At 46.8% G+C, this 72,089-nt stretch overlaps 1 protein-coding gene across 1 annotated transcript; it reads left to right on the top strand.

Moving 5' to 3' along the window:
- Nucleotides 1-35,945: 35,945 nt before the first annotated feature.
- TIPE3 (TNF alpha induced protein 8 like 3) lies at nt 35,946-70,255 on the top strand. The gene is made up of 2 exons (XM_045812161.2): nt 35,946-36,300; nt 68,752-70,255. The coding sequence occupies exons 1-2, from the start codon at nt 36,249-36,251 to the stop codon at nt 69,312-69,314; spliced, it is 615 nt and encodes a 204-aa protein (XP_045668117.2). The 5' UTR covers nt 35,946-36,248; the 3' UTR covers nt 69,315-70,255.
- The last annotated feature ends 1,834 nt before the right edge of the window (nt 70,256-72,089 follow it).

Here is a 72,089-nt window from a genome sequence, read left to right as displayed (position 1 = left end):
CAGCCCAATGACAGCAGCCGCTTCATTTCTGAGGCTGTTCACCGGAGGGGCGGCAGCAGCTACCTGGGCAGTGGTGCCTGGGCTTTGTACAGACAACTCAGAATCCAAAGGGACCAAGAGACCAACAGCTTAGGGGCATTATTGTCTTCTGAACTCTCTGAGCTGGGCCACTCATGCCCACCTTGTATGGGCTCCTGAAGGTGGCTGAAAGCAAGTCATATAAAACTGGCATCCTCTGATTGGAGGAGTCAGTAGGGCTGGTGTAGACTAGCTCCTAAACTGATAAGAGCTCTTCTCGGTCACCTGTCCAGCCTTGCCATGTGCTCATTTACTGGGGAAGATTGAACACTCTTTTACATTAGGGTAAACATGACTGATTGAACAGTCATCTACACCTCATTCATTCAACATACATCTATTAGGCTCCTACTACATGCCAGGTACTCTGCCAAACACTAGAGCTGCAAAAAAGAATCATACGAATTTATAACTAAGAGAATTAAGCTTTAAAGTGTTAGAGAAAGTCTTTTCAGAGGTATTCACCGGGACTATTCCAATGGATGAGTCTGAAGTCCAACATGTTTCTGAAACTGGAGCCTGGGCTTTGGCAATCCTGGAGGTTAGAGGGGGTCAGGTCTTATAGCTCCATAGTAAAAATCAAGAAGTGGCCTTTCCCCAACACTGCCCTTAGCACTAGGGCCCTTCCATCCTAAATTATAGGATGCAGACATTTCTGGAGATCCCTCAAAGCAGACATATGGATATGGGGCACATGCACTTAGCAACAATAGACCAAGCCACTATGACCCACAAACTCATGTGATTGGCATTATAACAGAGCCTCCTGGTGCCAGGGGCTGTGCTGAGGCCTGGTGAGGGCTCACATGTCATTCTCAGACAGCATTGTACTTGTATTTTCACAGATGGACAACATAAGCAGTGGGAGAATGCGGGAGGAGACTGGTGCTTGGAGCAATGGCTATGGGGACTGATGTGGGGAGAGGGTACGATGGAGTCCAGATGGCTGGGTAGGCAGCAAGGGACCTGAGCTGGGTCTACTGGGCCAGCCCGGGGCTTCCCTGCAGGTAGCTATGATGTCTGGTGCACTTCACCCAGCTGCCCCTCAGTAGCTTTCTACCCAAATCTCTGCATCCCAGCTCCTGGGGCACCTGTGGCTCTGCACTCAGAGATTGGGGCCTGCACAGACTACCATCAAGCTGACCTTCTTAGCTCTGGAGCCAGGCCACCCTCTGGGCCACAAAGCTGACCTGCAGCCTTGATGCCCAGATGAGGTGCCTGGCAGCCAGCTGAGAGCCAATCACATGGCACATGACAGAATCAAAGTAGAAGAGGTCGTTTGACCAATCCCCCATGGCTGGGTGAGAAGGCAAAGGCAGAGGTCTCCTGGCCCCCTTCACCCAGAATAAGTCCTTCCTCCACTCCTTCCTATCCTCTACCTGGCAGGTTCCCAAGGAGCTGTGAGAAATACATGCAGGGACACATACATGCAAAGGCAGAGGTCTCCTGGCCCCCTTCACCCAGAATAAGTCCTTCCTCCACTCCTTCCTATCCTCTACCTGGCAGGTTCCCAAGGAGCTGTGAGAAATACATGCAGGGACGCATACATGCAAACTTAAACAGGTAGGCCCACGCACATATACATGCACAGACACACGCAAATGCACACACCAAAAGCAGAGTTGAGCCCTGACCCCTGGCTGGCAGTTCTGCTTGCTGCACATGTGACAGTGCCCCCTTCCTGTTTGGCTTCCATGAGGCCCCAATGGAGAGCACATGACACTGGGGTCCAGGAAGGGACTACCTGCTGTAGGGTGGGGCAGAGGCTCCCCCAGAGGCCAGCAGCCAATCCTCACAGGCAGGAGGAAGTGACCAGCTCCTTCTCAGTGCTCTCTGGTCCCTGTGGAGTCCTCAACACTATACCCCACCCTGACAAGAGTGGCCTAAACCTGGCTTCTTGGTGCCAAACCCCACTCCCAGCATAGAGGGGGAATGACAACATTCTGAAACAGGGAAAAAAAAAATGGATGCCCTCCTCTATGAGAAGGAATCCTTTGGGACAGTCAAAGGGGAAGGAAATTAACAATTACTACATACTTGCCATGCATTTCAAATATGGTTTCACCAATGGTTTCCAGTTTCACAGAAAGGAAAACTGAGGCCTCAAATACTTATTATGCAACTTGTCCAAAGTCACAGCACTACTGAGGGGTGGGGCTGGAAATCAAACTCTTTAGTGGGCAGAACACAAAGGCATGGAGGCCAAGGTGATGAAAGAAAGAGTATGTGGAAAGGGCGGAGCTAGGTAGAAAAACAAAGCACTAGGCATTTAAGCTTTTCTTTTTTTAAAGCCTGAATTTCTAAAAGAAAGGAATGTACATATGGAATATGTGACATTTCTGGTAGGCTTTCAAAAAATAATCGATTGCTCCCCTCCCCCACAGTGAACCCATCCCCAGTCTAACTCTAAGTACTGGAGGCCGTGATGGAACTGGCGTGCAACCTTGGACAAGCCACTTAATCCTTTGGAAAGAGGCAGAGAGAGGAAACTGGAGCCTGCTGGCTTGAATGACGGATGCTGGGAATGTGAATGTGTGGATGCGGAAGGGCAGAGGGAAACAAGCGGAGGTCTGGAATGGGCGGTGAGGACCAATGGCCATGCCCATCTACCTGGGAGGCCTGGGATCAGGGGAGGGCACTCGTTATAATCTCCATGTCACTAAAACCTCATCTGGTCCCACCACTGACTCTGGCAGGGCCTGGGGCCTAGAAAGTATCCAGGGATGGGTTAAGAAAAGAGCAAAGGGGCGCCTGGGTGGCGCAGTCGTTAAGTGTCTGCCTTCGGCTCAGGGCGTGATCCTGGTTATGGGATCAAGCCCCACATCAGGCTCCTCCGCTATGAGCCTGCTTCTTCCTCTCCCACTCCCCCTGCTTATGTTCCCTCTCTCGCTGGCTGTCTCTATCTCTGTCAAATAAATAAATAAAATCTTTTTAAAAAAAAAAGAAAGAAAAGAAAAGAGCAAAAAAGAGATGGAATCTTGCTCAACTGGAGAAGGTAGAGTTCTAAGAGGTTCCTAAAAGGCACAGAGCATATGCTCAATATGTATTTATAGAATAGATTAGTACATCAGTATATCTAGTTTCTGACACAACTCTGCTTCTCCATGAATCTAAACAAATCAGTTTAGCCTCTCTGGGTCTCCACACTGAAGAGCGTGGACCAGACAACCTCTAGCTCAGGTGCTCTACAGCCCCGCGGCTGAGGGCCCCACTGGAGGGGGGCCCTCACTCATGAAGGAGAGTGGGGTTGACGCAACAGGCCATAGAGTCTGGACACCAGCCCAGGAGCTAGAAACCCCTCTCTGAAGGAACACAGGAGACAATGCAGAAAATTTATCTCATCTTTCTCATTTTCCCTCTCTTTCTCTCTCTCTCTCACACACATACATGCACCCCACTCCCTCTCATCTCCCAGATCACCCTTATCAGCCTGGCAAAGGTTTCAGCATGGCATGTCAGCTCAGGAAGACCTGATCCCAAGCCTCTGACAATGCCTCGAAGACTCCCATGTGTGTGGCCCTGTGTTACATTGAATATGAGATCCATTTCCCTGCTTTTCCTCCCACGTCCCATCTTTCATCCGTGCCCACTACTCGTAAAGCCTCCCACAGTGCCAGAGGGGCACGGGCACAGGCTCCAGCCTCAAACTCCCTCCCCGACACTTACAAGCTGGTTGACTTTGGGCAGCCATTTAACCATTCTGACTCAGTTCCTCATCTGTGAAATTAGGTAATAATGCCTACCCGTGGGCTTTTTGCAAAAATTAACTGAAAGAGTGAACATAAAAAGTCCTGCATGCTGTGATGGGGGTATTGCAATTAAGGAGGGAGATTGGGCTCAAGTCCCAAAACAGCAAGGACAAGTAAGGATTTACAGCCAATGAGCAGAGTGAGGAGTCAGTGGACGGAAAACTACTAAGAGGAGACATCACAGGGAGGAGATTCTTGCTAAACCAACTTAACAAGATTCTTCCTGAAGACAGGTCAGGGTGACCAGATACCAACGGTGTGGGGAATGAAGAATCTGATCATGTATCAAGGGTGATCACATATCACGGATGGGGGATTTCTTTAAACTGACTCATCAGGATTTAGGATTCTGAAACTGGGTTTGGCAAGAACAGACACAGAAACCCAAGGTCGAGGCCTAACCAAATAGAGGGCTCAGAGGACCCTGACCATAGTTTGGTCAATGAGAGAATTTTGGTCACTGGCCGTGATGGTCCAGCTACCCATTATCAAGGCACTGGGACTTAGTGTTCTGAATCTTCAAAATAATCCTGGAAGGCAGGGACCAAAATTATCAGTGCTGTTTCACTGATCAGGAGATGAAGGCACCAACAGGTTAAGCACCTTGCCCAAAGTCAGACTGCTAGTCAATGACACAACTGGGATTGGAACCCAAAATGTCTGGCTCCAAGCCCACAGCCAGCTGACACAGCTTCTCATCTCGTTCATTCTTTGATGGATTTCATGCTTAATTACTCCTTCCACCTCCAATTTGGGGCACAGAGACCCAAAGAGACAGGGCTCTCATACCATCCTGCTTTATGATGGACCTCCCTTCACATCCTTAATATGTACTTTGGGGCTTAGAAAGATAAGCCATTGTGATGATTGCTCCATAATGTGATTTGACCAACAAAAACATTGGTACACAAAAGAAGAAACCAGAGCAGATTTCTGCATTAGTTTCTATTTTTGTTGTGTTCTGCTTTTGTTTGATAATAAGGGGGAAGAGACTGAGCCTGAGCGCTCATCTGCAGCAAGAATTTTTTATTACCAGGGCCTGGAAAACAAAATGAGTTTTAATTTCTTCCAATTTTATTTCAACTTTGCCAGTGGACATCTGTGCTCGTGGGCTTGGAAGCCATAATACACAGCTAACACTTTCCAATAATTTTCTTTTGATAATCTCCTCTGACAGTGTTGGAAAAAAAAAAGGGCCCAACATGGATTAAATATCGCATGACAATACTTTCCCAATTCTATGTGGCAAACTGTTACTTTTCTTTTTCTACCAAGATAAGAGGGAGGAAAAAAATGATTTAAAGGAAAAGCAGCAGGCTAGGCATCAGGGAACTTGGGGTCTCAATCTGGCTACCTACTCTCTAGCTCTGTGACCTGGGGTGAGTGACTTCACCTCTCTGGGTGTCTGTTTCGAAATGGGAAAGGAGATGTTTAGACAACCTGACCCCAAACACTCTCCCAGCTCTGAAATTTCCTGATAAAAGATAGTGCCAAGAGACAATCACAGTGTCAGCAGCATTTTGGTTTGGGGCCTAGTCTGAGTTAACCTGGCTCCCTGGCTACCATAGAGGGGGAAATCCAGAACTGACTGTACACATTTATGAGCATAAAAAAAGGGATCCCATATGACAGACCACTTCAGCGAGGACATCCGGCTGAGCAAGGAGACAATAAGGAGTAGTAGGGACAGTGGTAAACAGTGTTTCTGAAGGTGGCAGCTGGGAAAACGCAGGCCCCGTGTGACCAGGGTTTGATATTTCAAGAGAAGAGGGAAGTCTAGATTTTTACAGATTTCCCAATTTTTAAAACAGTACTGGAACCCAGTTAGCAAATCCTAGGTCACATGTGCTAGATCTCCATGCCCTTCTTGGAACAGTGTGAGAGTCGTGGGTTCTACGTCAGTCTTGAGTAGCACATTGTCAATAATAAATGGCATAAAAGGATCTTATTATTTACAACTTTACAAAATGCCACAGACTGCATGGCTTAAACATTAGAATTTTCTTTTTCTCAATTCTGAAGGCTGGAAGGTCCAAGGTCAAGGTTCCAGGAGGGTTTCGTTTTGGGGGAGGCCTCTCTTCAGGACCTGCAGACAACCACCTGCTTGCTACATCCTCACATGGCCTTTCCTCGGTGCATAAGCTAAGAGAGAAAGCAAGCCATCTGGGGTCCCTTCTGAAATGGTCACTAATCCTACTGCATCAGGGCCCTACCCTTATGACCTCATTGAACCTTACTTCCTTAGAGGACCCATCTCCAAATATAACTACCCTGAGGGTTAGGGCTTCCACATGAATCTGGGAGAGGGGAAGGGAGGGCACAAACATTCGTCTGTAACATGCACCTAATTATAATCCACAAGAATTGACTGAAGGGCTAGGGGAGGGAAAGGACAAGAAGCTGAGTCCGGAGGGTGAGGGGGATGGGAGAGGCAGAGGCCCTCTGACAAGCTTGCCTCTGCCCTTGCCCTTTCCCGGTGGCTTGCACTTGTTTGAGCCAAGGCTGCTACAGAAGACAGTCCTCACTCCTCGCCTTGCTGACGTCCCCCGCTCCTCTGCTCTTCCATTACCCCCTGACCTGAGCTATGGGCTCTCCCAGGACCATGACCCTGAGCTTTCCTACAACCTAATACACATGCAAAACTGGCTGGGCCACTGCCAGCATCCATGTGCGTCGTCTCCATTCCTTACTATAAACCTGCCAGGGAGACAGCATTTTCTTCACATTTCTAATGAGAAAACTCAGATCCAGGCAGGTGGAGTAACAGGTCCAAGGTCTTGTGGCTTGTGAGTGGCAGGGCCCAGACCCAAACCCCAGTCTGCTTGGCAACAATGCCCTTGCTCCTCCCCTTGGGCATCGCTGCTTTCCTGCCGTCCACCTATCCACCAGGTGTCCTCTCTCCGACCTAGAACTTTCAGATGTTAAGAGCCCGCAACTGTAGCCCAAACTGACACCTACCAGGAGTCAATCCCCCACCTTCCCTAGACTCTGCCTTTTCTAAAGGAAGACACCTCATGCCCCAGCTGATCATCATTTCGCCCTCAGAGCCAGCCTTAGCATGCTACAGGTAGGAATAGTTTCTGAGGTCCCAGCAAGACCCCCTCCCACAGAAGTGGTTTCTTAACACCCTGCTTTCTGATGCTTGAAATTCCATTGACTTCCTCAGTCAATTCCTGATAATGAAGCTTGGCTAATTAGCAGAATCATTCAGGAAACGCTTTTTTTAATATGATGAAAGAGTTCATTGGTTTCCCTCCTGTTTATAAAAGTAAAAAATATTTTTTGTAAAATTTTGAACAATATATAAAGATATAAGGAAGAGAATAAAACTCACCTGAAATGCCACCCTGCAATAAGCATCACTAGATACATCTATGACCATAAATTCATGCATTTCTTTAGGAATACATATTATATACATACATACAACTTTTATGTGGTCTTCTCATCCACGCTGTTTTTTTTATTGCTACCTCTTTAAATGTAGTATTAGGGGGGTTACCTTTTGTTCTACCTCTGTCCCCCTTTTACCCAGTCCTTGGGCCAGGTCACCAATGTTAACAACCGTTCTCTATGTTCATCAGTCATATCTAGACACACAGATGATGACGATGATGACAATAATGAGAAGTTTAAAAGGGCGATATGGATTATCCTTTGATTTATTTATCCTTTAAGAAAAAGAATCATAGACATTTATCTGACTCTTGATTTTCTCATTTAATAATACCTCATAGGAAAACCTCTTCTTCATCTTTTCTAAAACTACAAAACATCCCATATTGTGGTTAATTACGATCCATTAAATTATTCCCCTATTGATGGGAACTTCATGTCCTATTCTTGTCACTATGAATAACATCACAGTAAACATCCTAGGACATATCAATCCATACACCCAGCTTTTATTCTATGATAGAGAGTCTCTGGAATGGAACCATTAGGTTGAAATAATGTGTTTTTATTTTCACTGTAAATTCCAAAATGTTGTAGCAATCTACATCTCTCCCAACAGTGTGGGACTATATCCTCTGCAGCTTCCCGCAGGTAGTGTTACCAGGCTTTAATGTCTCGTAATCCAATAGGTGGAAGCTGATCACCCCTTGTCACCTGTTTTTCCATTTTCCTCTCTACCAGAGAGCTTGAGCACCTTTATTGTTCATGAGTCATTTGGGTTTGCACTTCTAAGAATGGTCTGTCCTTCTAAGAACGGTCTGTCCTTATTCTCTGCCCATTTTTAAGTGGATTGTTTGCTTTTTTGTTATTAATTTATAAGATATTAATCCACTGGGATAGAGACAGGCTAACAGTGCACCTACCTTTCCTCATCCTCCTCAGAGCAGGCAGACGACATGTGCCAGCCTCCCTAGTGCTCAGACATAGCCACAGACTGGGTTCCAGCTGGTGCAGTGTAGGAAAAGCACTGTGCTCTACTTTCAGGCCCAGCCCACAAAACTGCCCCCTCGTGAGCCTCCCTAACCCCCTATCCCCAACAGCATTGGAAGTCACGTATTAAAGACAGAAGCTCACAGAACGGAGGGAGCCCGGGCTCCTGAATCTCTGCCCAGAAAAGAGCTGCTAGCCAAACAGGACCCCCTGTCTTGGACCACTTATGAGCGGGAAACTCATTTCTATTGCGTTAAGCCATAGAGAATGATGGGTTGATATGTACGGCGGTTAGTGGAGCCCTAACTAATTCACCCACCACCTGCCATGTGTAGTACAACTCTTTTCCCCAAATTATCATTTGTGTATCCACTTTGCTTGTAGTAAAATGTAAATTTCAAAACGCCTATATTTTCTTGTACTCCTGCGTTTTATAGCTTCTATATTTTCTGTCTAAAATGGTCTCTTGGAAGCTTTTCAGAGATACTAAGATCCATCCTAGAAAATTCCACTATAAGCAAACTGGAGTGGAGCCAGGAAATCTAGATATTTTTACAGCTCCCTGGAGGATTCTGCTATTTTCCCAGGATTGAGAGTGTTGCTTCGGCCATTGAGGCAGCAGCTCCTACCTACAGTGGAAGTAATTTGGGGGGGTCATGGCCAGCCTTATCACCTTTGATGCCTCTGAGAATCAGCTTACCTGTCTTCTAAAAGCAGATTCCTAGAAGCATCTGGAGAGAGCCTAACCTGAAGCTATGTGTTACCCATCATTCTAGGGAGGTCCTGAGTTCAAATCCTGACTCCATTGGCTGGTACATGTCGTTGGGCAAGAAACTTAACTTCACTGGGCCTCCTTTCTCCTTCTCTACAAAATGGGGGTGATTATAATTCCTACTTTGTGATAGGAATACTGACTTTAACTTTCAGGGTTAAGGTAAAGATAAAGATACATACAAAAATACTTAATCCTGGGGCACCTGGGTGGCTCAGTCGTTAAGCGTCTGCCTTTGGCTCAGGGCGTGATCCCGGCGTTCTGGGATCGAGCCCCACATCGGGCTTCTCCACTAGGAGCCTGCTTCTTCCTCTCCCACTCCCTCTGCTTGTGTTCCCTCTCTCGCTGGCTGTCTCTCTGTCAAATACATAAATAAAATCTTAAAAAGAAATACTTAATCCTAGACTTGGTACATAGGAGCAGTCCAAAAAATTGTTATTATTAACTCTAGGTTAGAGAGACAGTGAATACTTTACCTATATGCCTTACCTATATATATATATACATATTTTATATATAACATATTTTATTATATTTATATATACATACATATATATACACAATACACACACACAACTAAAGTACAGTTTAGCTCTACAAGCATAGAAATATTCCAGAAATTCTCTGAATCTCTCAAAGCTCGCTTAGTTCTATGTGCCTTGTGTTAGCATATTTATGCGTGTGTACAAGCTTGTGAGCTTGAGGTGTGGTGTGTTGGTGTATTTGTGGGTGTGTGTGTTTGTGTGTGTGCAAAAAATATTAGGCTAAGTATAAGGACTGCAGGCTCTTCAAAAAAAAATTTGGATGCTATGACAATGATTCATGAATAACTGTTCAGGGTGATTTCTGACTAACTTGACAGAAAAATAGCTGGTGACATTAAATTTAGAGAACTCAGATCTATTGGGGGCCAACACTGTGCCGGGCCATGTGCTAAGGGTGTTATTTGCTCCCTTGTTCACCCTTAAATAGGCCCATGAAATTGTGTGTTACTATTCCCACTTACCAGATGAGAAAACCGGGACTCAGAGAAGCTAAGTAAGTTGCCCATAGTCACACAGCTGTGAAAGGATGGAGTCAGGATGTGCTCCCAAATGCAAGGTTTCTTTAGGGGATGATGAAATTTTTCTGAAATTAGATCATAGTGAGGCTTGCACCACTCTCTGAATATATGAAAAACTGCTGTTACACACTTCAAGATAGTGAACTTAATGATATATAACTTGTATCTCAATAGAGCTGTTTTTAAAAAAGTGCATGGGTCTGCCTGACTCCAAAACCAGACTTATGTAAACTGTTTTCTGGCTTAAAAACCTGCCCTTCATGTGCATCGCTTTGGTGAGGTCCAAACTGCCCCCTTCTCCCAACACCATGAAGTAGCTGTTGAAACCCCGCAGGCCTACGGGAGGGGCAGAATGGATAAACAAAGCTAAAACTGTCGTGTTTTAGCTGGCCGCTCAGGCCAGATGGTCAGCAAAACCACAGGGAGGTCAGGGTGGGAGTCAAAGTGAAGAATCAGACTGGGGTGCGTGGGAGCGCAGGCGGCCAGGGCAGATGGTTCCCCACCCAGCACAACTGCAGCAAACCCTCCGCAGTCCATCTACACTTCGGGCTCGCTAGCCTCGGTTTACAACTCAAATCGGATCTTGCGGATCCCACCATAGCTCTCCTCTGCCTTCACAGTTAACGCACAAAGCCTTCGGGATGAAACCCAAATCCCTCAAGACCCAAGGCCACATGTTCTCCTGCACCCTAGCCACCCCAAGACTGCCACAGCCAGTCCCCCAACTGTAGTGGGCATTCAGGTCTGCACGCTTGCGCTCCCACACTGTCCCCTGTCTAACTAAAGGATCCTACCCAACACCGGATTCCATTTTAACGTTTTCTTTGTGGTCCTCCTCTGCCTTCTGTCTCCCAGGGCCCCCACCTCCTAGCTCTCCACTTACATTTCTTTCATAACCTTATTTTAGCACTTTTCACATGACACTGTCACCATTTGTTTCTTGACATCTTCCCTCCTCTCTGCAGCCTTACCACTACAGATCCACACAGCCAAGTGCCCATTTAGCCACTCCACTTAGAAGGGGCACAGGCACTGTTTTGGGTTGAATTGTGTCCTCCAAAAAGACAATGTTGAAGTGCTAACCAACTGCAGGTCCCTGTGAGTATGATTTTACTTGGAATAGGACCTCCATAGATGGAATTAGTTAAGATGAGGTCATGCTGACTAGAGTGGGCCCCCCCCTCCAATTTGATGGATGCCCTTATAAAAAGAGAAGACACAGAGACACAGACACACAATGAGAACGGCGTGTGATGATGGAGGCAGAGATCGAAGTGACACAGCTACAAGCCAGGGAAGGCCAGAGATTACCAGCAACCACATGAAGCAGGAAGAGGTAAAGAAGGTATCCTTCCCTAGAGCCTTCACAGGAGCATGACCCTGCCAATATCTTGATTTCAAATTTCCAGCCTCCAGAACTGTGAAAGAATAAATTTCTGTTGCTTTAAGCCACCCAATTTGTGATACTTTGTCACAGCAGCTCTAGTAAGCTCATACAAACACGTTATATCTACATTAAGGTGAAGGGTAGCAAAATACGCCACCTCGAAATAATACCACTTTGACATAAGGATTACTTTGAGCTGAAAGCAATTGAGAAGAAGCAGATACAAGCTTTGCTCTATTTGTCTAAACACAGGACATAAAATTGTAAAGGTGTCCCCTCTCCCCTCTCTACCAGGATGGACAGAAGTTCATCACCAAAGACAACTCTAGACCATCACCCATTCAGAGACGGCAGCAAGGAACTTACATAACGAACTATTAACTGGCCCTTATCTTCTACTAGTTACCCCATATATTTGCCTTCCTACAACTTGTTGCCCTAGAAACTCAAAGTCCTTTCCTTTTGTCTTGTCACTTCTCTGCAAACTTTATTGGTTTTCTTTTTGTTTCTTTAGTTGTTTGATAAGATGGTATATAAGCTCAAGTTCTAGCCACTCCTTTGAGTTACTCACCTCTGGGTACTCCCATGTGAATGTATAATTTCTCATGTCAATAAACTTCTGTTTGTTTTTCTCTTGTTAATCTGTCTTTTGCCACTGTAATTCAAGGGCCCCAGCCAATGAACCTAAGATGCGTAGAGGGAAAAAGATTCTCTCCTCCTCTACAAGGGCCAAATCTGATTTCATGATCTTGTCTCCAAACTGGCCTCTTCCACCGCTTTTAGCACACCTAATCCTGTTACATTAGCCAGAAATTCACAGACAGGGTGGCCAACTTCCTCGCCTCTGTATCTCCATTTCCAATTCATCACTGAGTCTTGTTGATTTTATCTGCTAAATATCTCTGGAACCTTCTCCCTGCTGTCCAGCTCCACTGCACCAACCTCGGTTATCGTCTCTCACTGGACGACCAGCCTCCCCACACATGTTCTTGCCCCTCCAGTCTTTCCCCACACTGCAGCCACAAGGTTATTGAAAAAGAACTCTGTTAGTGGGTCTCCACGCCTGCTTAAAACACTTCCCAGCTTCCCATTGCTCCTTAGGAGAAAGACGAAACTTACTCCTCTAGCACAGTGGGTGTCACCTTCTGTCTCCCTCTGAGATCAGCTGCTTTTTGACCTTTTGGGGGGTTCTTCTAATACACCACACTCCCTTCCTCCGCCACAGACCTTTTACTTCCACCTCTCCAGTCCATAACTCCCAGCATCATTTCTTAAATCCCTTTTTTGTCCCCTCTTTTCCTCCAAACATACTTCAGAGCTTCTAATTTGCCATATGCCCATTTGCCCCCGCACGTGTATCTTTTCCTCCTCTCCCTGCACTTTACTAAACAAATCAGCTTCAGTTTTCCAGCTAAACTCTTCCGCTCCCCCTCCAGCCTCTTTGCTCCAATCTTTTTACAGCATGAAAGTCCTGGAACCCTTCCGACAAATGGAAACTTCCTAATCATGGGAGTGGGGAGAGAAAGGGCAAGAAGGGACACAGGGATCAAAAGTTAATGCATAAAGGCAGCATTATCCTAATAAGAGGAGACGAGGGAATATTCAAGTCTAAGTATCTTTTAAAATGTGGTGAAGAGGAAAACGCAGGAAATGCTTTTAGGAAATGCATTTAGGAAAATGTCTACAGTTTTGATCTGACCCTGAAATGCTGAATATTCCAAAAGGTCCTAACTCTTATGATCCACCTGGAAAGAATATGACATAGATACACACAAAACCATGGTGGGGTAGATAGGATACCCACAGTGTTTCGATGTTCAGGAGCCAGTGGCTGGATGAATTCAAAGAGAGGAGGGCAAGCATGGGGAAGAATGGTGAGCTGAGAGATTATGTGTCGACAGAGCCAGGCAGGAAAGATGGTGAGTGATAAGCAACACTGACAGAGCTAAATTTTTGTGATTTTTCTGATGGTTAATGAGCCATGAGTCAACCATTTCCAAGTAAACATTTCAAGCTGCATTTTTAGGTCTTTGGGCAGTAATAAAAATGAAGGAGTTATATTTGTATTTTCATTCAATTGTCCTTTATTTTAGACATAACTCCAGACTTGCAGAAAAGTTGCAAGAATAGCTAGTTATTTTGTACAATGTCCTCAAGTTGGGTTTGTCTGATGCTTTGTCATCATTAGACTCAGATTATGCCCTTTTGGTAGGAACGCCATATAAGTGGTGCTGAGCCCTTCTCATGTCCCCTATCAGGAGGCAGTATATTTTTATTTGAAAATAAAATATAACATAATATGGAGAGATTGTTCTATGAATGACTGTGCAGAGATTATGTTTACTATAAAAATGAGAACAAACAGCTCCTAGAGGAACCTACAAACAATTGTGAACAACGTAACTGTTTTCCAAGATGACACCAAAGCCTGAAGTTGTTTTCTTTCTGTCTACAGAAATTTTTCTGCGTGTCTAGTCCTGAGTCTATGTAAGCCCATTTGGCCTTCAAAACTTTAAAAGTCATGTAATTTAAAAAAACAAGTCTTTATGATACACCCATAAAATAGAATGCTATGAAGTCATTAAAATGGTGAGAAGATAGGAATCATATGAATAGACGAGAAAAGATGTCCAGAGTAGGTTTTTTTTTTTAGTAGGCTCTACACCTCACATGGGGCTCGAACTCACAACTCTGAGATCGAGAGTTGTTTGCTCCACCAACAGAGCCAGCCAAGCACCCCCAGAATAGGTTTATAAAAGAAGGGTACAAAGCAGCAGTGCAGGAAACCATCAACAAAACTAAAAGACAGCCTACTGAATGGGAGAAGATATTTGCAAATGACATTTCTGCTAACAGGTTTGTATTCAAAATATATAAAGAACTTATACAACTCAATACCCAAAACAAAAAATCCAATTAAAAAATGGTCAGAAGATATGAACAGACATTTTTCCAAAGAAGACGTGCAGATGGCCAACAGACACATGAAAAGATACTCAACGCCGTTCATCATCAGGGAAATACAAACCAAAACTACGAGATGTCACTTTACACCTGACAATGGCTAAAATCAACAATCCAAGAAACAGCAGGTGTTGGTGAGAACGTGGATAAAGGGGAACCCTCTTGCACTGTTGGTGGGAATGTGAACTAAAGCAGCCACTCAGGAAAACAGTATGGAGGTTCCTCGAAAAGTTAAAAATAGAACTACCCTATGATCCAGCAATTGCCGTACTGGGTATTTACCCAAAGAATACAAAATACTAACTCGAAGGGATACATACATTCTGATGTTTATAGCAGCATTATCTACAATAGCCAAAGTATGGAAACAGCCCAAGTGCCCACTGACTGAAGAATGAATAAAGAAGATGGTGTGTGTGTGTGTGTGTGTGTGTGTGTGTGTGTGTGTGTGATATACACACACATACACCCTCAATGGAATAACTCAGTCATAAAAAAGAATAAAATCTTGCCCTTTGCAACAACATAGATGGAGCTAGAGAGTGTAATGCTAAGTGAAATAAGCAGTCAAAGATAAATACCATATGATTTCACTCCTATGTGGAATTTAAGAAACAAACAAGCAAAGGTAGGGAGAGAGTAACACTGGGTTAAACAAAGTTCAACAGGTTTTTTTCACACAGAACTCATGGAAGTCCTTCATATTCAAATGGACCCTTTGAATCTCCAAGAAAGAAGTTGTAAGTACATTATTTTTCAAAATTATTTGACCCCAGAATTTTTTTTTTTAATTCATAGAAGATTCATGCTCAGGAAAGACCCTTGTGAAGGGGCCATAAGATGGAACATAGGTCCCTGAGTCACTGCTTGGGGCTGCCCAGAGAACCCACCCTACCACAAACACCAGTGATGGGCTATTGGGTGGGTGGGAAAAACACTTTTATTGAATCCAGCCACTTAACCTTCAGGACTGTTTGTAACAGCAGTGAGACTATGCTGCCTCATGCACCAAATGCATGTAGGTTTTTAAATTATCTGCCAAAGAAGAGATTACCTTTTTCAGTCTGGGAAGTTTTTATCACAAACAATAATAAGCCACAGGATTGCAGCCTTCTTAAGAGTGGGGCATTGTGATAAACACTTTGCAAACATCATCTCAGTTAATCCTCTTGACCACGCAGTAAGGTAAATACTATCGCTGCCTCATTCGCAGATGAAGAAACCAAAGCTCACCAAGGTCAGTAACTTGGAGACAGGAAATCCAGAAAACGAATTCAGGTCAGCTGGCTTCTGGATCCTTGCTCTTAATTGCATTGAGGTCCTGCCGCGTAAGCCCAGGTTACAAGGTCAGAAAACCTGGATTTCAGGCACCATGTGTTAATTACCTAGACCAACAGAACATACAAATGACTCACTGACTTCTAGCCTTTTTATTTAGGTGGGTGGTTCTCAACGACAGGTGATTTTCACTGTATCCGGAGAGGTACTACTGGAATAGTTGTCACAATTGGGGAGGTACTACTGGAATAGTACCTTTGTGGCCAAGAATGCTGCGAAAACATTGTACGGTGCAAAGGACAGTCTCCCCACCCCCAACAAAGAATTAGCTGATCCAAAATGTCATAGTGCCGAGATTGAGAACTTTGACCCAGACATCTTATATATTTTCCTGACAGAGCTCAAAATGTCCTACATTCTTTTTGGAATAAGAACCATGCTTGAAAAGTCTGCTTTCTGCCTCAATACCTAAAAAAGCAGGAAAAGCAGTAACCAACACGTGGCTTCTGGTGCTTAGAGATGTTGAGCCTTGGCTATCATGGGAGGGAGTCCAGCCCAAAGAAGACTGGCCATGGATAAAGAATGTGGTTTGGAAAAATCTCAGGAACAATATATGGTGGCAGAATAGAAATTCTCTTGAAAGAATGCCAAACCTTTCTGGTTTCCTAGTAACATAATTTTCCTGAGATTTCTCTTATATTTGAATTTGCAGCATCCCTACACCTATTTTAAATCAAGGCAACAAAAGAAATTAAAAAGAAAAAAAAAAAGACGACATAACAGAATCAGAACTTCCCAAAGAAGGAGGGAAAACTAAAAGACATCTGGTCCACCCCCGGCCCACCGCTCTGGTATATGGTGCTGCTCTTTCAATACCGTATGATTTCAGGGTGGGGTTGCCACCATCATCATGGAATAGATCCCATTCCGTTTCTGGAATATTCTGTAGAAGTTCTCCCCAAGGGCAGAAACTATCCTATCTGAACTCTGTTGGTTGCCCCTAATTCAATCCAATGTTGGAGGTTGCGGGGGGAAGGAAAATAGATACAAAGAAAATAACACGGGATAGAAATTACCCTTTAGTGAAAACTTACTGGCCCCAGGCAGTGTACCTGACACTTTATGCATATTATTTTTATTTCTCCAACGATCCTTCTAATCCTTCCAATTCTCTGTCCTCAGCAGTCTCAGGTTAATGATTATGCACAGTCTCCTGCCAATGCCTCTTGTCCCTTTCCTTGACGAAACATCACGAGATCTACTTTCACGTATAAACACCCCTTTGGCACGCTGTTCATTCATTCATTCACTCAGCACACATTTACTGAGCACCCTCGATGTGCCAGGCTTGTACCAGACATTGGGGATACTACTGTGGGCAGGCTGATCTCTTGGGGCAGCGGGACAGCCGCATACTGTTGGCAAGGAAAGCTCTCAGTTTGGGCAGTCATTATTGTTATCTGCGCCAAAGAACTCCCAGGCCAACACCCTACTGACTAGCCTACAATATCAGGGACTCATCTTGGAGAAAGTGATGTCTAACTGGAAAGTAAAGCTCAGACAGGGGGCTTCACCAAGTAATGGGGATGAAGAGTGTTCCAGGCAGAGTGAGTCCTGTGTGGATACCATGAGTGCACTCAGGGCACTGAAGACAAGTCCATGTGGATGGAATGAAAAGCAAGGATCTGGGAAAGGCAAGAGCGATGGGCATGGGCCCAGACTGTGGTGAGCTCTGCAGGTCCCATAAAGAACTGGGTCTATAGCGAAAGAACAGTGAGGAACACTGAAGCTGAGAACAACAGGATTGATTCAACTTTCAGAAAGCTAGTCTTGAAAGCTGTGTAGAGAATGGGTCAGAAGGAACACAGGGGTCAGGGAATCTGGGTGGGAAGTCCTGCAGTTGTCCTGTGTCCTGCATTTGTGTGTGTGGGGGGTTGGCAGTGGGGACTGAGAGATGTAACTATGGTGGTGGAGGGATTGGGGAACCCTAGCCATTGCCCATGATCTCCATCAGTTCACCTCCAAAGTCACCCTAAGTAAACAGATCCTCAATTTTAAAACAAGGTGTTGGCTATACACCTATAGCTAAGAAAAGGCCCCCCATTCTGCCCCTCTGCCACCAGAAGCCCCCCTATAGTGAACTGTATCCAGCCTGGAGAAATGGAATTATGTAGGGTAGATAGGACTTGGTATTTGGACATGGGACACAGAGAGGCAGAGGAAGTAAGGATGACCCCAATCCCTGGCTTAAGCAGCAAGAAGATGATGGAGTCTTTCAAGAGCCAGGAGAAAGGGCATGTTCAGTGGGGGAAGAGCCAGATAGAGCAGGGGGCACCTGTGGGTAGTCCAGGTGCAAGGAAACGGATTGGGAGCCCCAGGAGAATCGGGGTGTGAGAGAAGACAGGAAAAAGGGGTGAGGCTGACAGGACAGTGAAAGCTTTGACCTCCATGAAATCTTCAGGGATGTCTGTGAAACTCACAAAATGCTTGTCACAATGGCTATCCCATGGAAACAAGTGTGGCTGAGCTCTGCACCAGGGTGGATGTGAGAGAAAACAGGATGCAGGAGCCAGAAGCTGAGGGGACCCCATGACTATCATAGCCAGGGCTTCCTCAGGCTGTGGAAATGTGTAGGATAGCAAGGAGGAGGGGTGTCTAGGGAATTTTACCTAAAATGCAAGGGAAGGGAGATCCCTAACCCACATCTGAATTATGTTCATCTGGGCTTTTGGTACAAGAGTTCATTTGCAGAAGGAGCTCAATTGCATTACCATCATCCCCTCAAAAAGAAGTTTGAAAACAACAGCATCAAATGGGAATATTACTTAGCCATAAAAAGAATGAAATCTTGCCATTTGCAACAACATGGCAAAATAAGTCAGTCAGAGAAAGACAAATACCATATGATTTCACTCAAATGCGGAATTTAAGGAACAAAACAAATGAGCAAAGGGAAGGGGGGTGGGAAACCAAGAAACAGCCTCTTAACTCTAGAGAACAAACTGATGATTACCAGAAGGGAGGAGGGGAGGAGGATGGGTAAATAGGTGATGGGGATTAAGGAGTGCACTTGTCGTGATGAGCACAGAGTGTCACAGGAAAGTTTGGAATCACTATATTGTCACCTGAAACTAATACAACACTGTATGTTAACTAACTGCCCCCTGAAAGAATGATCTGAGGGGCCAACTTTCCCTATGAGTTTTCTGTCTGGGGGCTGAATGAAAATAGGCTTAAACAAGTGCACAGAAATTTCATAATCTCCTGGAAATCTCTTGGAAAGCTATGAGGAAGATGTGGAAATTTTTTAAAAAATTTGCTGAAAGAATAATATGCAGTTTGAATGTTATATGAAAACACTTTTTATATCATGTTCATTTTCATTTCAGGCTCATCTTGTTGAAATAGCATTGTCTTTGTTCAATTTTTGTTTTGTTTTGTTGTTCAGCACACGGCTAAGCCAGAAGAGGCCCATGTTCTGCCTGTCTTGCACACACCTGCTTCTCCAGCCCCCAATCAAGTTAATCGACTCTTTAAGACTAAAAGGGTCCCATTTCTCCCTGTCTACTCAGCAGGCCCAAGACCATACCTCACAGGTAACAGGTGCTCAAGAAGAACCCGAAAATCTGAAGGAAACTGGGGGGGAAGGCAGCAGCATGGCCTTTTCCTCAGGGAAAAAAAAGGGGTCATGGGGCAGCCGTCTCAAAGGGCACCCGGGCTTCTGTTCTGAGTGCTCCATGACAGTAGGGACCAGCCATAATTCGGTTTGTATCCCCAGCCCTTGATACCCAGGAAGTACTTAGCAAATGTTCGATGTAAGAGGCCAGGCATCAGGGCCAGGAAAAAGAACATTTATACATCGAGGGAAGTACTACAAATCCAGGCCTTTTTTCCCTTGCCATCAGGGAACTTCAGGCCAGAGGAGCAGCCTCGCTTTGGATGCGGGCATAAAGAGCTGTCACTGGTGAGGAATGGCAGAAGAATTTCCAGAATCTGCATTCCTGCTGGGTACACAGTGTGGGCAAGGGGCATGGATCAGCTCCTCAATGCCTGGAACTGCAGAGCATAGGGCCTCATAATCCTCAGTTCAGAACTTCTTTCTGAATACATTCAACTGTTACCACCTTTTCTAGGAGGAGCTCTGGGGAAAGACAGATTTGGGTTTCAGCCAAAACTTCATCAATTAGCAGCTCTGTGACCCTGGACTAAATGACTTAGCCTTTCAGAGTCTCCATTTTCCCCATCTATAAAATAGAGATAAAATTTAGTAATGCCCATCTCATCAGGAAATCTCAACAAGCGTAAAGCACAGTGCTTAGCACATACAAGTACACTGTGAATTTCCTCAAGAGCAGGAGAGACTTACCCAGGGTGGGACCCCGCCAAAACTGCGAAAGGGGACATGTGTGTCCAATAAGTCCTCTCATAGTTCCTTTCCCCACCAGTGACTGCGTGCAAACAGGCCAAAACCCATGAATGGGGTGGGAGGACTGGCTGGGAGCATAAGTGGTGGCATTGCAGCAGGACCAGGAAGGGCTGGCCTGCTCCCACCTTGGTGTCAGGGGTGGGGGATGGGGTGGCCAAGTAAAGACTGTTGGGGTCATCCCAGGGAGGCCCCTACAGAACCTTGCAGAGGGATGCAGTGGGGAGGGATGGGGTTTACAGCCCTGGGGGAATTGGCAGGCAGTTTCCAGGGCCTCATCCAGACAATCTAGGGCTTTGAATAGAGCTCCTGGACTCTCTGGAAGGGAGGCAATCATCCGCCATTGTTTACTCCAAGCCTCCCAGGCATTTGGACTAGCAATCGGGAGTAACAGCTCCTACCCACGCCCATCTCTGACTTCCTCATGGACCCCCTCCCCATGTCTCCCTTGAGCTCCCAGACCCCCTCGTTGGTCCTCCAGCACATCACTTATTCTCCTGCTCAGGCCTTTGCCCCATCTGCTCCTTCTGCCTGGGGTGCCTTCCCTATGTTGCTCACTGACCCCCTCACCGCATACGGCTTCTGCCTGGCTGTCACCTCATCCAAGAGAACTTCCCTGTCTGCCCAGATGAGTATCACACACACCTTCCCCCACTCCTATCACTCTCCAGCCCCCTTATTTTCTTCACAGCACTTATTATAACTGACCCATGATATATCCATTGGTGAATTTATTGTTGATCTCCTACATAACGTAGGCTGCATGAGGGCAGGACCCGTGTTTACGCCAGTATCCCCAGAGTCTAGCCAAACACCTGGCACCTGAGCATGTTGCTCAATAAATATTTGATGAATGAGTGATGAGGGAGTGCATGAGTGCCAAAACCCACCTGCCGGGAGCTGAAGGATACCAACATTCTGAATTGGCTCCAGGGCAGGCCAGGACTGAGCCAGGACCTCACGAAGCTCACGTGTACTAGTGGCCAGGGGTTGGGAATGGGGAGGAAGGGCTGAGTGTAAAGAAGGCAGCAGCTCATCTTAGGGCTCCCATACACCTACTCCAACTATCTATCCAAGGATATTGTTATCAGGGGACTCTTACACTCTGAAAACTTGCTTTTGATTCAGTGGCCTGAACCACTGATGGTGGAACCTCAGGCACTGGGGCCAGCAGGAGAGAGGTATTGAGCTGCTGGCCTCACCCAGATCACACCCCTTGAGTCACTTCAGGCCTATTTGTAAGGCTAACTCCAATAGCAACCAAAAGGCCATTCATGCAGACAAGTAATTGGAGAAAATTGAGAACTTAAAGCCTTAGTTTCAGTGGCATTACCCAGATGAATGACAGCTTGTGGCTAGAGCTTGGATGGCATTCTCACCCACAGGTCAGTGTTCCTTATGTCTGATGCTTCAAATCACTGTCTAGCAAAGGACGCAGCAAGCAGCGTATCACTACCCTGAACAATTCAGGACCCAAAGTGCAAGAATGTCCCCAAGCCCTGCTCAGAAGCCCATGGTCACGATGCTTGCCCACCCAGTCTGCTCATGGCTGAACCTATTGAGCGGAATTATTTCAGTACCAAGAACACATTTCTCTAGTTCCTGTCCATATGTGAGAAGAAATGGCAAACGCCTCTCTGTGACAGCACCCAGCAGACTCTCACACTGGCGAGTGACAGAAACCTCACGCACAGCCATGGCTGACATCTGAGAGGTTTTCCCAAGAGCCTTCCTGAAGAAGCAATGATATTTTCCAGAGAAGGGTGGGGCACAGTGGTGATAATATGGAAGTGGGAAAAGAAAACAAAACACCCCATTAGGAAGGTGATGGTTGTGTAAGAGGCTGTCCCTTGTAGGCGTGTCCCTGCTCCATCTCCTGCAGCTCGGCTTCCTTGCAGGCTGCACCCCAGGGCACTGAATCCCTCCTTAGCCAGGGCCAGTTACAACACCCCATTTCCAGAAAGAGATGTACCTGCCCAGAGTTCACTGGGATGGGGTCTGATCTCTGCCTGGGGAAGTATTCTAACTTACGTGGGCCTCAAAGTTGTCATCAGTATCCGCCATACTGCAAAGTGAATGGAGTTTGAATCTCAGGTCTCCCAGTTAGCTGAGTGACCCTGGACAAACTTACTAACCTCTCTGAGCCTTGGCTCCTTCATTTGCAAAATAAGACAACTTTATGCCCATGTGGTTGTTTTATCAGGATTAAATATGATTAAGTAAAATTGTGTACCTAAAGGATCTAGAAAATGCCTGGGAGTGTGCAATAGACATTATTTTCCCTGTCCAAGTCCCTCATTGTTTTGCTTACTAAACAATATTGTATTACTTTGCAGTGAATAATTACTCCTTTTAAATTCTGGTCTAGACTGTCCCTTTTAGTTTCTTGTATTTTATTTTAGAGAACATAGAATATGTTTGGTTTTTAGCTCTAATAAAGCTGTATGTCGGAACCAACTCAGTCCAATAACACTCTCGAATACTAGAGTTATCTGAGGGATATTAGTTTTCCCATGAATTTTCATTTATACCCCAACTTGCTCCAAAAGTATTTTGAGGAGGCTTACAAAAATAAATATAGTGGGACACAAAGAGATAAGAATAGTTGTTCTAAATTAGTCACAAAGTTAATCTGAGCTTCCTAGAAGCCAAAGCAAACAGGGAAAGTGGAGCAATGATAAGACTTACAGTGTTTGTTAGATATCAGTTGCTTCCGGAAAACACAATTATTCCTGCACTAAGCTCTAAGTGAGCTCTGTCCCATCTTCAACACCATCTCCACAGAGGAGCTGCCTCTAATCCTGCCCGTTGATATGCAGCAGGGCGCCATACCTGAGGGCTGCTCAGGAGAGATCTAAGCATGGTAGGTTTCTGCTGGTCTGGCTTGATCCAGGGGTAGGATTTGATTCAAGGAATCAATAAAATACATCTGTCCCAGTTACTATAGATGCATCACAAATTGCCCCCAAACTTAGAAGCTCACAGCTATCATTTGCTCTTGCTTAAAAACTCATGGTCCAGGAATTTGGACAGGGTACAACGGGGATAGTTTATTTCTGTTCCATGGTGGTGGGGGCTCACCTAGGGGCAACTCCAAAGCTGGAATATGGAGGCATCCTCACTTACACGTGGTTGATCTGGTGCTCACACATGGTCTTTCGATGTGGCCAGGGCTGTTTCCCTGCATAAAGCCCTCAGGGTAGTCAGAATTCTCATGTGGTAGCTCACGGCTCCAAAGGTTCTAGTTCCTGAGAACTAGACAGAAGATGTGTAGTCTTTCCCGGCCTACCTTCAGATGCTATGCAACATACCTTTCACTGCATTTGGCTGGTTCCAAGGAAGTCACAGCCCACCCTGATTATGGGAGAGGACATAGACCCCTATAGAAAGCCTATTAAGGTTACATTGGAGAAAAGCATGTGGATGGGAGATATTTGTTGCTGCCATTTTTGGAAAATACAATCGGCTCCATCATCACCCATAAACACTATATCCTGCAACCAAACTTTTGGTAGGATTAGAATAGATGTAAAGGGCTTAAAAGTAACTTTCTGGTGCCAAACACCACGTGAGGAGGTCTTGGCTTAGTCTGATGGATATATAGCAGGTTTGAGAGTCACAGTAACTATATGCTAAATGGATCAACACGTCTGGGTCCCCATGTGCATCATTCTACTCAGGCTACCATAACAAAGTACCAATGACCAGGTGCTTCTCATAGTTCGGAAGGCTGGAATTCTGAGATCAAGGTACCAGCACAGTCAGATTCTGGTGAAAGTTTTCCCCTTGGGTTGCAGATGGCTACCTTCTCACTATATGCTCACATGACCTTTTCTTTGTGTGAGCATGAATGGGGGGGGTTGGCGTGTGGGGAGGACTTCTCTTATCTTTCTTCTTCTAAGGGCACTAATCCTATCATAAGGGCCCCACCCTCATGACCTCATATAACCCTAATTACCTCCCAAAGGTTCCACCTCCAAATATGCTGGGGTTAGGATTTCAACATATAAATTGAACACATTCAGTCCATAACACCATGGTTATAGACATGCCGCCATTTGGTAGAAAATGACATCGATTTCTTAATATTTCCAAATATCTGGAGTCTTTTATCAAGTAGACAAATCACCCACACACACGAATTTTTCACTTTCTTTCCAACTTAGTCTTATAGCTAAAACTCAAGCCAGAGACTATGACATAGATATAAATAGACCCAGAGCATCATTATATATAATTTGGAAAGGATTTCACTGGTGTACATCTGTAAGCAGTTCAGGCACACTTTCAAGCTGTGTTTACATGATACCAAACATCTGGATGAAAACTGAAAAAAAAAATAATCAATTTGGATTGGAAACAAAACAGAAGTACAAATCTCAGTGCATGGGCCCTTGGAATACTGAATGCAGAACTGATCCCCATACCCCAAGAATGAGATAATGGTGCACAAGAAGAGCCACTGAAACGGCCAAGGGGCAAAAGGGGCTTCCATGAGAAGACAAACTTAAAAAAAAAAAAAAAAGAACTCCATTATGCAAACAGGGGATAGGAAGGGATGAAATCAAGGACTATGAAAAACATGGAGAATACAAATCTTAAAGAACCAAAGTGCTGGAACCAGGAGCTTTGAAGCTTGAAGGCAATGATTTTAATTTAACTGAAAACCCAATATATCTTGGCTATCAGGGAAAGTAGCATCCAAGAAACTCAAGCTTCTAGATAATCAAGGAATTATTCCCTTACACATCACAACCTATTTCCACTCTTTCAGGCAGAAACCTTTCTAAAACGTACTTCTTCCCCAGCTTCCTATAGAGAATACACTATCCCTAGATCACCACTAAAGCCCTCAGTGTGTACAGTAATTATGTCACATAACCTCAAGTACCAATGGTTTCTGCTAAATGACCCCCGAGCCCCAAAATAGTTTAGTTCTAGTCCCTGCTTTTTCAGAATTCTTTCACTTTCTCTTTCCATCATTTCTCAGCTTTTTGTTCTTGTGGCATGATTAAGACAGGTTCCCCTAGACACAGGCCCTGAGATAGGATTAGAGTGCAAGTATTTGTTTGGGAGGTGATCCCAGGAAGCACCAGCAGGGGGCTGGAAGTGAGACAGGAATGGGGAAGCAGGCCATACAGGTGCATTACTTAACAGGTGCAAGTTACTTACCTCTGGGAGCAGCGGGGGCTCAGGGAACTGAGACTTCCACAAGACTGTGCAGAGCTGTTCCACATGAGGGGCAGGGACCTAGATTTTATCCCCAAATCCTGTCTGTCCTTCTTTAAGGGCTGCTCCCCCTTAGCAACCTGGCACTTCCAGAAGCCTGCAGGTGTTTGCAGGAGGAAGCCAGCAGGATATGGGGGAAGGTGAGTGTGAGGGACAGAAGCTCTGCCACAGCTCTGCAGCTGCCACCCCTCCCTCTTATTCTCACACCAGAATCTCAGGGTAAAGAAGGAAGACTAGACTATGACTGAGAGCCTAAGGGACCCTCCTTTGGGTAAAATATATCTTCTATGATAGTCCAGGAAAGTCTAACTTCTTCCGGTTCTTGGTTATATTCTTAAAAGGTGCTGTACGACAACTGGCAGTTTTTTAAAAAAAATATTTTTTAGCCACTCAAAAATATCCAATCACACTAATTTCTGAAACAAAATAAGAGTCCACAAATTGCAGGCTGTATTAGGCAAACTCTCTAGAGATGAAAACTGCCTTGTTTGTATTACCTCAAATAATATGATATGGCCAGACCTCAGAAAGAGCCAGTGTCCAGGGTGGGGTTACAGTCTCAAGAAGGATGCATGAGTGCAAGTGGGGAAACTGAGGCAAAACCAAGCATACTGCTTCAAGCATACACCTTCTGTCGGGCAGAGCCAAAGGAGAAACTGTGGGTCAGTGGATATGCAGGGTTCAGGGTATGCTGGATGCCAGGTTACGAACAAGACTCATCCCCTCCCTCATCTTAGTGGGGGAGGGGACTTGGTCAGGACAGGCGCAGGCATTAGCAGGGAAGAGAGGAGCCTGTTCAAGACATGAGAGATGGCAAGCTGAAGGTCCTCAGAACTCGCATCTGAGAAGGGCCGCGACAAACATTCCTGACCTATTTAAAGTCACGTATCAAGTTCATGAACAGCTAGGGCAAAAACCCAGGTGTCTTCACTCCACCACGGCAGAAATTACCCAACAGCTAGTGGTCCCAAGGCAAAGCCAAGAAGAAGATGTGGGTTCCAAGAACACCAGGGCATGCTGGCCTAAAGTTCCTGCAAGGATAATTTCAGGGAGAAGGGCCCCAGGCCAGGCCAGAGAGTCAAACAAACTGAGGGTTTCAGAGGGGAGGGGGGTGGGGGATTGGGCTAGGCCAGTGATGGGTATTAAGGAGGGCACATATTACATGGAGCACTGGGTGTTATATGCAAACAATGAATCGTGGAACACTACATCAAAAACTAATGATGTACTGTATGGTGACTAACATAATAAAAAATTTAAAAAAGAAAAAAGAAGAACTCCAGCCACCAAAGTGAAGCACCCTGGCTGACAGGAAGGAGACAGGCTTCATGCTGGGGAGAGAAGGAGCAAGGAGCCTGCACACCAGGGAGGGGGCTGCAGCAAACAGAGCCAGAGAACTTAAGTGTGCACCAAGAAGGAAGCAGGGAGAGACTGAAATGGGGCAGACGTGGAACAGACCCATCACTGCTTAGACTCTGGCTAGTTCTCTGTTTTGATATGTATTCAGGGTTCTTCCGTGCATGGGGAGCAGTGTAGGATAGGAAAGACATAAGCTCTCAGATGAGAAAGACAGAACTTGAGCTCTGGCTTGGGTGTAGCAGGATTTGGGCAAGGCTGGACAAAGCGTTGCTGACACAGGTGAAGTGCAGAGAGGAGGGAGACTGCAGATTTGGAATGGAAAAGGTAAAATCAAGAGAACTGTAGAGAAATGGCATAAGAATTTGATAGGACTGGAGATGCCAAAGGGAAAGAAAAACAAAAGTCTGGGAACTAATCTGAAGACTATGAGCCTGGGGAAATGGGGGTTGTTGGCACCTTGGGTGCTGATGGAGACTCTGGAAAGATGTGATTATTTGGAATGGAGAGTCCACGTGGCGCTGACCCCAGCCTGCACTCTGTATCTGGGCGAGGAGAGTATGATGGGGCTGGGATCCAGTGTCCAGGGCTGACCTCTCTCCTCTGTGCCACTCCCCATTCTTGCTAACTCTTACAGCAATGTCACCGCACTAAGGAAGGAGACAGGTGTCCCCTACACTTGTTTTCTGGGACAGAAACCCAATACTGGATCCTTGGACTCATCAACTTCACCGAAAGAAATTTAAGTATGAGTTATAGGAATGTGAAGGGTGAACTGAGTTCCTGGATTCTTGACAATTATGTGACTTGACAAAATCCACATTGGAAAAAAGTAACACAGAGTTTGGAAGGATAGAGGAATTTAATTAAGCCAACTGGAAATATGGTGTTGATGTGTCTGTTCAGGGGGAGGATTAGTGCATCTGAACAAGGTCACTGTGACTCAAATATCGTGCTGTAATGATGTTATCCTGAAAGAGCGTCAATAAATCTAACCTCTTGTGAATGTCCAGATAACACAAATTTGGAAAGATCTAAAAACCAGCTAAAACTGATACTGACAGCCAAAGAAGAAAGTTGTTGAAATACTGAAAACTACCATGGGATGATATGTGTTAATAGTTTGAACTAAAATAAATTTCATATTTGGGGCTAGAGAGGATTTCCCATCTATGCCATACCGTCTGAGATGTTAACATGCTCACATCCACAGTCAAGAGGCCAGCGGAGTAATAGAGATAGGCCCAGCGGTCCTTCTAAGGGATGACATTAATTTATGCTTTCCTCAGAAAATGATCAAAGGTTTATGGCAACCAGGAATCAGATACAGTGTTTGAAAGATTTCTCCCTTAGAAGTGTTGATGGCTTCAACCAGGCAGATTGGCTTTGAACACAGAGGGAGGAATCAATTAAAGAACAATGCTAAGGGAAGACTTGGTGGGAAAGAAAATGTTGGCTAGTAAGGAAAGAGAAATGGAAATTTTGAAAATCCACTAGAGAAGGATAGGGAAGGGAAGAGAAAGGGGAAGGGAAGAAGGGGAGGGGAGGGGAAGAGTTGGGGAGGAAAGGGGAAGGAAGGGAAGAAGGAGGCGAGAGGGGAGAGGAAGAAGTAGGGGAGGGAAGGCGAGAGAAAGGGAGGGGGGAAGGAGAGGGGAGGGAATGGAAAGAGGGGAGGAGATGGGAGGGAAAGAAGGGAAGGGCAGAAGAAGAGAGGAAGGGGAGGGAAGGGGAAGGGAAGAAGGGGAGGGGACAGAAGGAAGTCTTTGATGAGATGAAGAAATTAAAGAGGGGTCAGTCAAGTCCTGCTTTTGATAATTCCATTCCAGGTGGAGATGGGCTACTACAACACTGGTATGCAGGAGGTGATAAAAGGGGGAAATATCAGTATTAAGGAGAGAGATTTGGAAGCAGAAGTCAGAAGCAGATTGAAAACCAGATGTAGTGAAGAGTAAACAGCACGTAAAGGAGCATGGTACTATGATGGTGTCTTGAACTAGGGTTGGAGACCTGGGTTCTAGTCTCACTTCTGCCTCCAACTTTGGGCAAGTCACTCCCTCTTCCTGGGCTTGCCTTTTTATATGTAAAGTGATGGGCTTAGACTAGGTGACCTTGAACACACCCTCCCTCTTCTACAGCCCATAAACTCAGTGAAATGAGAGACTTACATAAATGGAACCTTCCAGACTGGAACATGTATTTAGCTTCCCTAAGTAAAAAATTCTTTGAATGGAGGGAAAAAAAGGTTCCACTCAACACTTGGCGAGCAGTATTTGTTCTGTAAAATAATTAGCAAGTAAGCATTAGTGAACTGGTTGTCCCGTAATTACAAGAGGAAGGAAAAAAAGAATTTAGGAGACTCAATTTTCCCTCCCATAGATCAGAAGAGTGATTAACATAAACCTTGGGTGGATGGTTAATGAAGCTATAAACAGGAGGAGAAAGCTAAGATCAGATGAAAAGAGTGCTAGTCTAGGGGTCAGGAGCCTTGAGTTCCAGTCCTAACTCTGACTCTTCCAGGATCTGGACAGGTTCTTTCCCCTCTGTGCCCCAACTTCCAAAGAAACCTAAAGATCATGGACGGCAGCTTCCCATGACATGTTCATCTATCTGTACTCATTAAAATAGTCCTTCTGCTCTCTGTGCGTCTATACTAAGAAGGTGCAACGAGGAAGGCAGAAGCTAGTTTATGTATTTTCAGTAGCACAGGGACCTGGCCACAGAGGTGACTGAAGAGCTGAGAAGCCAGACAGAGGACAGCGAAGCAAGAGACATTAGCAACAGCAGGGAGTCACTGCCACCCTGGGCTGGAGGGACAGAAGGAAGGCGGTGTTATTGCTGGAGCCCAGAGGCTGTGGTCACCTGAAAGAGGCTCAAACCACAGCGGGTCCATCTAGTGGAAGCTGGAGGAGCCACGGAGGAGATGCGGCCACTGTCGTACGTGCCAAGATCAACTGCAGGGGTCAGCGTTTCTCCCACACAGAGCAGGGAAACAGCAAGGAACGGATCTGAGGACAAGCAGGCCAGGACTGGCACAAAATCCAAAGTCTACTTTCTTACAGTGTCCACCTATTGATCCTGCATCGGCCTAGAGTCTGGGTCTTCCACACATTTGAGGACAACATCCCTCCAGTCATCCCTTGTTTTTTTTCTTTCCTAGCATGATATTCAAACTTCCTCACACAGAATGGTTTCCAAACCTCTCTCATCATCCTGGTCCCCTTCCTCTGGGAGCAACCTGGTCCATCTCCCTAAAATGTGGCTCCAGATGTTCACAAGACCCCAGGTGTCCATAATACCAGCTCATACAGAGGACTATTCCAGCCCTTCTCACAGCAACACAGCTGTTATCCCACTGTTGACTCATGTTGAGTCTATGGACAATCAAGACCACACATCTCTTCCATGTGATTCCAAGTCTTCTCTGACTTGTCCTAGCAGGGTAATCTATATATTTGATAAACACAACTAAATTCACCCTTTAAATCACTGATTTAAAAAAAAAAAGTGGAATAGACCAAGGACAGAGCACTGTGTCACTCTACTTGAGACTTCTGTCCAAATTAACTCAGAACAATGAATCAAGGCTCACCAGGTAGGGTTGTTCAACCAGCTCCAGATCCACCCTAACAAGAAGAGAACTGGGCAAGACTTCATCAAAGTCTTTACTTAAATAACAACTTACAGTATCTGTGGCAATCAGTTCCCTTCACTTTGCACCTGAAACACAGAGGGTACTCAACTAATATTCACTACTTTGAAGGTGAATAAAGTTATCTTGATTTATACACCTAGACACCTACTGACCCTGTTTAAAGGAAGTTAGCATGGTCATTTTAATAAGACATGAGAATGTACCCATGTTGGCTGCTGGTGACCACCATTTTCTTCTTTAAGTTTGTTCCAGACTTTTGCTAGAGGGTACCAAAAATGTCACCAATCTGTTATTCCTGGCATTTATTCCTTTCTTCCTTTTGAAAACTGGGGCAATATTGCCCTACCCAGTCTTTGAGTACTCTCCTATCTTCCTGGAAACTCTAAGGACTCTGCTGCTGCTAATGTCTTATAGGTCTTAACTGTCTTCCCTTCAGTGGGAATAATTTTTGACCCTTTCCATACCACAGAGTTGCATAAGGGTCCAGGATGACGGGAAGGCACTGAGCACAGCCGAAATAGTCACGTAGGGTGCCCACATCGGAGCCCTGTGGATCCGTGTAAGAACAGCCCCAGTACGGCACAGTCACACCCCACAGCCCCCAGGGTGAATGCCAGAAGCAGAACTAGACACCATATGCGATCAGGAAGACTCCCAGCGAGGCGGAAGCCTATGATCCTGGTCCTGCTGTTTAAAATGCTCACAAATGAGACCAGAGGAAGCTGGGCCAGAGCACAACAGAGATCGGGCCCATAGAGCTTTCTTCTTTCTCCCTCTTCCTCTTCCCTCTTTCTCAATTTACTTCTCCCCCTGAATCAGTGCGTTTGTTCTTTCTTTCTTTCTCTTTCTTTCTCCCTTTCTCCCTTTCTTTCTTTCTTTCTTTCTTTCTTTCTCTTTCTTTCTTTCTTTCTTTCTTTCTTTCTTTCTTTCTTTCTTTCTTTCTTTCTTCTTTTCTTTCTTTCTAGTGGGAGGTGGAGGAGGGAGAGAGAGAGAATCCTAAGCAAGTTCCACACATAGAGCCCAGAGCCACATGTGGGGCTCGATCTCACAACCCTGAGATCATGGCTTGATCTGAAATCCAGACTCGGAGGCTTAACCAACTGAGCCACCCAGGCACCCATGAATCAGTACTTTAGAGTCACTATAACTGCATTAGCTGCTCCAGACGCTATCCTATAGCCAGCTCATGAGAGCAAAAGCTAAGAACATAGAACAGCTTGATGCCCAAATTGCCCAGTTGCCCACACCCTGCCTCCCACGAGGTGTCTGGACTTAGGGCTGTGCAAAGGACACACTGCCCACAAAGAAAATGTGAAAGGAAATTTTTCACTCATCTCCTCAACCTAGAGGAATCCCCTCTGGGCTCAATCAATGTTTAATAAACGCAAGAGCGAACACAAATAACTCACCCCCTGCTGAATGGGGATCATGCCCATGAAAATTCTTAATAATCTTAAAGTCTTGAGATATATACAGCAATTATTTTGTTAGCCACAATCTTCTGTCTCTCTCCCCGCCAAAAAACAAATGAAGCTGCTGAAGGTTCACAGACATTGATTAAAGATATATGCAAAGATTTAGACATGAAGATGTTTACTAATGCTGTCAGTTACATCAGAAAATTGCAAGCAACCTATATGCCCAATAATAGAGGATTGTTTAACTACATTATGGTACATCCATACGGCAGAACATTGCGCAGCTACTAAACATGTCCAGAAGCAGATGAAATGATGTTCATAACATAAAATATGTTCATAACATATATTAAAAGGAAAAAGCAAGTTAAAAAAGCAGAATGCTACACACACAAAGAGGGAAGTTTTTCAAAAAAAAGCATTAACAGTTATTGTAACTAGTGGAATTATGAACGGATTTTTAATTTTTCTGCAGTGATACTTTTGAAATAAGGGATGGAGGACAATAAAAACTTATTTTTGCCAGCCAGAAAGAAAGAGGGAAAGCCCCCTCTTTCAAGGTTGTCTTCAGGAACCTTGTTCTGCCGGATGAATATGAAGCCAGTTCAGACCCCACTGCCCAGCCTGTCTAGATTCCCATGAAGGCCACCTTGCTCTGGGCAGAGCTTCTTTGGTGCCAGGATCTACCTGGAGACAATTATTAAAAATGGGGCTGTCCTGGCCAACCTCTCATCCCAAAACACCAAGGGCCACTTCAGCTTAGAAAAAATGGCAGTACCAGAGCCCTGTGGGGTTCTGAAGCCGAGCAGCAGCCCTAGCCTGTGAGAGGAGCCTCCCTCCGCTCTCCAGGCTGCTTGCCCGAAGGTTTACAGACAGCTCCCTTTCCATCCCACAAGAGGAGACAGGCAGATGAGTCATAGCACTGGCTTAGATTAAAGGAGTATTATTGTGTTCGCAGAAATGGATCTATTTTATTATCTGTTTCTTGACACCTTACAAAAAGATAGGCTTTTCCCACCAGACAGGCAAGTTCCTTAAAAGGCCAAGGACTTCGTTAGCTAAAGCTAAGGAATGACCAATAAGAGTTAGAAACTCATGTGTCTGAAAAGCAGCCAGGCTGAAAAGATGTAGTGGAAACACTGAGGAAAGTGGTTTATAACCCTCAGACTCTAGATTCAAGTCTGCAAAGTGATGCCATTCTTCTAAAAATACACAGAGGAACTACGGAAATCCTTCCCTCTTTCCTAAGAGCTTTTTCTTTCCTTCTTTTTCTTTTTAAAGAAATATACGAGGATTGGCTTGTAAAGGAGATTCACCACCTCAGATTTCACTGTTTTCGTGGGGGTGATGGTCATGAGATACTATTTTCAGGACTTCCTTCTCTTATACAGATTTTTCCACACTGGGAGGACAGATAAGGTATGTTCCACTAATGTTCCTCATTAAACACACATGCGTGCCAGCAGTCATTTCCCTTTGTCTTGCTATCCCATGACAACAGATTGCATATCACAGGAAATTGGAATGGAGACCTTATTTGGTTTGGATCTCTCTTCTCCATTGTTTAATTTCACATCCAGTTTTTCATTCTAGTCTCCCTTTTTTTTTTTTTTTGCAGAAATATACTATGACCGAATATAGGAACAGATAAATGAAAGGTGTAGTTTTTCTGAAGACTCACATCATATGCTTTTCAGAAGCCCTTTGACCAGCATCCTCCACCCCCAGTATTTTGTCTCTGGGCCAAATGTACTAGTTATTCAGTAAAGATCCAATGACTGATGGGCCTACATGTATCATAAATGTGTGCTCTCCATACCTTGTTTACTGTTAATCAAGTTCCAGTTGTGAGCTTCCCTATTTCCTTTATCGCTGTGACGTACAGATACCTCCATGGGATTCTGTATCTCTCACCCTTCAACCTAGACCACCTGTCCATTAAAACAAACAAATAAATAAACAATCATAAAAAAGCTTCTACCATAATGAATCATGGAACATTGCATCAAAAACTGGGGATGTACTGTATGGTGACTAATATAACAAAATAAAAATTATTAAAAAAAAAAAAAAAAAGCTTCTTCCAAGTGCCAGGAAAGGAGGTTTAAGGGAACAGAGAAAGTTTCACATTTCCTGTTGTTGAATCTAGGCTTGGCTTTCAAAGGAAGCTGGATGTCTTTTCAATCTAATATACTCTGTTCTCTGATGCTACCATCCTTGTTTTTCTTAAGAATGCAAAGCTATGGGGCACCTGGATGGCTCAGTCGGTTAAGCATCCGACTCTTGATTTCAGCTCAGGTCATGATCTCAGGGTCCTGAGCTCCCCCCACCTGGAGCTCTGCACTCAAAGCGGGGTCTGCTTGGGATTTGCTCTCCCTCTCCTTCTGCCCCTCCTGCCACTGGCATGCATTGTTAATTAATTAATTAACTAATTAATTAAAAATCTTAAAAAAGAAAGAATGCAAAGCTATGATGGCAAACTTTTTAAAGGATCCCAGCTATTTATTTTTTGAGTATCAACTTTTATACAGATGTTGCTGTTACTTTTTTCTTTTCATTTAAATATATGATCTTAAAATATATTTTCTAAATGGGATCCATTAGATCTAAAAGGTAATGTTCCCCCCACTTATCAAACATTAACTGTGTGTCAGGTATTGAGTGATAGCTTCCACACTCATTATTTCATTTACTCCCTTACAACCACCCTGTGAAGGAGATGCCAACACCTGAGGAAAATGAGAGAGGTTAAGCCATTTGCCCAGGATCACACATCTAGCATGGGACTCTTTTGACTGTTGCACAGAAACCCGTTCAACTTTTGTCAACTAAAGCCTATGAGTTTGGCCATCTAGAAAATGTTATTCTGGGGACGCAAAGTACAACTGTATTTGTACTCTGTGAAGCCCATACGTTCGCTAAAGGAGACAGCCCTCAGAGGTAGACAAGACGCCAGACCGACCTGTGCCACTACACCCTACCAGTTAGGAGCAGGTCTGGACATCAGATAAGCCTCATTTCAAGTCCCAGCTCACCCACTTCCTGGACGTGCGACCACAAGGAAATTATTTGCTCTCTCTGAGACTGTTTCCACGTGTATAAAATGGAGACAGCGATATAGGTAGAATTCTATGAAACTGCCAACTTCCAGCTATTTTTGAATTCCAAAAAAGCATCTGCGCGTGGTTCAAGCCAAACTCTTCACTGGGTCACTGTACAGATTAAACAAGTGCCCATAGGAAACAATGAAATGGAGCTTTCGAGTAGACTTTCTCCTCCTGACTTCATTTTGCTCACGTCAATATAGTTTGCATTTTCTGTGGCACTTTATATACGGAGAAACTGGCCTGAAGTTACGTAAGTGCTGGGCGTTGATAATTCAGGGAGACGGTGAGACTGCAAGGACCGTCGAGAATTAACCACCAACGATCTCCTGAGTCCTGCTCCTGCTCAGGGCGTTCTCCCCCGTCGTTTTGTCTCCTAATTACTAAGGAAATTCACAAATACCTCTTTTTCGAAAGTGAAAGGGTCGGGGCTTTGGAGCGTGTTGAGCACTCCTTGGTAAGACGAGGTAGAAAATTCCGGTCTTGGCCCGAGTCGGGCGCGCGCAGCGGCGGGCGGGGGGCTGGCAGGGCGTGTGGGCCGCGCGACGGCTCCCAGCTCGGCCCCGCTCCGCCGCCGCCGCCCCGCCCGGCCCGGCCCGCCCACGCGGGCAAGAAGCGCCGCCAGAGCGAGCGTACCTGCCGAGTGCTGTTCGCTTCCTCGCCAGGTGCCAGGCCCTGCTCTCGGCTCCTCACGTGCATTAGCTTATTTACTCCCCCACAACATTCCCGGTGAAGGGCAACTGTCATTTCCCCATCTTCCCGGTGAGGAAACACCTCAGGGAGCTTCAGTCTCTCGCCCAAGGTCTGCGAGCGGTGGCCTCGGACTCCAACCCGGGCAGCCCCAGGACTCCCACATGGAACCTCTCTTTTTTCTAACTGGGTAGAGGCGCTTTTCGCCTCAAAATCCTCCCAACTTGGCCATCCGCAAAAGACCGCGCTCGGCCTCGCCGACCAGCAGGACCTCGCCGCGCGCCTCAAGTCCAGGGCGCCGGGCGCGGGCGCAGGGAGCGGGTAGGAGGAGCGGCACCGCCCCCGGGGTATTTAAGCCGGGTCTGGAGCCCGCGGGGCCGGACGCTCCCGCTCCTCCCAGCTCGCGCCTCTCCTCCTCCTCGCAGCTCTCTCCCCGCGCGCCCCCACCCTCCGCCCCGCGCTCGCCTGGCGCGCAGGCACCGGCCGGCGGGGCGCGGGGAGCAGGGCGCGGGCGGTGCCCGCCTCTGCGGAGCCGCCCCCCGGCCGCCACCGCCGCGCATTGCCCAACCCGCGCCGCCAGGGCTGCCGCCGCCCGGCTACACGCACCGAGTGAGCCGCGGCAGCCGGAGCCCGGACGCCGGCCCCGAGCGCCCCGCGGACGGGCGGGCGGCTGTGGAAGTCCGGCCAGCAGCCCGCAGCATGGATTCGGATTCCGGCGAGCAGAGCGAGGGCGAGCCCGTGACAGCCGCAGGTACCGAGGGGCCGCGGCAGCCCAGCCGGGAGGACCGGGGGCGGGAGGAGGGGAGGCCGGGGCAGGAAATCTCGAGTATTTCTCGGAGCTGCCGGGCGGGAGGCCGATCCCTTCCAGGCCAGGACTCAGATTGCTCCGCGCTGTGAGTTTGCTGTGAGGCTTTCCACTGCACTTGGGCGCGCGGGAGGGAGAAGAGGTGCAACTGCGGGTGGCTCTCCGCGCAGCTGCGTCCTGCAGCGGGCTCGGGTCGCCCGGGCTGGGTGGGGGTGGGGAGGGGTTCGGGAAATCCGCGTCCCGTAGTTTGCTGCAGCGAGGGTTGCAACACATCTGCCCTTTGAAATAACTTTCCGAGTGCCGACCCCGTCTTCGAACCCGGGCGCCAGGGACGCTGCGGAACAGGTGACCCGGTCCGAAGGCGTGACAGGGGACTCCGGAAAGAAAAGGACCCGCGGGTGGACGGGCAGGGGTCAAACCACAGCTAGTGGCAGCGGTTCTCGAGACTGCTACACGAGCGGTGCAGAGGGGTTCGCCCATCACTACCTCGCACAGGCAAGGAGGTCCCGGCGGAGGGGTCCGGGAACACAGCCGCGGGGTGGGGGCGGGGGGAACTTGGGAGCCGGGCTTCGCCTTTAAGAGGCGCCGCCGGCTTTTCACAATCGATAGTTATCGAAGCAATGGGTGGATGCTTACTTTGGAGAAAATGAATGTCCTCCCCCGCCTCTCCCTGATACTGAGCAACAGGAGGAAGCCTCCCACAGCCTTGGGTCGACTTACCGCTGGGCTCTGCCCACCTTCACCGGCCGGCTCCACCCGCCGCCCACGGGTCCACGCACCGGAGACCTGACCGCCCTCCCCACCTATCCCCGGCTCCCGGCATCCTCGAGGCCCTGAAGGCTAGCCCCCGCCAGCCCGCAGACCTGTGACCTGAGACCCTCCTGTTACAGACCCGAGGTCCTAGACTAGTCCCCACTCTTCCCTATGTCAGACCAGCATTCTGAGAGTGGGGACCAAGTGCCAGGAGGCACTATCAGCCCAGGCGTGGGTGTAGGAAAGGCAGGCTCAGGAACCAGACAGGACAGCGCCAGGCGCTGTGCCAAAGGCCCTACATAGATGATTCCCCTTCGTCTTCACAGCATCTAGCTGGGTGGTTTATTAGCTCCATTTTACAGAAGCCCAGAGAGGCTAAGTGGCTTGCCCACGTCTCACAGCAGGGAGTAGCCAAGGGCAGAGTGTTTCCCTGTCTATTACATGGTACCCCTCAGCCTATCACAGGGTGGCTGTGGTCAACACCTTTGGGTGGGTGGGAAGAGCTGAGGCTGGCCAAGAAGAAAGATGGCATTACCAAGTTGCCTGTGTTGAGGATTCCCGTGTGTGTGCAAGGGCCACCTCCTTTGTGCAGGTATGTGTGGATATAACTAATTAACCTGAGCCCCTTGCCTACTTGTATGTTTCTGTGGCTACAGAGCACCAAGATTTTGTTTCACAGGGGTCTTGTGGATCTCCTCACATCTTTTTAAGTTCCAGTGGGTGCTTGTGTGTGTACCTATCTGGAGAGCTGGGGCTGGATTGGGAGGAGGGCTGCTGACCTTGACACTTTACTGTCTCAAAATCCCAGGAACTAACATGCTGTCCCCATCCCACCCTCAGATCTCTTATGCAGGTTGATGTTTGAAGGAGAGGAGAAGGAAACTTAGAGAAAGAAGAGGGAGGAGAAGAAGGGGGAGGAGACACTCCAGAAGATTTGGTGCTTGGGTAAAAGGGGAGGGAAGGAGTTCTCAAGGGTCCTGTTTCTTTTCCCCTAAGCCTGCCGAGCCCAGAGTATCCCAGATGTGTGCATGTCCGTTTGTGTCAGGCCTCTGCACTGCTCACAGCGGACCTTACCCCTGAGGTCAGATGGATCCCATGAAGAATAGAGCAGCCAACTCTGTGAGCTGTCGCCATGTGTTTGCACCTTGCTGTTTTCTATAGTCATTTCTTCTTTTCTGTGTGTGCATGAATCTCCCAAGCTGAACATTTAATTGAATATCACAAGCCGTTCTGCTAAATGGCATTCCATCTCATTATTCTCAGTCTTAAACGATTTTTCGTGACAAAGCTTCAGAACTAGATGCTAATTCATTGTCTTGCTGTAGCTGCATCCTGTCAAATGGAAACCCTTGTGGCAGCTTCAGATACAGTTTAAATGACAGATATGTTATCCTTAGGGGTTGACCTTTGTCTCTATAAGTAATGAGGCGACCTGTATCTGTGCAGGCTGGATGTGTTTGTAACCGGGGACAACAGAGACGTGGGACTTCTTGGAGTATTCACCGTGTGTGTGTCTGTGTGTACCTACCTCTTAGGGAGTTGAAATGTAAGGGTTGCTCCCTCCTGAGTGGCCTTCCCTTCTAGAACTTGTTAAAAAAAAAAAAAAAAAAAAAAGCCTTGCCATGAGATGTACCCTATTAAGGTGAAGAGCCTGGACTCTGGGATCGGAAAGACCTAGGTTTCATTCTCTACCTGCTGGGCAAGTTACTTAACCTCTCCAGACCTGTTTCTCCCTCTGTAAAATGGGGATAACAGTAGTACCACGAGGAGGTTGTGAGGATTAAATCAAATACCACATGAAAAGCGTTCCCTGTAATGATTCAGTACATGGTAGCTGCTATGTTGATTATCACCTGACTGGAGTATTTGTTGTAAGAATACTGTGAAATAATGTACCCCAGTGTTTTATAAAATGTAAATCAGTAGGCGTATGTAACACAATTAGTATTATTGTCATTATTATCATATTAATGTAATTGCCTGAGCAAGTTTGTTTTGAATTTTCTCTCTTTTATTCTCATTCTCTCTCGGGTGTGTGTGGGGGTGTGTTTGTATGTGTGTTTGCTCATTGGTTTGGGGGAGGTTATCTTTAATTTACCTCTTCTTATCCTCCTCATCTTCCAGCTCAAAGCGTGACGATGGGGACATTCAAAGCTACTACTTTTACCCCCCCCCCTTTTCCTCTAGCTCTAGGTAAAGTTGTACAAAGCAGAGAACCCCTTTCCAACCCACCGGCTAACTTGGAGATAGCCACTTTCATGCCATTTCAAATAAAAGGAGAGGTGGTAACCCTTCCCAACCGGTGAACTATTTTCCTTGAAGGTAGCAGGAGGCCTAGGAAGTCCTCGTCATTCCCCTTCCATTTTTACCCATCTCAGTCACCTTCCCAGTTACAAATTACCAGAAGAGTGAGAAAGTCTCCAAGGACCACCCACTCTTTACTGTACCCCTTTCAAGAGACTTTTCCAAAGATCTCCCCAGTGCCTGCGGTGCACTCATCAAGGAACCCAACACTCTGCGTAAGAGGGTGAAGAGGGGAGATGAGATTTGTCTCGAGCTGCATTTTCTGTTTTTCAGGAAGCGCACGATGATGCTTCTATGTCATTCTGCTGCCTGAAACTACTCTGCCTTTCTGTCATTTTGGGTTCTTTCTATGATTAGGAAGGAGGCAGGGTTTATGGAACACTGGATTCGTTCCAGAGACCCAACTTGGCAGTCTATCGTTTGGCAAACCCACCATCCATCACTCAGAAATCCTAGCACTTGGTATATTAACTTGACAGTGATTAAGAGACTTTCCTAAGAAACAACAAGCGAGTAAACATTAGCAGTGTCAGCTTTTTCCTTTTTTGGCTTGTAAGACCAAGGTAGTCTACCCAGCTGAGGGCACACAATCTCCTTCCACCCACAGCTAGATGGTGCAGGGCAGTCAAGCTGGTGGGGCTTCTTTACAGCTGGGCAGGTGCTACAGGAAAGCATTTCCATGCAATGGACTTGAGATATGGTAGGGGAGCTCAAGACAGTAAAAGAAATGGGAAAACAGCAGGCCCCTAATCTTGCTTTTGCCATCTTTCCCATCACCTAGGTCCTAAGCTTGGTCCTTGTGAACAAAGTGGCAAGGTGGATTAGGGAAGTAGGATTCAATAGGTAGCCAAGAAGAGGAAAGGTGTTCCAGAAGTCAGCCACCACTTGAGCAAAGGCACAAATAAGCAGAGAAGTGACTGGGGTGGAGGGCATATACTAGGGAGTACTAGGAAATAAAGTTATAGGAGTGTAGGGAGGGCCACATAGAAGAGGGTCTTAGTGACTGGTCCTGAGGGTGCCAGAGGAGCCCCTGTTGAGCTGATTGTTGTGCAGACAGGACTGACTGAGAGCTGGGTTTGCAGGAGCCACATCTGACAGACACACAGTGCGGGACTGCCTGGGCTCGGAGCCTCGGCGACCAGGGGTGGCCGTGGCATCGGAGCAAGTGGTAGAGGCAAAAGACGAAGGATGCAAGTGCATTTCAGAGAAGCAAAGAACAGAAGTTGCTGACAGACTGTATAAAAGCAGTGAAAGGAGAGGGAGAGTGACAGGAGACTGGCATGTTGAGTTGGGGTGAGGGTAGGGAAATGCAGGAGATGGACTCCCCCACTCAGGCTTCCCAGCCCCCCCACTTCTTTCCATCAGACATTTAGCGGTGATATTTTGCTTAAAGACCCTTTCCCCCCCTTAAAGACTAAACAGTAAACCATGCTAGGGCACTGGCTTCAGGGGATTGTGAGGTTCTGGAGTCTGTTGATTCTCATTGTTAGTTTCCTCATGGAGACTGTTGAGTAATCCTTGTTGACTGACAGATTGACAGTGGATGGGCTGGCCAACCTGGGACAGAGACCATCTGGGGATCAGGTACCACTTGCCCGTTAGTCATTGTTCCATGTCTTGTTCCTATTTGTGAATGTTTTCAGGGGCCTCTGCCTTGTCCACACAGTGTCCCGTAACCACTTTAAGGGTCAGGACCTTGTCTTGTGCTTTCATGTTCCTGAGATTCTATGGGCATAACAAATGAATGTGCATCTTCAGGAGCCTCCCGGGAGCTCTGCACTGAAAGGCTAGACAGCCAGAAACCTTTCCTATGCGGTGGAACTGCCAAAGCTTTCCTTCAGTGTTTTGTTTTGCTTTAGTGTTCTAAGAGTTCTTGTATTGTCCGGGACCCTGTGTTGGGAAAGTATGGGGAAGGCAGAGAGCTAAGGACACCATCCAATCTGAATTCCAGGGCTTAAGAGCAGATGGGGAGACAGGACACATACACCGATGGCCACAGCCTACACCAGTGCATGAAGACTCCTGACCCCCTTGCCCTGGGACTATACCCCGGCCAAATCCCTGTTGTCTTAATAACAGGCACTTTCCATTATGTGCTTTATGGTTATTCTGGTACATATCTCATCTCTTGTACTGGGTTGTTAGCTCCCGAAGGGCAAGGATTGGGTCGTTTTTACCTGTATCCCCTCCCACCAACACCTTGGATATTGAACACACTGGGAGGTTTCTGGCTGGCTGGCTGGCTGGCTGCACGGATAAGTGAATACAGGCACAGCTCAGAGATACTGCAGGTTCAGTTCTAGACCACTGCAGTAAAGCAAATATTGCCATAAAAGGTAGTCCGATGAATTTTTAGGTTCCCCAATGCATATGAAAGTCATGTTTACACTGTATCGTAGTCTCTTATGTGTGCAATTGCATGATATCTTTTAAAAAACAATTCGCATACCTTAATTTTAAAATGCTTTATTGCTGGGGCATCTGGGTGGCTCAGCTAAGCGTCCGACTCCTGATTGCAGCTCAGGTCATGAGCTGAGGGTGGTTAGGTAGAGCCCCATGTGGGGCACTGTACTGGGCGTGGAGCTTTCTTAAGATTCTCTCTTTGCCCCATCCACCCCCATCTCTCTCTCCCTCTCTAAAAATAAATAAATAAAAATAAAAATACTTTATTGCTAAAAAATGCTAACCGTCATCTGAGCTTTCAGTGCGCCATAATCACTGATCACAGATCGCCGTAACAAATGTTAATAATAATTTAAAAGTTTGGAATATTGCAAAAATTACCACAATGTGACACAGGGCATGAAGTGAGCAAATGCTGTTGGGAAAATGGCACTGCTAGACTTAACTCCACCAGGGTTGCCACAAACCTTCAGTTCGGGGCAAAAAAAAAAAAAATCTGCAAGGCGCATTAAGCGAAGTGCAACAAAGTGAGGTGTGCCTGTGTGTGGACAGATGGCTGGATGGATGCTGTTGTCAGCTGGTTCCCCTGGAAGCGGACTCAGTGATAGAGGTTGGCATGCAGTGGTTTCTTTGGGGAAGGAAAGGGGCAGTGAGAAGCTGAGCTGCAGTGCACCCCCAACAAGAGCGTCCAGCTCTGGGGCTAGGATAGCCCTTCAGAACTGTTTTGAGTCGGGGTGAGGGGCCAGGCCTTCGCGTCCCCTTACACCGCGGTCAGTCATTAGATGCAGGCCATCCCAGGGAGCAGGGTGTGAGCTGGGGTGAAGCTGTCCCCACCAGCCGAGGGCTATCTGCAGACCCCCAGCAGCTTGTGGCGTGCTTGGCTGTTCGTTCTCCAGGAGGAACTGGGCCAGTAACACCCCCTGCAGGTGGGCCCCAGAATCCTTCAGGAATGTTTCATTAGGGATGACAGCCCTGTCTAGCGGTAAAGGTCAGGGGATAGTCGTTGAGCTGTAAATTTTATCTAGACCTCACTAGGACAATTTAGATTGCCAGATGAAATTAGCCATTCCAGACCTCATAGCTCTGCACCCAGTTGTTCAATCCACTCAATCCAAGAGACATTGGCCGGTCATCTGTGTTGTGTTCAGGGTGGTACAGGGTGCTCTGGTCACATAGAGAAATGGAATTCGATGGGACCCTGCCCTCTAGAAATTTGCAGCTGTGTTGGGGAGAGAAAACACCCACCCAGAATTGAATCTGCAAGACTGGGTGGCATCAGCTATAAATGCTGTAGGATTTGGAGCGTGGGGCCCTGTGGGTTGGAGTTCTGGTGGGGAGACTTCATGGAGGAGATGGGCCTTGAGGGTAGCCTTGAAGGAGTGAAAGATTTTGATTGGGGGGAGAAGAAAGAGAAGGTGGCAAGGCCGGGAGCCTGTGAGGCACTTGGCCTGACCCAGTGGGGATCTCCTTAGAGGACTAGTGGGAGAAGGGAGCTGTCATACTCAAAAAGTAAAATTGGGTGTCGTGGTGATGCTTGTAGAGATGGAACGAGAATATGTGTGAATGTGTAAATATAAAGCCCTATTTCCTGTGCTATTTTTCTCTTAAAAAATATGGCACCTGTTTTTTTATTTGTCAGCAAAACCAAATTATAGTCACACTTTGCATTAGCACTGTCCTCTGACTGGTTCCTTTTCCTCCGGAGTTACCATTGGCTCCCACTTGAATTCACATGGAGATCTCTATAAAGACACTATATACATAATTTGATTTTGTTTTTTTTCAGTCACTCAGCTTCCAACTCTATGTAAAATGCCTGTGTAGGTGGGTGTTTGGGCTGTATGCTGTGCAAGTATAGAAATAAAGGATAGCAAAGAATTTTAAAAACAAGTTTCCTCTAGCAAATTCATCTAAGAAAATGTATAAGAAGGGTGAATACCCTTGTCCCCCACATATATGAAGGCATGCCAAAAAATCTATTACTTTTTTTATACATCAGAGATGGGTTTTTTTAGGCAGTTGCATGGTCCAAATTCTGATGCTGCTTTCGAACAGTCTTCACTTTCATATTGGGTTTTCTAAACATCATTGCCTGGGAATAAATTTGAGCCTGTTCATGGAAAATCTAGTGTGCAGACTATAAAAGTGGAAGGCTTGGCGGCACAGAAAGTGCTAGACACACCCTAATAGAAACCAGTATTTTGTAACTCGGTTCTCCAGAAAAAAAAAAAAAAAAGACACTTTGGTGGTGTCCAAATACTGGTTTAAACTGTTGAAAAACCACACAAGCAGCCACCAGCTTGTAAGTTCTCTTCTCAAAAGTAAAATATGCTTTCTGTGAGACTGTTCTAACCCGGAAAGGAAACATTTCGGTGATACGTAGTTTTATGGAGATTCCCAGTTGATATTTTTATAGTAGAGGCATCCAGTTTCGTGTGCAGGAGGAAATTCTGTCAAGGGCTGTTCTGGTGAGCACGCACGTCCCGCAGGCCTGATTTGGGGCCTGTGGTTTATGCTGGGAAGGTAAACAGAGATTTCGGCGCAGACCACGGGAGGGAGATGATGGGCAGGTCTGCAGGCCAGGCCTCTGCAGCAGCCGTCGACCACGTTCCAGTCCGCTTCCTCAGTTTCCCTAGGAGAACACTGAGACAGCCAGGGAGAGAAGGCTGGGGTTGGAGTTACGGAGTAGAGGACGTGGGGTTTAAGAAATTGTGGCAAACATCACACAAGATGAGACACTGTGAGGATGGTCTTTGGCAGCCCGAGTCCAGTCCCAGAGGGCTAGTCCTCAATGTGAAATAATAGTGTTTTGAATTTTACTTACTTATTTCATGTTAACTAAGCACATACAATGTATTCAAGACTGGATTGATTGTTTATGTGATATTTAACCCTTATAGCAGCCTTCTGGGATGGGTGTTAGAAATAACCTCATTTTGTAAACCAGGAAACTGAGGCACAGAGAGGTTAAGTAACTTGCTCAGGGATGTGCAGCTTGTCAGTGGATTTGAAGTCAGTCTAACTCTTAACATAGTGCTCTTGTACGAGGTAGATTAGGTACTTAAGTTGATGGATGCCACCAGGCTCCTTTGTATTCCCCACCAGCGCCCATGGCACCCGGAACCCTGACCATTAGGTTCCTTCATGAGGCTCCTTCTGTTAGGACATTCCATTTCCAGAAGATCCTGTGTTAAGCAGCAGACATTACCTGCATTAGCCCAGTAGCACATGGGCCGGGATTGGCTGGCACAGGTTCTGGTTCTAGAGCTGGTGAAGGGCGGTTTGGGAGGGAAGATGGGGAGAGGGGCGCAAAGCTCCTGCCAGGGAGAGAGGGTCATGGGAGGACCCTGCAGCCATGCACATCTCCAGAGCCATGGACCTGGTGGGTGGTGAATGTAGCAAACACTGAGATGGGAGAAGGATTGAAAAGCAGAGTCAGGAGAGGTGCTGAAGACGGACAGACATTCCTTTTATCAGAGTGTACTGAAGCTGGGTCCTCAGGCATTTTATTAAGAATCATCTCAGATACAGAATTCCCAGGGCATGGTGACCCGTTGGATTCAAGGATGAGCGAAAACCCGAGGATGAGCATGCCTCACAGTGAAGAGAAGTTGAGATTCAGAGCTAGACGACTGGGGTTTGGGTGTCCAGCGCTGTCTCTTACTTGCTACTTTTTAGTAACATTAGGTTCTGACCAAAGGAATGCAAGCTCATGGTAGAATATGGGAAAACAGTACAAAGAAGAAAATTAGATTGAGCCCTGAGAATAGATGTGCTTTTCCAAAGCCAAAGAGCAATCCTGAAAAGATGCAAGGGAGCTTTATTTGGGGAGGGAGTGGGCTTTTTAAGAGAACAAAAGCCCCCCCTTCTGCAGGGTTTTCTTAGGGACACTAAAAACATCTGGTTACGCTGCCAGGCAGTGTCACAACCAGAACTGGAGGCCAGATCCTCTAGCTTCTCTGTCCTTCCCAAAAACATACGTAATTTTTAAAAAAGGATCAGCGTTATTCTGGATGTTTGCATATCAAAGGGACCCCTGCTCTGTTTCCTTCCAACACCTTGTCCTGGGTTCTTGCCACCCCCTCCCCACCAGGCACGTCTGTCCAGAAGTGAGGCCACCACAGGCCCACACCAGGCCTTACCCCTCTGCCCGGCCCACTCCTCCCCCTGCAGTCAGGAGAGCCTTGCACAGAGCCCTCAGAAGATGTGTATATTTTTTAAGAGCCAAAAGGTATTTACTAGGTTTTACAGATGCCCAGTGACAATTGCAAAGGTTAATTTACTTTTGAGTTTAGTAGCTACCAGCTTCGGGGATAGATTTATTGACCTCTGGTTCTCCGGTTATGTTTTTTATCTTTGTTTGGATCGACTGTTTTTGTAATGAAACAGGGAAATCTATTCATCTGTGTTAACCTCTCTACCCTTAGGATTTAACTTCATAATCCAGTGACTCAATCTCAGTGAAACAAGGCAGGCAGAGTTCAGTTAATACAGAGTCAACTTCTAGAAAGCCCAGAGCAGTATCCGATGGGAATTCAACAATAATTTCTTGACTTTTTTTTCCTTTCGACTTCTCCAACTATATATAATCCTAGTTTTCTTGCACCCTTCCTCCATTGCTCCTCCTGCGTCCATCAGTAATGCTTTTTTCCTCTCGGTGTCTCCTCAGGCTGAGCCCTCAGCCTAGTCTTTTCTGACAATACACTTTCATTTGGGAGAGACCATCCGTTCTCACGGCGCAAAGCCAAAAATTCCCAAAGCTGCAGTGTCGCCCAGTCCTCTCTCCCAAGCAAGAATCCTGCCTTTCAGGGCATCTGGCCAGGAGGCCCCTCAGCTCAGCACCTCCACACCCAGACCATTACCCCTCCCTCAGCTTTTCCCAGCTCTTCTGTGGCCTCCTCAGCCACCAAGTCGTTCAGAGTAAAACAACAGTAAAGTCCTAAGAACTATGAAATATCCCATGCACTTGATCCGTGGCAAAACCAGGACATGGATAAAGCAGGTATTATTATTCTCAGTTTACAGATGAAGACACAGGATCAGAGATTACCCCAGATCACAAAACAAGTGGTGAATTTTCACTATTGAAAACTACACCCCCCAGAATGGGGCAGCAACAAACCTATGTATCCAACCTAAAAACCAATATTCTGTCAAATAGCTACTGAACGACTAAATACATAACGACATTTCCACACAGCAGAATATTATTCAGCTGTTAAGAAAAATTATTGTGAAGAACATATAATAATATAGGGAAGAGATTGCATTATAATGGATAAAGAAAGGTTGATAGCTGTGGTCCCAATTGTGCTACATACATGCATATACACACATATGTACGTATATTTATTTAAATGCACACACGTCTCCATACATACATACACATGCACTCCTTTTTCTAGAGAAAAGGGGAAGAGACTCCCTTACATTCATTCATACACATAAATCTTTTTTTTTTAACTTTTTAATGCTGGAACAGAATTAATCACTATATGATGAGTTTATAGGTAATTATAATTTCCTTCTTTGTACTTTTCTTCCAGATATTTCTGCAATGCGTGTGTATAACTTTCAGCAGTAAATGTCATCGTAAAAGCAACAGTCAAGTGAGATCCAATAGTCCACTGCTCACCCTGTGGGCTTCCTTGTAGTTTTGTCCCAGGTCCCTCCATCTTCTTCCTTGAAACTGGTTCTTCCCTCACTTTCCTGTGATATTCTTTCCTCTCCTCTCAGACCAGTCCTCCCTGGGTCCGTCTCAGGGCTCCTCCTGGTGGGGGGCATGTTCCAGGCTTCTCTCCTCAGGCCTCTTCCTGCTCACCCATTGCCTGGGCTTTGGGCTCCCCTCTCCCTCGTGCCTCCCCCGCATTACTCTGTCCCATCTAGGCCCATCCAACCTGGGCCTTTGGGCCCTCGTGCCATGAAGAGGAAGTGTGGACCGTCAGAATGGGTAATAAACCCATAGATTTGGGGGCTCAGAGTCTGACACAGGGCACCAGAGCCTCTCAAGCTGATTGCAGTGCTGGGTGAGCTTGCTGACTCAGCCGTCCCGGCCCTTGAACGCAGCCTCCCTGTCGCTAGCTGACTGGCGTATGCAGCTGGCGTCCCTGACCCTCATTCCCTCCATGACCCTTTCTCTGCCCCTGACCTATAGCTCAAGTATGAGTGACTTTCACTTTCTGTTCCTTCATTTACACATTGATTTTTTGTCTTTATTACTTTTACAATTAGAAAAAAAGAGGGGTAAGCGTTTAAAATTCTGTTATAGCAGGATTATTAGTTTTTAGAAGGTATTGGTCTGCTACCACCATTGGTCTGCTACCACCATTGGTCTACCACTTTGGGAGTGAATTAGATTCCAAAAAAAATCATTACTGAGGAGCTGTATGGTATTAAATATAATGTATATCTATTTCTAAATGAATTAGAAATTGAGGATTTCTTGTGCATCTTGGAGCTGAAAATAAGAGACATCGTGGCCCTGATATTCTTTACTGCCTCCCTATCTCCACCTTGTTCTACTCTAGCCAACCAAGTAGGGGTAGCCCAGTCAGGAAGCTTATAGGAAACAGAAGTGCTAACCATTTAGGTTCACGTTTATCAGAATTTTTAACCTTGTTTTAAATGAGCTGGGGCTAATGGTATTCCCCATCAGCCATGATTCTGTCTACTTTCTTGGTTTATATTATATAAATGATTATTTTTATGTCTTTTCAGATATAAAAATATATATCGACTATGTATTTTCATCTTTCCAGAAAAGTTCATCCTCCCATTAAAAAAAAAATCACTTACTTAATTTTCAAGTGGAAAGCAGTATCAGTTCTTTATTAAGCAGCCATATCTCCTTCTTATAATTGCAAGTGAGTGAATATGGCCACTGTGATTGTTAAAATAGAGATCAGGGAATAGGAAAGGCAGAGTAATCAAGATAGGAGTGAATTCTTAGAGAAAGTAGGCATTCATTGCCAAGAATGATGAATGATAGGTACATCCTAAGACCAGCATTTGTAGTAAGCACCCAGGTGTTATCTCCAGAAAGCTGTCACCAAATACCTCTACCCTGGGCTTTCCACTCACCCTAGGAGGAAGGTCAGTGATGGACTAAGGCTCATGGGTGGGATGAAGATGTCTGGTTCCAACCATCCTTGGGTTTTAATGTTTTTTGTAATAAAAGTAATAAAGACAATAAAAATGTTTTTTTCATTTTTGTTTAAAAAAAAAATCTCCACACAAAAATAGCTCTGCCAAATTGTCATAACCCAATGAGAGTAACTGGAGTCTGAGCAAAGTCTGAAGATTGTTGATAATTAGGGGCCAAGTCCGTCTTAAGGAAGGCTGGAGGCCGGCGAGGACAAAGAGCAGCTGGTCAGGACATCAGGAAGTCGGGTCATGTGGCAGGGAGGCCAGAGGGGCAGGGGTCGCAAGAAGAGCCATTCTCTTGAGTCACTCGGCCTCCAGTGGGCCTGCCAGTCATGGCTGCCCAGCCTTCTTGGGCCTCTTCACCTGCAGGTTAGTCCCTCTTAAAGAGTCCAACACTTTGAGAAAAGCTGTCTCCCCAGCAGGGGCCTCCTGACCTCTTACCTCCTGCCCAGAAGCAAGTCCTCCTCCTGACCTCTCCCCTTCTGCCCTGTCTCCCTGGCCGCAGATCTCTGCCTCATCCTTGATGCTTCCCTTCCCTGCAGCCTCTCCCACCCAGGTGCTTCTCTCCATTTCCTCTCCCTGAGCCCCCCACTCACCTCAGAAGCCCTCCTGGGCATTAGAGGGATAAAGGCAGGGGAAACTCTGGGACCTGTGGCCATGACTGGTCATGAGGCAAAGATCTTAAAGCTTCCAGAGAGAATCACCAGGCCCTTTTACCAATGGACTAGTTTTCCAAATAGCAGCACCAAGAGCTAAACAACAGTGGTACAATGCCTTGGAATTCTCAAGGCGAAGGATTTCCCATGTAGAGTACTGAACCCTGTCAAACCATCAGTTGTGTGGGTGGAATAAAGTCATTATAAGATACATTAGGTCTCCAGAAAATTACCATGTTCCCTTCCTTAGGGAGCTGCAAGATCAGGAGTCAGCCAGCTGAGGCCCCCAGGCCAAGTTCGGCGTGCCACCTGTTTTTGGACGGCCCACGAGCACTTTTACTTTTTTTTTAATGGTTGCATTTAAATGGTTTATATTTTGCATTTTGGCCCTTTATTCTCAGGCCCTTCCAGGTAGTTTGCTGTTGCCCGTGTTACACTAAGTGTCCCACTGAAACGGGGTGTAAGGTAAGAAAGAGGAAGCTATGAGATGGACACAGGAGAGCAGGGATAAAGGATGGAGGGAGAACCAGGGTGGCGGCCTAGGGCGGGCTTAGAGGGAGAGATGCCCAGATTTGAGCCAGGGCACAGAGAGCTCCCTGGGGGAGTCTCCAAGAAAGAAAATGAAAGTAAAAGATGAGTTGATGTGTCTGAGCCCATTGAGAACTCTGTATTGTGCTAGGAACTTTGGGAGTGAATTAGAGCTAGGTAGATAGAAAACTAACCGAAAGAAAAACAAGGCAGTGTTTAACTCCTGAGGAAACACGATGAATAAGAAAGGAAATGCAGTCACGAAAGTGATAGAACATGCATGAGTCAGCTACGAGTGGCGTCCAAGTCATGGTAATGTAAATCACTGAAGTTTGATTTAACCAAATGTTATAAACCAGAACTAAATGGGAAGGTGGCAGGAGAAATGAACGGGAAGAGAGCTAATTTTTCACCCTCCATAATAGGAAGTTAAAAGCAAATAAAGTTGAGGACTAATAGTATAAGCATGTAATTTAAATATAAGGAGGTAATTATTATTTGGAACAGCTATAAGGGTTTGGAGCATTTGCCATGAAAAGCCAGCATCAAGTGGGCCAGAGGATGCTGCATTTTGGATAAGCCCCAGAATGACTTGACTTCTAAAATGATGTACCCGTATCACTTAGAAAATAGATTTCTAAAATAATAAAAAGGAAATGCGACTGGTGGGCCCAAGGAGTGATGTCCTGGCAACCATGCCCAGGTGGGAACGAGGTGCAGTGAGGGTGACCGGCCGGAGGATGCAGGCTTCAGTCCCCAGGGCCATGCTTGTTCTGATTATCGTTATTGCTCCCGACGGGAGTGTAAAGACATTTCAATAAAATGTCAAGACTGATAGCCATTCGTTCACACAATGAACAGTCTCTGCGTTTCGATCCCTGGCTGGAGCCGTTGGAATGAATACGTCATGGTCCCCACCCCCCGGCGGTTCACAGACGGGTGGTACGTGAAGTCACTCATCCAGCTGGCGTGTGATGGCTCTGCACTGTGATGAGTATACTAGAGGGAAGTGTGATTGCAGGGACAGGTGCTCAAAGGTCAGAAGTCCTTCGTGGAGCCTGGCAGGTCGCATAGGAATCGGGAGAGGGGGGGTGAGGGAGGCGCAGATGTCCAAGCGCCAGGGAACAGGATGTGCAGAGGCACTGAGAGGACCCGAGAATGCTGGAGCCTGGGACAGGGGGGACCTGGGTGTGGCCGGCAGTCAGGAGCTCAGAGTCTGTAGAGGATGAAGCTGGAGAGGTGAACAGAAGATAGATCTCGGCTCAGCAAGGTGGCATTCCGTGATAGAGTCTGTCCTTGTCTCTCCTCCGGCAACGTGGCTTCCTGGACTGACCAGTCACTACTGGTTTTTTGAGGTTTAAATTTATTTGAGCTCCTACTATGTGCCAGAGACACCACTGTAGACCCAGCAGTGCAGGTCCCCCCACTCTTGGAATTTGCAATGGACAAACCAGTGCAGCCAGACGGGAGGTCCTTAAGTAGGTCCTGGGGGTTGTGGGGTGTTCTGGATAGAAGGAGTGTTCAGGGGAGGGGTGGAAGGGAGAGCAGCAGGGCATGTTTGCACCCCAGTAGAAGATGCATAGAGTAGAGCATGTGGGACTGGGCAAGGATGAGCCACTTTCTGTTTGGGCAGAAAGGTGGGATGACAGGGATGTGAGGCCTCGCAGGAAGAACTGGTCCTGGGGGTCTGGGCACAGCTCCCCTCGGCAGCCGTGTCAGCACAGGGCGGCCTGCTGAGGCTGGCAGTCTGCGGCTTGGTCTGTGGGCGCTGAGGCCAGCACTGGGGGAGGCCTTGGGGAGAGTCTGCTGACCGCCTGCTCTGTGGTGAGCCCAGGTTGTGGTCTGATGGAGGAGGCAAGGGCCCCAGGAAATTGATGGAGGGGGCATTTTGGAGGGAAGCCACAGAAAAGGAAAGCTGGAGGCTCTAAGGTCAGTGCCCCAGGTTTTTCAAGGAGGGAAGAGAGGAGGCCTTCCATTGCTGAAATGGGCAGTTGCAGAGCTGGGAGAGAGCTTGGTGGATGGAGGGGAATCGGTGTGAGAGAAGGAAGCCTGATACCATCCTATGGATACCAGTTTGTATCTCATGTATGCCTGGTGCTGTTCTTATATGGACTTAAAAACTCAATTTCTGATTCTAAAGAAGTTAATATAAAATTAGCAGAATCATCTAGTCCAGCTCCCCTATTGAACAGACCAAGAACCCAGGAAGGTAAAGACTTGGGCCCATGATATGCAGTGAGCCCACTCGGGGCAGGGAGCAGGGGCAGCCTGGGCGGAGCTCTGTCCTCCACCCCCTGCTGGGCACAGGAACAGCATCCCCTGTAGGTGGGGGGTGACTGCATGGCCACAGTTCTGGCATCCTGACTCCACAGGACAGCCAGTATCACATCTTGGGGTGACCACACCAGATGACTTGGTTTGAAATGGTGAAACCTTCTGGTGGTGCTTCCTTCTATTACCATGATGTATAAATAATTTAGAGACATTTCCTGCCTTGGGACAAGTATGAAGAAAGTTTAATTTAGAAAGGAAGTCTCAGAGAAAGACACATTAATGTGTAACTTCCAGGAACACGAGCCTCCACGGCTTGTTTGGTTCCTGAGGGATGTGAGTGGGACCCTCTTGGCTCACAGGGGTTCTGTCTGAGGAGGGGTCCCAGCCGAGCTCAGGAGTCCACCCTCAGAGACCTCGCAGGTGAATGAGAGATCTGCCATCGCACCTTCCACCTGCAAACTCCATTCCCCAACACCGTCATTCCCCTGGGCCAGAAATGACCATGGCACCAGTGAATTTCCAAAACGTGGCCTGATTCATGCTGTAGATGTCAAACCCGTGGACAAAAATAACCAATTACTACACGAATATATGTAAGGGGTATTATAAGTGATATATTACATGTGCCCCTTTCCTGTTGTTCTACTTCCAAATTGACTGAAATCCAAAAATGTCATTGTACAAAATTTATATTTCACTAAAAAAAAAAAATTAAGTAGAACATTGAGCAAGGCACGGTGCTGTCTGCCAAGTCATCTCCCATCCAGAAGTACCTTCTGGTTTCTTCTCCCTCATGTGTTCCGACCTCTCTAGTACAGCTTCTGTTTGTTTATTTATTTATTTATTTTAAACTCACTAAGCTGTATTAATCTAATCACAGCACCTTCCAAGAGCCTCATTCCTTTAGGCTTACATGCCCACTATCTCAGTCCATATTTTGTTTATTTTTTTTTTCCAGTATAGACTGGAATGTGTTCCATTTTATTGCCTGATTTTTTTTTAACGTTTAGGTTTTATATCTACACTCCAAAAACTGAAGCATTCCAAAGACTGACATTTTTATTACATCAGTCTGTTTACTAATTTCCCATATTACCAAGTTGGCATGCTCCCGTGGCTCTGAGGTGGCATCCTACCGGTGTCCTTGCTAGCAGTCTGCTGGCCTGAGCCTGGGTTTCCAGCACCTGCCGCAGCGAACGGTTTGGGAGCCGCCAGCAGAGAGAGGGGATCGCCCAGAGAGACAGACGCGGCCTGTGCTATTCTGATCCCCAGCAGCTCCTGAGTGTTAAAATAGCTGGTGAGTGTGAAGGGACGTGAATGGGGCGGCTCCGGGGGCGGCAGGAGGGTGGGTGCTGCTGCCATGGAGAGAGGGCTCCTGCTGGAATTGAGCACGGAGGGCGTGGTGGGCGGCACAGCTGGCACCCCCGGGGATGCTGCTGCCTATAGGGGTGCAGACAGGCGGAACCCCGCTGGGCCACGCAGGTGCCCCCTGGGGAGAGGCAGGGCACGGACCTCGTGCTGAGCTCAGCAGGTGCTTCATGCGTAAGCACGTCGTGCCAGCATGTATCCCGAACAGAATCTGGGCCTCAAAGCATGAGAAGGAGCACTCTACATCATTCGTCCAGTTACTCATTTACAGACGTTTATCGAACAACTTGTACATGGCAGACGCTGTCCTCGTCGTGAGGGTACACAAGTCCTCTGAGCATCAGTCCTGGAATAACTAAGTGCCGATCCCAGTACAGCACGGGAAAGGGCTATGCTAGACTTGGAGGCAGGTCCTTCCTTCCGGGAAGGACGTGTGGCCCGGGGCTCAAGGACAGAGGAAAGCATCGCTGTTCCTCTGCCACCTAGGCGGGGGTCCACGAGATTCCGCTGTGGGCACAGAGGGCCGGGGCAGCCAGGCTCAGGGCACCTGCCCCAGGGAGAGCAGACTGAATTTCTGGTACTGCTTGCTTGTCACCTGCCTGTCTCAGCCATCCATGTGAAGGGATGAGCTGCCCTTTGGCATCTGATTTCAGCATGTCCTCTAACATCCAACGAGCAGGTGTCTGATGGGTGGGCTGGGATGTGGTGGACAGAGCCAGGGGGTCTGCGTATGGGGCTCCTCCTCAGTGTCTCCTGCCACCTCCTGGCTTAGGAAGGGGCAGTAGAAGGGAATCCTGCTATGTGCCAGTAGACAACTTTGGACACCCTTTCCCCCATCACGCAGCCTGCTGCTGGCTTATTTGTTACTTTCCATAGATTAGAATATGGTGTTCTTCGCTCATGTGTCTGTGAATGTGGAAGTGCATATGCCTGGGAGAGTGTTTGGTAGAATACATACATGGTAACTGTGATGCTTGGTGGGCTTGTGGGGGACTCATTTTCTTCCTTTATGCATCTTTTCTGACTTTTCTCAGTACTCCTTAATCATTTTTTTGTAATGAAATTGTTAAAAAAAATATTTTGAGAAATAGATACTTGGTTTCCCCTCTTAAGATAAAACACGGAGAATAGCATTGAAAATTACACCAGTGGATGGTGCTTACCTCTTTATTCGAGAGTGATCTATCATTCACAGTGGCTACCTACTTTGTGGGTGCTCTAGGGAAAAAAAAGAAAAATCTAGAGAGCTTAAAACAGTTGTTAAAAAAATCATAAGTATGTGTTGATTTTAGGGGATTATTGCTCTTCTACACATGAATAAACATTAAAGAAATTGATTCTCCGCTCATCCCCAGTCTCAAAACACAACACTTGTCACAAGTGGCTTTATGGGTGAGTTTTACTAAACCTTTAAAAAACAAGAAGGCTACACAATCCATTTCATGAGGCTAGGTTACTCGAACATGAAAATCAGACAGGGAATGTACTAGGAAAACGTTAAAGGCCAATCTCACCTTTGAGCATAGTTGCAAAATGCTAAATACGATACTATGGAATCCCTCAGTATATTATAGGCATGTATATTACATACATACTTATACACTATAATATATACAATCTACATATGTAATATACATGATGATGAAGTGGGGCTTATTGTGGGAAAGCAATGATGATCTAAATCAGAAAGTCATTTGATAATTGGTTAAATTCACATATTAAAAGGGATAAACCATATGGTGATCTCAACAGGTACAAAGAAGGTGTCTGATAAAATTAGATACATATTTCTACCTTCAAACAAAGCCTTATTAGCAAAACAAGAACAGACGGAATATTGTTTAACTTGATAAGTGGTATCCAGCAAAAACCCACAGCAGAGATCATATGTGGCCAAGGCAGGGGGTGGGGGGAGTGGCGGGGAGGATTTTAGAGGCAATTCTGTTAGTTGGGAACAAGACAGGGATGCCAAATAGCACCCCTTATAATTCAGCATTGCCCTGGAGGCTCCCACCAGTGCAGCAAGGCAAGAAAAAGAAATGGGAGGTACAAGAAAATCATTTTGTGCAGGCAATGTAGTTGTCCATATAAAAAAATCTGAGAGATGCTACATAAAATCAATTAGAGCTAATTACAGAACTCAGCAAAATTTCTCAATTGGAGATAAATATACAGGAATCAGTTGGGTTCCTATATATCACTAATAACCATTTAGAAACTGTAATAGAAAAAAATTATACTTACAGTAGCAACCAAAACTGTATGGTACCTAGAAGTAAATCTAATGAAAGATATGGAAGAGTTTCATGCAAATAACTCTTAAAGCATCACCGAAGGACACAGAAGATCTGATTAAGCGGAGACATACATCATGTTAGTGGATGAGAGGCTTGATATCATAAAGATACCTGTTTGCTCTATAGATTCATACAGGGTGTTCGTGGCATTTGGTCAAAAGATCCTAAAATTCATATGGAAGGGTAAAGGCAAGAACTGTCAGGATATTTTTTTTTTAAGATTTTATTTATTTTTGACAGAGACAGCCAGCAAGAGAGGGAACACAAGCAGGGGGAGTGAGAGAGGAAGAAGCAGGCTCCTAGTGGAGAAGCCTGATGTGGGGCTCGATCCCAGAATGCCGGGATCACGCCCTGAGCCGAAGGCAGAGGCTTAACGACTGTGCCGCCCAGGCGCCCCAAGATATATTTTTTTAAGATTTTATTTATTTATTTATTTATTTGAGAGAGAGGGAGACAGAGATAGCAACAGAGATAGAGCACAAGCCGGGGGAATGGGAGAGGGAGAAGCAGGCTGTCCGCTGAGCAGGGAGCCCATGCGGGGCTTGATCCCAGGACCCTGATATCATGACCTGAGCCGAAGGCAGACGCTTAACCGACTGAGCTACACAGGTGCCCCAGTCAAGACAATTTCTAGAAAGAATAAAATGGTGGTGGGGGGGGACCTTCCCTATGGCCTATAGTTAATACAGTGTGGTGCCAGTACTGAAATAGTTCAGTAGAACAGAGTAAAAGATGCGGACCTGTGCGATTTGGAAATTTGATAAGAAAAAGGTGGCCTAACAGGTCAGTGGGACAGGGTTGAACTAGTCAATACATTGAATAAATTGTGAGGACAAAAAGTACCTCATGCAATATGCACAAATAAATCCCAAATGGATTAATGACCTACATGTGGGAAGCAAAACCTTAAAACTTCTGGAAAATATATGAGACTCACCTCATGGCAGGAAAGGTTTTCTTAAAATTTAGATACAAAACCCACTAATAAAGGAAAATATTGATAAATTTGTGTTAAAAATTTTTACTTCTCTATGACTAAAGACACCACAAATAAAGTGAAAAGGTAATGCTACAGACTGGAAGGAGATAGTTGCAACTCGTGTGATCAGCAGAGGACTAGAATCCATAGCGTATCAAGAGCGCCTGCAGGGGCGCCTGGGTGGCTCAGTCAGTTGAGCATCTGCCTTCAGTTTAGATTATGATCTGAGGGTCCTGGGATGGAGCCCCCTATTGGGCTCCCTGCTCAGCAGGGAGTCTGCTGCTTGTCTCTCTCCCTCTGCTTCTCCCCCTGCTTGTGCTAGCTCGCTCTCTCTGTCTCTCTCAAATAAATAAATCTTAAAAAAAAAAAAAAGCCCCTAGAAATTAGCCAGAAAAAGACGTACAATCCAGTGCGGGGTGGGGGATTTGTAAATTCTATGAATAATTCACAGAGGAAAGACCCGAATGCTCAAAATATACAAAAATACATTAAATTTCCCTAGCAAGAAAGATATATTAAAACAAGATACTATTTTGTACCTATCAGATTGTAAGAAAATTAGAAGGTGGGCTATGTGAAGTGTTGATGAGCGAATGACACTGCAGGCTCATGGGCTGCTGCTGAGAGTGAAAATGAGCGCTGTCTTGCTGGGAAGCCACCGGCAGCCTCCGGCACAGGCGCCGGCAGTCACGTTCTAGACGCAGAACCCAGGAGACTGTCGTGTGTGCGCACAGAGAGACAGGTCTGTGGACTTGACTGCTTGCAGAAAGGGGAAAGAACTTGGTGTCCATCATCAGGAAACACGGGGACAGCGTAATTCACATAAGCAACCACATGATGAAATTCGATAAATCTTGAAAGCATGATATTGAATGAAGAGTTGCAGAAAAATGTGTAGTACGGCACCCTTATCTGAAGTTTAAAAACACTCTAAACAATATACCGGTGATGCATGCTTACTTGTGAGGCAAAACTATAAAAACGTGGAGGAGACAAGGACGCATCAGCTTCTGGAGTGCGATGAGCTCTGGGGAGATAAAAGGGGGAAAGGGGGAGCAGAAAACGAAGAGGGCTTTTTACCTCGCTCGGTCTCCGAGGATGAAATATTGAGATTTATCGCATCTGGGCAGTGGCTGAACGAGTAGAGTTTGTTAGATTAACTTCTGTTCTGTCTACATACTTGAAATGTGTCATGGTTTTTAAAAATTAATTTTTCTGAGATAAAAAAAAATGTCCCTTTCCAAGTCGGCAGTAATTCAAAAAACATTTGAACTGATTGCTGTTGGCCACGCACGAATGGCAGTTTAGTACGGTGGGTTGAAGCTCGGGCCGTCTTCCAGGTGCGAACCCAGCCCGGCTGCTTCCTGAATGGGGGCTTCCCACGAGCTGTTTAATCTCTCTGCCCTGGGTTCCTCGGACCTAAGACGTAAAATGCCACGGCTGCTGCCATTGATGCTGGTGAGGATGATGCAGATTAGTGCGTGCTCACAGAGTGGTCACAAGGGTGTGACGAGTTGTGTGCGTAAAGCACTAGGGAAGTGGACTCTATCACTGTGCCTGAACGTGACACCACTTACTTATTAGATGCGAGGGAGAGTGGGGGAGGGGATGACTAAGCTTGGTTTCAAGAACTCGTGCAAGTAGACGTTGCGTGTGGTGATGGTTGGTCTTCTACTGCAGTAAGACAAAAATATCTCTCAGCTCTCCAAAATTAACCTGTGGGGTTGGAGATGATTCAGCCCCCAGTGACTTCACACGTCTCTGCCTCAGTTAGCTCTGGTAAGTGAAATCGTCACTCATTCACTTTTCAGAGCTGGCGATAAATCAATAGGAGAAACAAAATCAACATGGAACTCTGTGGAAACATAGAGAATTCCCTCTAAAAATGAAAGCGGCATCTATCTTCAGGTTTCGATGAATATGTGGTATTGTTCTCTCACATAATAAGAATGGCTTTTTTTGTATTTAAAAAAAAATGATGACATGTAAATCTCCTTGCTAGATGGGGATTTAAACTGAAGCCTATTTAATGTCTCAAATAAGTGAGAAATCACAGACATTAGGGAGCCCAGGATGGTTTTCTGAAAGCAGATGCCAGAAGGCAAAGATTGCAGGCTTTGTCTGGAGTTGATCTGAGCTTGGGCCCAACTGCAGTTCTGCTGCTTACCAGCCCCATAGCTTTGGGTGAATTACTTAAATCTGCTGTGGCTCGGATTCCTCATCTGTAAAATGAGACTCCCCAGCCCTCTTCTGAAGAACTCTTGCAAAGATCAAATACATACTGTCCACCACCCCAGGAACATAATCTGTGCTCAGTAGTTAATAGTATCTGTGACATGATTATTAATTAACCTAGCTGCTCAGCGCTGTTGGGTGGGTTGATTGGAGGGGTCTCAGACAAAATGAGATAATGAGCTGGTAGGTCTTCCTTACAGGTGACCCTGCCAGTCTCTCTTCACCTTACTTGGAACAATAAGTTAGTTTAAGGCCCAGGAATTTTTTGAAATGAAAAAAATACTTGGTCTTCTCCTTAAAGATGATCAAATGCTGGGGGCGCCTGGCTGGCTCAGTCGGTTAAGCCACCAAGGGCAACGCCCAAACTCTGTGCCTGCTTCCAGGTCTGGGCCAAAGGCAAGATTTCCAACCAAGCCCGAGCTGGAGGGGGAACGACTGATCAGTGCGACACCCCCTCCTCTGCATTTGCTTGTCTGGCAACTCGGTCCTTCCTCCTTCCACTTAACTGAAGCACTCATCGTCATCCTGGACTCATCCCTGCCCCCCCCACCGCAAGTCATCAGTGCTGTTCCTGAGTGCCCCTCCCCCATAGGACAAGCTGAAATCAAAATCACAGCGCATTTTACTGTCTCACTAATCGCCGTGGCTTCCTGCTACCTTGGAGGAATATCTCAAGGCACGTAAAAGTGTTTCAAATCCTCTTATTAGAATTTCTGAAAATTTTATGGCCCATTTCTTGTCAGATCTGATTAGATCATTACTTTTACCTTATAATTTGGCTGCGGAAAAGCTCTTAGGATGAGGAGGAGGAGCGCCAGCTCTGCGTGTCCTTGCTGTCCACTTATGCTGGCATGACGAGTGCATTGTCTTCAGTCCTCAGTTTTGTTGCTTGCAGGAATCTTCTGAAATCATTGGTGCGTTTTGTGAGGGTTTAGTTAAAACTAAGTAATGTAATCACTGAGTCTGTCTAACCAAGCACACATAAACAAATGCTGAAATAAATCAAAACTTTTGAAAGGGGATAAACAAGTGAGGGATACACTACATACCCCCAAACCCTGAGTGGGGGACTTTCCGCACTTCCCCTAGAATGCTACACACCAGTGGGTCCCCCGGTCAGCCTGCATGTTCAGTGTTAGGAAAGCTTAACTTCTCTCCTAAGAAAACAAGGAGACAGGAACAAAGGTTCTAGTATTTTCATTTTGCGCACCGTGGAGTGTTACCCAGCAGAGGCTGCTGCCCAGCATGTCATGGCGACCCCACCTGTAGGACCCACAAGTTGCTTGCTTCTTACTGCAGAAGTGGAAATTAAGGGGACCTCAGGTCTCAGCTGCAGAGGTGAGCCCAGGGGATAAGCACTCAAGGCAGTGGCTCTCTTGGAAAGGGTAGGGGAGGCCCAGCCTGGAAGAAGGCTTAAGGGTGTGCTGGACTGACCTACAGTCAGAAAAGTGCATTCCTAACCCTCCCAGGCCATCCAAGTTCTACTGTGATGCCTTTTAAAATTTCCAAAAATATCTTTTCTAAGCCTCAAAAATGCCATCTCATTCAAGTATGAAAGGGACTAGCCCAACAAAGCCTTTTTTCCATGGGCTTCTAAGCTTTGATCATTTCTCTGTGGAGAGAGGGGAGGATCCAGGTGTTTGCTTGTCCCTAACTCAAAGACCCCACCATCCCTCAACGGTCCCCTTTCATTGTACCTCCTCCAGTGCCATGTTTTTAATATTCCAGGGTTATACAAGCCACAGCTTTCTACAAGGGAAGGACGGTGTTTCTAGTTTGACTCCACTGGAGATGCAACAACTCAGTTAGTAGTCTTCCTGGAAACCATAACTCTGTTGGGTTCGCATTTCAAAACACTACTTAAGGTTGCTTAATAGTCTGTCCCCATAGCTACATAGGGACAACCAAGAACTGAAGCAGAGGCCGTGTCTTCTCTAGAAGGTGTTTTGTCATTGTCATGGATATCCCATCCTGCAGACCACTGGCCCCCAAAGCCAACCCCTTCCTCATCGTTCACACAGAGAACAGACAAGGAAGCAGGCAGGGAGGGGAGAGGGTGTCGCTTTCCCCACTGGCTCCTGGCCCCTTATCAGTAGTGAAGGAGGGAGTCTGAGGGACATGACCAGTCCCTCAGCTTTTCTAGGTGCATGTGCAGGTGAACAGAGAGACAGGTGCTCATCATAAAAATTCCAGTAGTTTCTGAGGCTGCTGCATCTGAAGGAGGCTTGCTTGCACTTTTTCCCCAACAGTTACATGTAAGTGATTGAGGGCCAGAAATTTGGACTGCCACTAACCGCCCTCTGCTCGGGGTCTTGCCCCTCCCACGTTCCTCGGACGCTGGGTCTCCTGCTTTGACAGATGGTGCTTATTTAAGCTGCACACATTGTTTTGCTCCGGGTTCCGTCTCCACTCCTAACTTCTACTTCCCACTTTCAGCTGACTCTCTCCCTTGCCGTCATCATCTTAGGCTGTTTACAGAAGTGACGCGAGCCTGTGTGTAGCACTGGCTGTGATTAAACAGATCATTTCTGATTATATCATTTTGACGCAGCTATCCACACTCGCATTCACGTTTCCCACGCACCCCTTAACTGGCAGCAGAGAAGTCTGGAGAGTATGAAGAGAAGGGTGCAGTCTGTCCCCCAGCCCCTCTGGACCTCAGCACATCCTGGGCGGATGCTCAATGCTCTTCGCCCCTCATAACCAGCATATGCTTTATTCTGCCCCAAGTGAACGACCTGCTCTTACCTCACTGGAGCGCGTCTGCCTCGTTTCTGCCCGCTCACCCGGCTCCGTAAGATCTTCCTGCTGTGTATCGCCACCAGTTTGGCCTTTCACCGTCTGGGAGAGCTTAGTGTTGTCTAGAGATGTGGAAACGTCACTCGTGCTACAGCTGAACATTTATAGAAGCATCAACTCAGGCCAGCCCCAGCCCTTTCCCATTTAACGAGGGACCCACTTAAATTATTTTTTGCTTTCTCCAAACTAGTTGGCTACCATTGTCACGCCAATCTCCCAGCGTAACTCTGGTACTTTTCTTTTCCTTGTACATATTCTAAAAGGGCTTATTCTCAGAGCACTGACCCCACATGGCTCTCACTTGAGCTTCTCCATCAATCTTGGTGCAAGGAAGCCCCTGTTTATGCTACAGTGATCAATTTCACAGCGTCCTCCATCTTGTCTCATGGTACTGGCCAGGGGAGCTCTATGGTAGCTGCATAATCACATTTTTGTCTCCATTCTCAGATATTCTGAGGTGCCGTAAACAACTCTTTAGCTTTCGTGGCTGGGGAACGGGAACTTTTGTACAAAGACGGTTAAGAGAATTATCCCTGGCCAGAACAACCTTCCGAAGGCTTGTCCACAGCAATAAGGGGACGGTTTTCGCCAAGACCCAACCTGGATCTCTTGGTGTTTTCCCAAAACAAATATGTGTCCACCGGTTAGGCCTGTTTCCCCAAATATCTAAGTCCACTCCTGATCTTGGCTCCCAAGACTCGTGTTCTTCCTTTCAGCCAGCAGTGTTGTTCCCTGAAATATCACCCACATAGGCCCCTGCAGAAGGTTGAGAGAGAAGAATGGATGAAAGGAAGCAGGCCCAAGATTTCTCTGTGCAGAAGTCTTCTGAATAGGACCGCCCCTCTGGCTCTCCCTCATTATACACGCCCTCCCTTTAATCATGCACACATGTTGGAGACATTGGTTCTCCTCACCCCTGCCCAGCAAATCCCTGGGAGTTGTCAAAGTTGACCAGAGTATCTTGATTTTATTTCTCCCAATCCTATCCCAGCATTTCTCGTAATATTTACCACAAGGTGATTGTGTGTGTGTACAAATTTTGTAAGGTTCAGTAAGTTTGAGAAGTGGGTAGACTAAACAAAACTACACAGGTATCTTTACTGTGGGACTTCTCAAAGCCTTTAATAAGCTTTGGCAAATCCCCAAGAGCCAACCATAATCTGTGGTCATCCACAAGCTCATTGTAAGTGACCACAGACCCTTCTCTCCCAGGGCGCCCAGCGGGACTAGTGTTCGGTCGGGTCCATGCTGGGGCATGTCCTGATCGGTGGGTCTTACAGGCAGCATGTCAGAGCCACCTAGGGAGTTTGGGATTACCAGCCCTCCCCTGCAGATTTTCACCCTGGCAGTCTGGGGTAGACTGGGAGAATCTACTTGTTTGTTGCTATTTTTCTTAAAGCTTTCTTGGTGATTTTGATGATTCATAGCACATGGGCTCCTCTGCTCTAGGCTCTTCATATTTCAGGCTTCAGAGACGCTATACCCGTGACCCTCCTGAGCCGTCACCCTGGAAGCCTGTACCCTAAATCCCCTTATAGGTAAATAACACATTCTTATACAGTAGACATGGCTGAAAACTTAGCAGGAAAATCACCCGAAGCCTTTGCGATCAGGGGGAAATTACTGGCCTGTATCTTTGACTGTAGAAACCACTTTGTAACATGGTGGCCATCCCCATCTATCCACATTCAAGTCTGCCATTAGCTGTCCCCAGCTGTTCTCACTCAGGCCGTTTGGGGCTATTTCGCATGTTTCTGCATGTTGTTCCATTTGTCTGTGTCTCCTGTCCCTGCAGGACCATATTCCGAGTGGGACCCAAATGGATACTTTGGGTGATTTCCCCCGTAGCACTTCATATAGAGCCAGACTCACAGGAAGTGCTCAGTAACTGCAGAGCAACCAAAGGACAAAACTTTGCCCAAAATGAACAAAAAAGGGTCAGGCTGACTACAGAAAGCAAATAGAGAGGGGTGGTAAATCGGTAAATGTGGCAACGTGAGTGTACAGCTTACCTGCTGAGATGACAGGCGGGTATGTATGATTTTCGGCCGCCCTCTGGAACTTGTATCACTTCTCTGTTCTTCAATTTTTAACTCAATGATGTATGCCTCACTGGTGGTTTCAGAGAATAGGGTGACCGACTTGTCCCAACGTGCCTGTCGCTTATCTAGTTCCGGCACTGAAAGTCAGCTATATGGGAAACCCCTCAATCCTGGCAAACCAGGGCAGTTGATCGCTCTGCTCAACAGACAAAAAGGATTCCTTCACCAGACGAACTTGGGAAATGCTACATCACTTCCGTCCACCTGAGTTATTGCTACCGTAACAAAGCAAATCGGGGCTTCGAACAACACAAATACAACATAAATGTATCCTCTTACAGCTCTAGAGATCAGAAATCCTAAGTGGGTTTTACAGGGCGAACAACTCAGTGTGTCCCCAGGGCTGCATTTTTCCTGGAGGCCCTAGGGGACATTGTGTTTCCTTCCCTTTTGCAGCTTCTAGAAGCCAGCCACATCCTTGGCTGGTGGCTCCCTCCTCCGTCTTCACAGCCAGCGATCACATCACTCTGCCCCCTTACTTCCACCATCACATCCGGCCCACTCTCTCCTGCCTCCCCTCCTTCACTTTGAAAGACCCTTGTGATTGTATCAGGCTCACCGGATGATTCAGGGTAATTTCTCCATCCCCAAATCCTTAACTCAGTCACATCTGCAAAGTCTCTTTTGCCGGGTCACACTCACAGGTTCCCGGGACTAAGATGTGGACATCTTTGGTTATGGGGTGGGGTGGGGTGGGGGATTATTCTGCCTACCACACCCAGCCCTCTCAGAGAGTCGACAAAACACCTTAATGTATTAAAGGAGTATTTTAAAGTCTCACAGGAAAAGAATCTAATTGCTTAACCCAGGATTTTCCAAACTTATTTGGTCAAGAAACTCTTTACCCTCAAGGAGCTCTTCTTGTCATCTCTTGGAACACTGCTGCTCTCACTGGAGGAGAATTCCATGCAGTGTGCACACCGCTGAGAGTCCAGAGGCTTCCCATGTGATGTGCAGACAAGGACAATTTTGAGGGAATTGATTTATAGATCCAATTCCTCTTTCTCTCTCACCTCAATACCTACTCTTTCTATGCTTGAGAAACAACGTGAGGTCAAAGCGTGGTGGACCTCTCTCCTTGCCACTGTTTTACAAGTCAGAGTTCTCACCCTGAAGACTCGTACTGGGACAAATATATCACCCTGCGGGGCAGAACCTCCCTGATGAGACACAGGGAGGAAACGAGGCCCCAGTGTTGGTGGTGCCTCTTTGATCAAGGTGCCATAATCCAGCCCTACACATCTCATTTGGAGGTGCATTTCCAGTAAAAATTTACTTTTTATGTTTAGTATTTATCAACATTTTAGTATTTTATATTCTACCCCAAAATAAAGTAACTCACTCTAGAAGAAATGTTTTAAGGCTTGGAGATTCATGATCACTGGAATCATCTTTTAATTTAAATTCAATTTGTATGCATCCTTTGGCTATAGAGAATTATGATGAATTGATCAAATAAAACATTTTCAAGCATAAAAATATATTAAGTTAAAATTCTCTGATGTCATCATACATGATACAATTTCAAGGGGGGAAAAGAACAATTTCTTCTAATTTTTTTTGAAGATTTTTATTTTTTTGAAGATTTATTTATTTATTTGAGGGAGAGAGAAAGAGGGAGAGGGAACAGGAGTGGGGGGTGGGTAGAGGGAGAGGGAGAAGCAGACTCCCCTCTGAGCAGGGAGTCTGGCGCAGGACTCGACCCCAGGACCCTGGGATCATGACCCAAGCCAACGGCAGAGGTTTAACCAACTGAGCCACCCAGGCGTTCCTAACATTTCTAATTGTTAAAGAAGAGCTTGCTCCTATCATTTTAAAATGGACAATAATGGTGTGTTATATCACTGTAGTGCTATGTTATATTGGACATATTTAAAAGAATGATTTAACAGGCTAATTTTTAAATACTCCCTTTATAATATCTAGAAATTATATCTATTCACAAATTATAACTATTTACCCTTGCTGTCAAGTTAAGGGTGCAGGGAGGTGCGTAGTTCTTCAAAATTCTTATGGGAATATGTGAGCAAAAGGTGTGACAGCTACTGGTCGAGACAAGAATGTTGGGATTGCTGGAGGGGAAAAGACTAGCAAGGAAGCCTTGATTAAAAATGCCAGCTTCACCCAACAGTTAGAGTGAAAAACTATGAAGCGCCTGGAGCAGAGCCAGCCAGCACTCCCTTCCTCCCCCCAGCACCTGCCCCGTACCACCAGTGCGTGAGGCACCGGGCACACGGCAGGGCTTAGACACACGTCCCCGCTCTCACAGAACGTACATTCCGTGGGCACGTGCGTATCTGATCTGCTGCCTCTGTCGGCCCGTGCTTGCTGCATTCCTAGAGCGCCTCTGAATGTACTTCATTCTCAGGCAGCTTTTAGGAGCTGTATCTACAAAGAAATGACTCCTTTGTTTATATTCTAGAAAGGATCCATCTCGATTCCATTGTTCCGTCAGCAGAATACCTGAGTAGGCAAACAGCTATCCTAGTGCAGGGCCCCTACTCAAAAGTCTTCCGTGGGGTTGCCTTCTAAGCCCACGGCACAGCCGTCTGAGCATCCCCATACGTGCAAATATTTGTCTTTGGAAAACGAAGTTGTTGTTTTGGGAACAAAAGTCATTCACACAGAAGTCTGGTGACCATACTAGATGGTCAGACAGGGCAGAAATACGTTTTGCTACAAACTCTGGGAGGGCATAAATCGGGCGGCCTGGGCCTGCTCATGGTAAAGAAGAGTCAAGAGATGCTGTTGATTCCCTCTGCACCTCGACTGAAGGGAACGTCCCACCCAAGTCTGGGTCACTTGCCTGGGAAGTTGCTTGAAGATTCCGTGGTTTCAGACTTGAAAGAGAGCGCGCTCCCTGGGCTGTAGGACGCCCGTGGCCCCGACTGCTTTACCGCTGCTGATCCTGCCACACCAGCCCCAGTCTGGGCCGCGCCCCTCGGGGCCTGTAGCTGGAAGCCTGAGAGCAGAAGCCGCTGTCTTGGAAGGGCCTAGGGCTGAGGGAGCGAGGCGGGGCCCGTCGTGAGGAGGCAGGTGGGTGGAGGAAGTGCCTATGAGCCCTGTTTGAATTGTGTGGGAGTGTTTATGGAGCCTGTCGGTGAGACCTGAGCATCGGGTGTTAATCACTGTCCATTGGGCGAATGAGTCCAGGGTGGGCAGGTTGCGTGGAACATGAGGTGGGGCAGCCAGGCGAGGCCTCTAGAACCTGGTGTGTATGGCCACGTGTCCACTCTGCCTGTCCCATCTGTCACTTCCCTGTGGCCACAGAGCACTGGATATAGTCTCTATGGATCCTAGAAGGGTCTTCAGTTCTCAAAGGAAAACTATTTCTTTAAATATGAATTTGCACTGTATTTCACTACTTTCTTCTTCTTCTGCAGTGTTTCTCTGGTATTTTACCTAGCAGACACCATTTCATCCTGTGCCCAGAACTGACCTGGGGGCTGTGGGAGACACTGTCTCCGTCCTCGGGCAACCTGCCTCTCTTCTGGAAGAATAATACGCATACATACTGTAGAGTGACAGCCAGTAGGTTTCTAATGCCAGCTCTAGCTAATTGGCGACTTCATGGACTATTTCATCAAATCTAAGACACCGTCGATTGTAAGATGCTATTTTATGTGCTCTTAAGAAAGAAAAATGTGCTGCCAATTAAATTATGAGTGACTGCTTTCTTTTTACTTAGAAATTTTATACTTATTGAAAGATCCTTTTGGACTTACTTAGACGTAGTGGGTTTTTTTTAACATCTATTACTCTTGTTCATTCATAAAGTGGGAAATAAGAGAAATTAATTGACTTTGGTTGTTCTGAACTTCTTCACATTTGGAGTACTACTCGTCTGAAGCATCTTTGACTTGGAGTTGTCGATGCGTGTGTTTCGCACACAGTGCCCTTATGTTCTCTATGCCAACTGAGAGCCTTGGTGAGGCAGTATTTCTTCGGGTGCTCTTGACTTTTCTCCCAAATCTCCAGCTCCTGTTGTGCAAATCCCCATGCGTGTAGATAATGACAACCACAGCACAAGTGCCCCCCGGCAACAGTGACCGTAAGACACGTATCAATTTCCAAGATAGGAAACGTAAGAAAAATACACCTTAGATTCAAAATATGGATTCTGAGGCTCAGTCAAAAAGACTGCCATGATCAGCTACCCATGTCCACCCTGGGAATGGCATTGGCGGTCGTGCTACGTGCTTGTCATTAAGCAGTAATTTGCACAACGGAATGGTGGAGTTCCCTGTGAGCTACTAGGGTCAGGAAAACCTTATGCAGGAAGAGGTCTATAAAGGTGAGATGTGGCCCGGAGAAGAGGCAGCCACTTCCAGAGAAGGAAGAGTGCAGTTTAGAAGATCCAAGAGGGTACATAAGCCTGGTATGTGGAGAGGACGCTGGAGCAGTCCCAGGTTTTGGTGGCATCTGGTGAGGGAGCTGTGGGCTAGAAAGGCGTGAATTGTTGCTCTAGGAACGTAAGCTCAAATTAGTGTGTTTCACTTGTAGAAACGTAATAAATGGTTCTATTTCTATAACTTTTCTGTCTTGCCTCACAATAGGTCCTGATGTTTTTAGTTCCAAGAGCCTTGCCCTTCAAGCCCAGAAGAAGATCCTGAGCAAAATAGCCAGCAAAACCGTGGCGAACATGTTGATTGATGACACCAGCAGCGAGATCTTCGATGAGCTCTACAAAGTCACCAAAGAGCACACCCACAACAAGAAGGAGGCCCACAAGATCATGAAAGACTTGATCAAGGTGGCAATCAAAATCGGAATCCTCTACCGGCACAACCAGTTCAGCCAGGAGGAGGTGGTTACCGTGGAGAAGCTCAGGAAGAAGCTGAACCAGACCGCCATGACCATCGTCAGCTTCTACGAGGTGGAATACACCTTTGACAGGAACGTGCTCTCCAAGCTCCTGCACGAGTGCAAGGACCTGGTGCATGAACTGGTGCACCGACACCTGACGCCCCGGACCCACGGGCGCATCAACCACGTCTTCAACCACTTTGCCGACGTGGAGTTCCTCGCCACCCTTTACAGTCTGGATGGAGACTGTCGGCCCAACCTCAAGAGAATGTGCGAAGGAATCAACAAATTGCTAGATGAGAAAGTCCTTTGAATGCCTTCTCTCCTCCTGGACTTTGCCGACTCCAGTCACAGCGCCCGGTGTGGTCCAGGTTAGAGCCCAGAAACCAGGAAACCCTTGTCCCAGATGCCCGTGTCCTGCCCTCGTTACCTGTCTGCTGTTGAGGCCGGATTTCACTCAGGTGTGTTTTCCCCCTGAGCCCACTGACGAGCTCTGCACTTCCAGTCCCCTTGGTCTGCCAGCCCGAAGGACATTTCATCTCTTCTCAGCGGAAGTCTGCTGGGCCCATCGCGGTGAGCTCGCTTCATCTCGTGGCGTGACGGAGCCCTGGACCAGGAGTTGGAGGACATGGCTCCCAGCTTCACCAGTACGGCCATCCTCGGGATCCTGGGACCACGATGCCCGCCTGCCTACCTCCCAGGGCTGCTGTGAGGTTCAGATGAGGCCGCATACGTTCACGCTTTTGAAACTCTAACGTAAGGTCTTATATTTTCTCTCTGGAGTGTGAGAGGGATCGACCTGGATCCAGACTACTGCAGTAGCAGAGAAGAAACGAGTAATAGTGTCTGCTGGGCCGGGTTTACGGTCTGTCTCTACATGTGCTGTTTCAGAATGAATACAAAGGTATGAAGAAGCATAGCTGCAGATTAGAAAACTGTTTTCCGAGAGTTGTGTTTTTTAGGTGCCAGGTGCAGGTTTATGATCCTGCAGAGGGAGTCTTCCCAGCGGGGTGGGGTGGGGAGTTTCCCACTCCCGACACGGGGGGCAGAGAACTGTGCCCCCCGCAGGCCTGGCCTCCCCCTCCGAGGGGCGCCACCCGTGAGCTGCGGGAGGGCTCATCCCAGCAGCGCGGGAGAGCGGGCAGAACGAACCCCATCCATCCCTCCTGGCCGTTCACAGTCCCATTGTGCTAGTTTCTTTGGTTTGTCAATAAATTGAAAGTACCCGTCAAACAAGAGGTTTTGGAGTTGTGATTCCAAAATAAAACACCTGGGAGTTCGATACGGCGTTAGGAACAACGGGACTGAAAGGCAGACAGGGATATCAGGAGCTGTGCATGCAGACCCCCGGGGGGTAGTGGGGGGGACACGAGATGGGGGCATGGGCAGCTCGCTCCCGGACACACGGCCGCCTCCTCTGACCGGCTCCCAGCCTCGCTTTCACGCTGTGGCTTCTGACAGATTCTTACCAACTCAACAAACATCAAGACAGGGCATTTGCCGCCTTCTCATGTTGTCTGCAGGCACCTTGTTAGGAGACTTGCTCTTCCTGCATCGCCTCCCATCCCACTCTGCTTCTATACCTGAGGATAATGTCAAAATTCCACATTAGCTCAGTCCATGGCTCAGCCCCTCAGAAGATGGTTTGTGGGAGGGTGTGAAACGACATCCTGTGAGCCTCCAGTGGCCACACAGCCTCACGTCAACATCAGTGCAAACCACGGTTAAGTTCTCCAGCTACCACACTCAAAAGTAGTTCATAGGAGGGGTGCCTGGGTGGCTCAGTCTGTTAAGCATCTGCCTTCAGCTCAGGTCATGATCTCAGGGTCCTGGGATCGAGCCCCACGTCGGGCTCCCTGCTCAGTGGGGTGTCTGCTTCTCCATCTGCTCCTTCCCCCAGCTCATGCTCACTTTCGCTCTCTCTCTCAAAGAGACACATTTTTAAAAACAAAATAAAAATTAGTTCATAGGAAGGATGTCCGGGAGAGAATAAGGAACAGGTAGGTCAGCCTCCAGCCCCTCCTCGAAGACCTGAGGACTGAACACTGATGCCCTGTGCCCTTGTGGCCTGGGGAGGTCGTTCTGGCAACGGAAGCTGCAGGTGACAGGCTCCTTCCTTCCAGGTCGCCCACCAGGCAGCAAGCAGCCCAGCAACAGCTGAGTTTTCACATAGAGTCTTCAATGCCTGCCTCGGTGTACTCGTTGGATTAAGGACTCCTTTCTAGTTTGAGAGATGGTTCTAGAAGCAGCAGGTCCTTTTTTCACTAATAGCTACCTGGAGAATTCAGACCTACCAGGAATGGATGGAACTATCTTCCGTCCATCTGCGACACAGCAGGGAAGAAGGCGGGATCCCCATGTTCTCCCCACTCCGCAGGTCGCACACATCAGTGCCTGACAGCCTGTGAGTCCTAAGGAAACTGGGTCCTCCTTGTTCTCGGCAGAGAAGGACCAGCACTTCCACCAGCATGTCTCAGCAAGTGCAAAAGCAGAGGGTAGACCAAAATATGTTCGGCTGCCTTAAACCTCCCCACTGAGGCAGCCAGGGGGCTCCCTGGTGAATGGCCAGTTGGATGCATCTCAAGCTTCTGAACAGTAGCCGGGGGGGGGGGGGGGGGGGGGGGGGGAGGGTTGGGCTACCCGGGCACAAGTAACCCATACGCCTATAAAAATAGCCCAGCCCAACCCCATGTGTACATTTTAAACATAACCATTGGCATCTAAACTCCAGTGATTATCAAGTTTCATCAGCCAGCTAAGAAGCTTACATATTTCAAACACTTTACATAACAATCTAGTGAACCAAAAAAAAAGAATCGCATTATTGGTTTATCCTAAGGACTCTACCCACATCACTCTGTGGCCCTAAAAGGCTGTTTTGGCTGAAAAAAAAAATGCTTGATGCTTTCCAAAACAGTGCTCTGTAGATGGCATTTGTGCTCAGAACTGTACAAAATTTTCAATAATGAGAACCCGCAACAGCAAAGTTGGAATATCTGCGTTCAGGTGGCACCCAAAAGAACGCCGATTTCACGAGAAGCAGCAGGACAAAACCACCCCGCTGAGCAGGCCCCGCGGGCGCGTCAGA

Source organism: Ursus americanus, chromosome 36 (assembly GCF_024610735.1).
Source record: "Ursus americanus isolate L20-20 chromosome 36, mUrsAme1.1.p, whole genome shotgun sequence".
Taxonomy (NCBI): Eukaryota; Metazoa; Chordata; class Mammalia; order Carnivora; family Ursidae; genus Ursus; species Ursus americanus.
The sequence above is the reverse complement of the archived record's forward strand: the minus strand, read 5'-3'. Positions and strand labels throughout refer to the sequence as shown.

What these genes read in the sequence shown, in the direction of transcription:
- TIPE3 (XM_045812161.2), top strand. Translation starts at nt 36,249, where the DNA reads ATGGATTCGGATTCCGGCGAGCAGAGCGAGGGCGAGCCCGTGACAGCC. An exon ending in CGAGCCCGTGACAGCCGCAG is followed by an intron (nt 36,301 to 68,751) that starts GTACCGAGGGGC and finishes GCCTCACAATAG; the next exon opens with GTCCTGATGTTTTTAGTTCC.